The following is a 72,089-nucleotide window of genomic DNA, read 5'->3' as shown; positions in this document are numbered from 1 at the left end:
ACACAGGAGGAACTCGGCGCAGCATGAGTCTGGGTGCAGTAAGGGTGCTGCGGGCCTGAGGGTCAGCAAGGCCAGAACAGGATGGCTCTGAATGCTCCTCAGAGCATTCGGGGACCAGGAAAGTGGCCCCCAATTTATTCTGAAGACTACACAGACCTGCATGAGCCTGTTATGGCAGGCTCCAGCTGCATCTCGAGAAACCAGGGCAGACTCAGAGAACACTTGGATTAAAGACACCTGGGAGGGAGGCTGAGATGGGTAGATCACTTGAGGTCGGGAGTTCAAGACCAGCCTGGCCAACATGGGGAAACCCCGTCTCTACTAAAAATACAAAAAAATTAGCCGGGTGTTGTGGCAGGCACCTGTGATCCCAGCTACTAGGGAGGCTGAGGCAGGAAAATCGCTTGAACCTGGAAGGCGGAGGTTGCAGTGAGCCAAGATCGTGCCACTGCACTCTGGCCTGGGCAACAGAATGAGACTCCATATGAAAAAAAAAAAAAAAAGACACCTGAGAACCCACAGGCTTGAGGCTTCTTCTAAAACTTTGAGAATCATGGAAACGGGTCTGGCTTGACAAAGCTTTCTTGTCCACAGTGTAGGTGGTAGATGAGGAAAACCAGGTCAGAGGCAGATGCTGGACATGGCCATCCCCAGGGGATGGATGATGCCTTTCAAAGAACTCGGCCCCAGCTTGTGGGTGAGGCAGGTGTGTCCCAGGAGGCTGAACTATGAGTGCAAAAGTGGAGAGTCCACCGGGATCCCTGAGGTTCCAAGCCTGGCATCTGGCCTTGGGTGCCAGCAGCAGTGCTAGCTTTCTGCACAGACTTTGGTTCGCCAAATCTAGGCTGAAAAATGTATTGTCTTACACCCAAAAGAAAGCCCCATCTCTTCTGTCCTTTGAAGCTCAGGGAGGTAGCAACCAGATGGAACAGAGGTGCCTTTCCACTCTTCCAGGGGATAGACAATCAGTGGGGCTCAGTGTGTGGAAACTGCTTCTCTGGAGAAATGAAGCAGTGGGGTCTGCAGGTCTGGAGTGCTTCACACATACAGGGCACCAGTTAAGGCATAACTCGAAAAAACACATACACAAATCCATGTCTATATTTTTAATATATGAAGAAATTGATAATCTATATAAATATATGCATCAACATATAAATAAATAAAAATTAAAACATAGATATTTATACATGGAACTTTTAAGAGCTGTTTCCCTTTGTGGTGGTATGCCTCCAGGCAGGAACAAGAAAGCCTACATATGTAAATTAATACATAAAAATATGTATTACTTAATAAACTTATATAATCACATAGATTTATATATAAATATGCATGTGTGTACATATATTCAGATATGTATGTATGTATACTCATATATAAATCATAAACCCTCAAGCATGTGGGTATACACACACACACGTATAAACTAAACATAACCCAAAAATCTCACACAAAGACACACACACCCCCACACACAAATGCACGTACTTTTACACTCCTGGCCATTGGGCAATGCTGCCACCTACTGGCATGGAGCCAAAAAGCCACATTACGTGACCCCTTTGCAGATGGTAAACACCCAGCCTTCCTTTTGAAGCAGGGCTAGTCCAAAGGCCATCATCCTCTAACTTAAAAGCTGTCCACATCGCCAGAAGCTGTCAATCAGCATAGGTGCTCTTGTTTTGGATACCTTAGGTGGTTGCATTCAAGGGTGTCCTTCACGGCTGACTGAACTACGCAGGAGCAGGTGAGGTTTTCACAGCACAGCTGCATCTTCCCAGTCCACCAGAGCAACCACACTCAGTGGGGGCTCAGGGATTTGGAATCTCTACTATTAGGGAACAGTGTGGGGCACACTGTGAGCCTGGAGTGTTTCACACATAGAATACACAAGCAAAGATATAACCAGAAATAAATATACACACAAATACGAATATTTAAAATGTATCATGAAATATGTGACATGTGAATATATGCATCAACATAGAAAGAATTAAAAACTGATATACAGGTTTTTATACATACAGTATCGTAGTGCTTTTTACCAGACTGTGGTGCTGTTTCTCTATGCAAAAGAGTAAAAACCATCTACACACAAACACACACACACACATACATATGGAAACTATAACATTATACCCAAAATATACTTCTTTGACATATTTTGAGATAGCCTTTCAGAGGGCCTGCAATCAGAAGGAGCCCTACAAAGTTGTCTTTTGCAGGTGAGATTCGCAACTTTATAGAAAAGCCGCATTGATAGAGTCATAATTGAAGCTCTAAGGCCCTCCCTTTTCTGGATGTAAGAAAGATGAACTGAGAATCTGACACATTTAGAGGTCTGAGAAAAAAAAATTACCAACTCTTTCTCTGAGGGCTACCACCTGTGAGGATTCTTGTAAATAACAAGACCACCTTTCCTAGCCGGGCCTTTCTGTCTCCTCTGATAACTGGTTTTGCCACCATCCCCTGTTTTGCCACTATCCATGCCCCTATTCTTTGTGTTACCTGAAGATGTCATAAAACATCAACCCTTTGCTTCTCTTTGAGTTCCTATATTCTGCATATTTCATGTGCACATATTTCAAATGTATATACATTTGCATGCTTTTTCTCTGATTAATCTGCCTTTGGTCAAATGTTACTTTAGAGAAACTCAAGAGGGCAAAGGAGAAGTTTGCCCTTGGCCTGTACAATGTATCTATACCTCAGTAAATATAGATATCATATATACAGACATAGGTGTATAATATATAGGGATAAATATATAGACATATATAAATTTAAATATATAAAATAAACACAACCAGAAAATAAACACACACAAACATAAAAGCAGATGCAAATACATTTACACTAGGGGCCACTAGGCCATCTTACCACCTGCTAACTGTGAAGGGAGACACAAAGATCACAGGAGATTTTTTGTTTTGTTTTGTGGGTTTTTTTTTTTTTTTGAGACGTGGTGTCACTCTGCCACCCAGGCTGGGGTGCAGTGGCATGATCTCGGCTCACTGCAACCTCTGCCTCACAGGTTCAAGCAATTCTCCTGCCTCAGCCTCCCCAGTAGCGGGGATTACAGGCATGGACCACCACGTCCAGATAATTTTTGTATTTTTAGTAGAGATGGGGTTTCTCCATGTTGGCCAGGCTGGTCTCGAACTCCTGACCTCAGGTGATCTGCTTTCCTCGACCTCCCAAAATGCTGGGATTACAGGTGTGAGCCACCGCGCCCGGCCTGACCACAGGAGTTTTACCCCGTCACTTCCATGTGACCCTACACTGATGGCAAACACCAGCCCACCACTGTAACCAGACCCAGCCCAGGTGCCATCACCCTCCAGTGCAAAAGTTGTCCACATCCCCACAACCTGGCAGTCAGGATCGGTGCTCTCCTTTTGAACACCTTAAGTGCTTATGTGGTGCCCCGTTTAAGTGGGTGGAGAAGAGCCTTTGTGCAGAGAGAAAGAAAGTCCAGGTCTGAGCCTTCAACACCTGCTGGGGGCAGTGTGAGTGCGGGAGGAGCACGATGGTAAAAGGCCAGAGGGACAGTGAGGCCAGGGAAGGTCTCTGCTGAGGACCATTGACAGCTTTCAGGAACCAGGAAAATGGGTCAGATTCTGAAGGCTCCTCAATTCTGAGGAAGTTTGTTCCAGCCAGTTTCATCTGGATTGAGAAAATTCTGCAGTTGTTCTTGAGGTGCTTGAGGAGTCAGGTGCATGAAGTTTCTTTCATAAAAATAAAACACATGGAAAACAGGGTTCTGGCTTTCTAGACTCCGAAATTGTTGGCAGGCAATGAAAACCACATCAGAAAAAGTCTCTTGGACACTGCTGACTCAGTGAATGGATAGTGTCTGTCACCATACTAAAGCTTAGCTTGCGCAGTGATGTGATGCTATCATGTCAGATATGAACTGTGCATGCACAAGCTGGGAAGCTACAGAGAGCCCTGAGGCTCTGCGCTAGGGATCTAGTCTTGGCCAGAAGCACTGCTAGCTTCCCAGCTGGCCTCTGCATCCAAAGGCCAGGCTGAAATACATGGACCTACAGAAAGCCTCGTCTTTTCTATTTTTAAAATCTCATGGAGGTACCAACCAGATAGGACTTGAATGGAAAATCACCTGATATTACCCGGTTCCATAGGCTTTTGGCATCTCCATTCATCCCAGAATAGCCAGTCAGCTCTCTCTGCTGTGTCCTAGAGCACCAGGAAACGAATAAATAGTCCTAGAGTGAGACACAAAGGATAAAGCCAAGTATCGGAGGTGAGTGGCAAGGCAGGCAGTGGCTCTTCTGCCTCATCCTCTCTGCGTGAGCATATCGGGAGGAGGTCTGGGTGACAGCAACCATTTGGAGTCTCCTCCCTCCTCACTGGAGAGTAGTAAGACCTGAGGTCTGCAATGACCCTACTGTCCTTGCCTTTGTTGGGGGTCACTCAGCAGCCAACCCCCTATGCTCTGGGTTTTTAGTTCAGATTTTGATGATTCCTGGGGGGTGCTATAGAGTTGTCACGTGCCTTGACAGTAAGTGTATGGAAGCTAGGTTTACTCTGGCAGAAAGAGAAGTACAGGGACTCCTTAGGAGCAAAGCCTCTTCAGAAAAGAAGAATTGAGCTCAGTCATCTCCTTCAGAAGTGCTGGCTCGCTGCTGCTTCTACACCTCACCGTACTGGGGGAATCTTTTGTGCGGCCACCCTGGGTCCTGTCTGCCTGGACGCTCACCCTGCAGATAGCTCTCTGCATTCAGCAGGGTCTGGTCCAGGCCCTCTCATGGAGGCCGGAGACCACTCTACTCTTCTCCACACACTGCAGAATTCTGGGGAGGAGAGGAAGGTGGAACACACATTTTCTTCCTGCTTCTCTAGGTTGCTGGGTCATCTCTCTTCTTCTTTTAGCTACAAACTCACAGTCTACCCCCTTCTTCTTCTTTACAAGTCCCTTGGGTCCTCCAAGGACCAAAGTAAAAAAATGTTTTAAAAATGTGCAGGTTCATTCTACTTCCACCCTGCCACGTAGCTTCCCCGAAGTGACACTGCACAGGTTCTTCCATCTGCTTGTGGGGGAGGAAGTTCCATCTGCTTGTGGAAAATAAAAGACAAACAAGGGATACAATTCAATGTTTAAAAAAATAATATTTAGGAAAATCAATCATAAAGATATTGATTATAAAAGCCCACTATTTTGGTATAAATTTGTCAAATAATCAAAAGAAGAGAATCTCATTTCCAAGAGTTTATTCAAGTGAAAGCTGGGAAAACCCCTTCATCTTGGTAAGTGTAGGAGTGGGAGAAATAGCATGCATAAGTCATTATTTATAGACAGCCATCCACTTCTTAGAATATGGTCACTGTATTCATACAGCACTGTTTTTGAGGCCTACTAATAGTGCTTTATTTGTATGTATGTATGCATATATGTGCACAAATATCTATTTCCTATAAAACATATAGTTAATATAGCTATCTTACATAATGATGAAATTGTGTGTAATCACTATAATATATAGAGAAAAATATACACATCTATAAATGTAAATGTATAAAATAAACACAGCTGGAAAATAAGCACACACAAACAAAAAACAGGTGCAAATACACTTATACTAGGGATCATTGGGCCCTCTTGCCAACCTGCAAATACATTTATATGAAATTGTGTGTAAAATTGTGTGTATGCAATTGTGTGTATATGATATAGATACAGAAATATATATGTATATAAATATAAATGTATACAATAAACACATCCATGTCTCATGCATAAAATCTCCAAGTAAAGGTCATCTAAATTTAGTGTATGTTGCAGAACAGTAAATGTTGCAAATAAGATCTTTGAAAATGTCTTCTATGGCTTCTTGTCAGGGGAATATGCCCAGGATGTGATGATCGGGACTTAAAGTATATACATAATTATTTTCACTAAATATGAAGAAAATCACCAACTGTGTCTGCATCCTTGAGATAAAGCATGAACATGTCCACATACATTTCCACTAAATTTGGCATAATGCAAATTTCTAAAATTAATAAATTGATATAAAGCGCCCTTTTTTTTTTTGAGATGGAGTTTCACTTTTGTTGCCCAGGATGGAGTACAATGGTGCAATCTCTGCTCACTGCAACCTCTGCTTCCTGGGTTCAAGTGATTCTCCTGCCTCAGCCTCCCGAGTAGCTGGGATTACAGTTGCCCACCATCAGGTCAAGGTAACTTTTTGTATTTTTAGTAGAGATGGGGTTTCACCATTTTGGCCAGGCTGGTCTTGAACTCCTGACTTCAGGTGGTCCACCCGCCTTGGCCTCCCAAAGTCCTGGGATTACAGGCTTGAGCCATCGCGCCTGGCCTAAAGTGCTCTTTTGTGTCATTTATCTGATCCCTAATTTTTCTGAGTTTCCCTTCACATATTTTTAATCTATTAAAGTTTTTCCTACTTTGAATTACATTCATATGCTTCTCAGTGTTCTGTTGGATTTCACAAGTCTTTTCTTGTTAATGTAAAATAGTTTCTTAAAAAGGAATCACTACTATTATAGAATGAGTGTTCTGTGTGTCTAAAAATCCTAGTTTCTTCCCGATATTTATTCTCTCATTTTTTGTTAGTTACTAGAGCCCCACATATTCAGTTGATAACATCATCATCCATGTAAATACTACACTTCTTAGCCTCCCTTGTGGCACAGTGTGGCCATGGAACTAAAGTTGGGAAAGTGAGATAGAGGCAGAATTGTCTGTGACTTCCAGGGATTTTCCTTACTGGAGGAGTTATTTTGTTTTTTTTGTTTTTTGTTTTTTGTTTTGTTTTGTTTTTTCCTCCTTTTTCATGATTGCAGCTTGGGATGGAGTTGTGTTTCCTGGAGCTCCAGCAGCCATATGTGACTCTGAGTAAGGGAGCTGTGTCCTGGGCAAAGCTGGGGAGCGCAGAGTTCTTATGGCTCATGAAGCAGAGCTGCCACGCCAAACCTGGATGACCGAGCCTCTGTCTGATTTTACATGAGCAAAAAGTATGCTCACTTGTCTAAGGAACTGTTATTTGGGGGATTTTCTGTCACATTCAGTTGAACCTTATTCTGTGTAATAGAGGCTGTACATAGATCTACTCCATAAACACAGATTATAGAGAAGAATCATGAATGACATAGGCAATGTGGCTTTGCCGTCGTGAATCGGTCAAGATTATTTACTCCATTTTCACTTCTGGGTACCTTGAATGTAGTGTATGACACTTGTTTCTTTTTCTCTTATCACAATTTTAGCTCATTTAATGACTGCTGGGCTAACCATGGCACATTCTTCTTCTGCATGTACCGTACATCTAGGTTCATGTCACTGTGTGATATCAGTGTCATTGTGACAGCCGTAAGAGGATACAGGAGCACCAGTACAACAAAGTCACCTGTTGCGGCTGATGTGAGTATTCCTTTAGGTTTAAATGAACAGGAAAATGGACACATTGGCAACAGGGAGCTCAAAAACAGTCTGTCAAATGAGGTCACAGAAACTATATGCAAATTTAATTTAAAATGCTGAGCTCTGTCCTCAGTTGCATGTGCCTCTGCACAACAGGTTTCTATTTGGGAAGGGCAGTGTAGTTCTTCTCACATTTTTTTGCTTTGTTTTCTCCCAGGCTTCATGTGAAATCAGAAGACCCATGAGAGGGCATCTGGAGACTGGCCCTAAAGTGCTTTTCTCCACAGGAATGTCACGTGGGCACTGCAGCCAGGTGTCCCAGTTGCCTCTGAGGAGGGCTGCGTTCCCATCTTCAGTGAGGCAGAGCTGAGAGAAAGCAGGCAGGGTTCAGAGTTCCTTCACCCACTTGCTTAAGCCATACATTAAAGGTTCAAACTCAAATAAATCTGAGATCTTACAGAAGCATTTAGAACCACGTATAAAGTATGGATCACTTTTAAGTATTTGAGAATGCACACAAACCACATGAAGCTACTTTTGTTAAAAGTATATGTTCTTTGCAGTAGTGGTTAGTAGTATTCTTTTGTGAGGTGGCTTTTTTTTATTTTTTCGAGACAGGGTCTTACTGTGTTACCCAGGCAGAAGTGCAGTGGTACGATCATAGCTCATTGCAGCCTCAAACTCCTGGGCTCAAGCAATCCTCCCAAGTAGCTGAGACTGCAAGGACACGCCACCACATCTGACTATTTACGTATTTATTTTTTGTAGCAACAGGGTCTTACATGTTGCCCAGGCTGGTCTGGAACTCCTGGCCTAAAACAACCCTCCTGCCTCAGGCTCCCAAACTGCTGGGATTACAGGGCTGAGCCACGGTGCTCTGCTAGCATTTTGTTGTTGTTTTAAGCAATCACCGTTTGGATTCTTAGTTCTCTTAACTTTTAGGTTTTTAACAGTTCAATACACCTTCAAGTGTTCCTTGGAATATTTTTTTCTGGTTTAACTATTGGTTCAGGCAATGTCTATGGCCCGTTATAACGCTAAGACTCTCTGATCTGTATCCATTTGGTTAGAGAACGTATGAGTAAAGCAAAGGTCATTCAATGACTTCACTCCAATACCTTTTCCGTAATCTCTAGTTCTAAAGTTTGCCTAATGCTTTTGGGTATTTCACTCTAATAACTTTTCCGTAATCTCTAGTTCTAAAGTTGCCTAATGCTTTTGGGAAAAAGGTGCTTTTGAGACAAATACTTCAGAGTCCCTGCTCTGCTAATGCAGAGCCAGTCTTAATTAATAGTGAAAATGACATTGTTTTGCCTTATTCAATAAGATTAACTGAGCAAACATTTATTGAGCAGCAATTCTGGACAAGACGTTAAGAAACATACAAAATGGGTTGGGCGCAGTGGCTCACACCTGTAATCCCAGCACTTTGGGAGGCCGAGGCAGGCAGATCATGAGATCAGGTGATCGAGACCATCCTGGCCAACATGGTGAAACCCCATCTCTACTAAAATACAAAAGATTAGCCGGGTGTAGTAGTGGGTGCCTGTAGTCCCAGCTACTCTGAAGGCTGAGGCAGGGGAATCACTTGAACCCAGGAGGCGGAGATTGCAGTGCTCTGAGATCGCTCCACTGCACTCCAGCCTGGTGACAGAAGGAGATTCATTCTCAAAAAAAAAAAAAAAAGCAAATAAAAAAGAAACATACAAAATGATAATAAATTGTATTGACATTAGGAAGCTTAAGGGAAATATGACATACTAATAAATTACCGTAATTAAGGCATAATATAATAATAAAATAAGAGAATAAAGTGTTTTAATAAACATGTTCTACCACCCACAGTTCCCAATGTGCAGCTTCACTCAGGGGAAGTAAGTTTCTAGGCCAGCCGCTAAGGATGCATTTAGTTTATATTCAGCCTCTCAAAATGCAGTTCTGTAATCAGAATACAAAAACAACCAACAACATCACTAGCCCAAACTTCATTACATTTCAGGTAATACTAAAAGTCATACAATGCTTACAACATAAAACTTTGTCGTGGAGAGTATATTCAATAAACCTTACATGTAAAGCAGTAAGAGCTCTTTGCCTACAAAATATAAAAAGTAATTACAAGTAATACTCTCAATACATCTCAGATGCATTGCTATTGTTCGCTGACTTGCTCAGTTGATCCTCTCTCAGTCAACTTATAGCTCTTCCTTACCACTAAGCGGCAGTAAAGGCTAAATAATGACGCAAATCTACTAATCTACTAATATATAATTAATAATAAAATAATATATAATCTACAAATCTACGTGTTCCCTATCCAAGTGAAGTTTTCCCATTATTTATACTTAATAAATAAATAAATAAATGTGAGATGGGATTTTAAACTTCCACATTAAAAAAAAGAAGAGTGGAGGGAAAAGTGGGGAGGGGAGAAATAAAGACATGTGAATAAAACATTTGCTTTACCATTTATCTTTTAAAATGACATGGAATGCCAATTTCAGGATCACTTAATCTTTAAAAAAAACAAAACAAAACAAAACAAAACTGCAGTCTGAACACCGTCCTTACAAACCTGCCAATCGCTGGTTCACTGTGTTAGGTCTCCCATGTTGCCTATATTGTCACTGAATTACACTTGACCCTTGCATGGGATTACCCTCCACCCTGTGGGTCTTCACTAACTAGGACCCCATCTGCCTGCATGCCATGCTGACCACTTTCCTTGCCATCTGTTAGCTCCTTCTTTAGTATTTGATCTTCAGGCCCCCACTTCCCCTTCTAGCTCTTTCTGGCACTCTGGTTTTCTCTGTTCCTTTAGCCCATCCTATCCCAGATCAGCTCTCAGAAACGAAAATGGGGACTTCAGGAGGGAGAAAAGGAAAGCTGTTATTATAACCCTTCCTATCTCATTTTCCTATACATTTCTCCCTTTCTGTCTTAGTCTCTCTCTCTCTCTCTCTAATACACACTCATACACACACAGAGAGAAATTTACATAGTAAGAGAGATTAGGAAGGTAAATTTCTTGGCAGAGTCAGGAAAAGGTTGAAGAGTTGCTGATATTAAAACAAATTTGAATTAAACTTTTTTAGACTTCATAGGTAGCTCCTCTCAAAAAGGTTAAGTTAAGGAATTTTGTTCAGGGCAGATTACAGAATATATGTAAAATATTTGATACTGTTTTGTTATTATTAAAACTCTAATCATATAATTGTATATAATATTTTTAGAGTAAATAATTATATAGTTTATATTTCTTTCTAATCTAGATATGGATTCTTACTTTAGCTTGGATATTTGTTAATCTTTTCACAATCATTGAGATAAAATCAACTTATATTTTATGTAAATTATAGTCCCTTACTGAATACCATAGAATTGTTATCATAAATCTTAAATAAGAGGTTATATGTTTCATATAACTTTCCAAAAATAAAACCAACAGTGTGCTTTGTTTTCCATTATTATGACTCTGGAAGTTATAAAGCTTTTACTATTGCACATATTGTTACAAATAAACAGTTTGACTGAAAATGCGTGCAGTTTCACCTAAAAATAGAAAACAAAAGCTTTGTTTTAAAAAGCTGTCAAGGAAAATTTGAATAAAAGCGATATTTTCCACAATTCAGATTTAATTAATTTTATATATTGCAATTGATTTAAATAGAATTTTAATTTCAGAACCATTTTAGATTTACAGAAAATGTGTGAAAATAGTATGGTGTTCCTGTAAAGCCCCAAACCCAGTTTTCTCTATTATTAATATCTTACTATGGTATATTTGATATAATTAATGAATCAGTATTGATGAACTATTGATATCTAAAGATCATACTTGTTCGGAATTCCTCAGTTTATTTATTGTCTATTTTCTGTTCCAGGATACAATTTAGAGCATAACATTACATTTAGGCATTAGGAGAGAGACTCGAAGTCACATTGTGCTGCTGGTCCATTTAAAACTTCCTGTTTGAAGATGCGTAACAAATTATATTTTCAAGTTTTAAAAGTCACATTTTTAACTTACAAAATGTTTAGAGTGCACATGAGTATGTGAAACACACTTTCATGATTAAAATACTAAATTTTGGAATATATAAGTTTTAATTACTAGAAAATGTTTTCAACTGTGGGTGTATTTAGTTTATTTAAGTGTTTTTATGAAAGCATTTTGGAAGTCTCCACCCATGAATTGGTGTCTCTTAACTTCTACCTGTATTTCTAAGTGTCAATTATATATATTTTACTGTTTTTCTATTTAATGCATAAAGTTATTTTTGAGTGCGGTATATATCTTTTAATAATATAAAAGGCATAACTCTGTTCTTTTTACCTATTAAATGGATAAACTTTTATTTACGCGTGTCCCAATATCACTGATTCAATTTTTGCAATGTGAACTCTGCTTTCTACTCCAATAAACAAGTCATTTAATTAGAGTCTTGTTTGTTTCATTTCCTTAGCGTTTTCATTTTTGTGTGTACTTCTGCACCATCCGTTCTCTTTCCTAACAGATTTAAGTAGTATTGATTGACAGCCTACTCTGTGCCAGTCTTTCCTCCATGGGACTAGCTTCTAAGTCAACACTTCCAGAGGCTCTGGTTCAAGTGCCCACAGGCGGGTCAGCTGGCTCCTCTCTTTCCATGGGCACACCCATCAGTCAGGTCCCTTTGTAGCTCTTTCCATTGGCTTCTCATATTTTTCATCCCTCTTGTCAACAGAGTCAGTGTTTTCTTGATTTTTTTTAAATAAAAAGCTCATGCTTTTTGAAATTTAATTATATTTCTTGGACTGATATTTTCCTGTTTATTTTATACTAAAAACATGTTTTTCTTCTGAATTATTCCTTTCCATTAATGCTGTAGGGTGTTTTTAAACGTTCAAAAGTTGTTTTAGATTGTGTTGTTTTAATTAATTTTATTCTGTTCCTCATCTTTTAAATAAATTAGACCAGGCGTTTTGCTAATAACACTGCATGGATAAATTCTCCTTGGCCCCAGTTACCGTTCACCTGATTGCTGTTTCAATTTTCACTTCAGACCTTAAACTGAAGAGTGGAATGATTGTCACAGTCTCTAGCCATATTCTAGTGATTGCCATTTGTTTTATAAAGTTCTGAAAGAGATAAAAATATGTATGATGCTCTTTCCTAGTTATATGAATATATGTAAGAGAGTTTAGTCATAAATTATTTGATGCATACACTAACATAAATTTTTGAAAAACAGAGGAAAAAAGCATAACCAATTCCCAAGGAGCATGACTCTCTTAAGTTCTTTCTTACCCATTCCTTTTGACTTTAGTATTCAAAAGTCAATATTTTAGGACACCTTGCTAATCTACTTCTATCCCCGATGGTTTTGCAATAATGAATAAGTAGGTTTCCACATAAATGAGGACAATGTTTCACTAATGGACTGTGAAGGAATGCAGGGAAAGAAACAGACAAATAGACATGGGTAGGCGGGAGTCACCGGGACAGCTTCTTCTGAATAGTGAAGGCGCAGGTCTGAGGTAGGGAGTATGCCGTTGGGTAGACAGAAACCTTTTATCCCTCTTCTAACTAGCCCCAGTATTTTGTCATTGACTCCATCTCCACGTTGGTAATGGGAAATTCTCATAGTTTCTGACAGAAATAGCTTCTTTGTATACAGCCTTTAAGAGAAACGCTTATATTGTTGAACATTAATTTCTTTAATAAATGAGGAGGTATGCATGATTTGATTATGTGAGGAAAACCATATCATCAAAACAATTGCACTTTTGTAATTAAATTTTGGGAATTATACACTAAATTATTGTGCATTTCTAAATCAAAACATACTAAGGAATCTTCTGTGTTAGAGAGCATTATCACCACTACTCCCACCACTACAGCCAGCATAATCATATATTTTCTTATTGGTGTATATTTTGTACCAGGAAAGTGGTAAACATGTTACATTCATATATTCATTTACTTATGTTAAAACGTTATCACATAGGTATCATTATTATCCCCACTTGACAGACAAGGCAAATGAGTGAAAAAGTTACTAACTAAATTGATAAGGGTCACAGAACTAGTTAGATCCAATAGGTGATTTGTGCTCTTAAATACCAAGGTAGAGCAGAAACTTAGAAATTACTTTTAAGGACTGGACATTTCTGTGTTAGACATTCTCAAACCACCAGAGAGAACAGTTAAGATGTTTATTTGAGGAGATTTCTAAATAGCATCCATGCTATTAATAGACTACCTGTGCCTATTCTACTCCACAAGTATTCTAGAACCTGTGAGAATTTTTAAAGTATCCCCAGGTGATTGTTCTTAATCCTTACTCCTCCCTAGTTAAAAGTCCTAAAAAATAAGGATAACTGAGAAATAGAATAATGCTTCTCATACTTAAATGTATATGGCAATCAGCTAAGAATTTTGGTAAAATGCAGATTCTAACTCAGCAAGTTTGGGATAGAGCCTGAGATTCTGCATACCTAGCAAACTTCCAAGCAATGTTGATACTGCTTGTCCGTGGACCACTCTGAGTAGCAAGGGTCTAGATTATTTGGAACTTGCTGCTAACCGGCCCAGTTACCCAAATATCATCAACGTAATGGACCAAAATGATATTTGGCAAAAATATTCAGATTATTATTTTGAATGTTATATTCATCTGACTTATCTAGTCATATAATTGTTCTTATAGCATTTTAATAGATACATTTTTAAAATCTGAACCATATTATCTTGATCTTCTTGTATGCTTTTTCTCACTTAAATTTATTTTCTATGATAATTTTATTTGATCTGTTTGTCTGTCTTAGATCTAGATAGAGAATGGTCTTAAGAGGATGAATATAAATGATAATTGGTATTTCATTCATTGAAATGTAACAATTTTTTGACGTTGAGAATACAAAATGTCGATATGTGAATGCATATACATTAGGAGGGCTGTTTTGACTGCTATCGTTGTCCTCCTAAAAGCTGGACAACGGCTTTGGATTGTCTACATTCTCTGGACAATAAATGGATTGTCTACATTCTCTGGAAATTCACATTGCATGAGAAGAGAACTAGTCTTCTAAATTTGAAGAACAGCCTTAAAGCTCAGTTTTCAAGTATGCACAAAGATACTGCTATGGTTTAAATGTGTCCTCCAAAAAGCATGTGTTGGAAACTTAATCCCCACTGCAATAGTGTTAAAAGGTAGAACAGTTAAGAAGTGACTAAGTCATGAGGATGCCAGCCTCATGAATGGATTAAGGCTGTTATTGCAGAAGTGGGTTCCTTATCATGGGAGTAGTTTATAAAAGGATGAGTTTGGCTTCCTCTTATTCTCTCTTATACTCTTTGCCTTTTGGCTTTTCACCATGAGATGACACAGCAAGAAGGCCCCATCAGATGCGAGCTTCCCAATCTTGGACCTGTCGGCCACCAGAACTGTAGGAAATACATTTCTCTTTACTATTAATTATGCAGTCTATGATATTCTGTTAAAGCCACACAAAATGGACAAGACAGATATTGTGAAGGATATTGATGAACAATATTTTTTCTATGACCAAGAACAATGATATACATTTAATTTTGCAGATAATCAGGTGATTAAGACTTATTTCAGCTTCTTCAAGCATCTGCAGAACTGGTAAAGCCCAGTGCTGGTTCTACCAGCACTGCTGTGTCCTGCAGGGCTCTTTGCTAGAAGCAACAAGGCCCTAATCATACTCTTTTCTTGTCTGGATTTTGACTTTCCTCCAATGGTATGCCTCAGTTTCTGTCTATGTTCCTTATTTTAGAGATGGCTCCTGCTGAGTTGCTCAGGCTGTTCTCAAACTCCTGAGCTCCAGCAATTCTCCCACCTCAGCTTCCTGAGTAGCTGAGATGACAGGCACAAGTCACTGCACCCAGCTGCTGCCTATATTTTTAAACCTGGTTCCTCAACCTTCCAGCCAAATCTGGGAACTCCATGACATTCATCCAATAAATTAGGTGTCTGTTTAAAACAACTGGATTTTCTTTCTGTTGTTTGCCCTGATTAATAGACAGCTTTGATCTGCTTCAGCTCAGTCATTTGGGCTTCTGTTTCTTATAACCGAAGAGCTTTGATTTAGGCTCTTTTCAAATAAAAAAACCACAATAAATGGAAAGCCAGACACTTCTATCACATTGTTTTTCAAGTTGAAAAGAGATTATACAGTAGTAATTCTTCATCATTTTGGGATCACTAAAAGTAAAAATCATTGTTGGAGATTACTGTACCCACACTCCAGAAAGATGTGCATCTATATATACACAAATAAATTTGCTTATAATATTCGGGAGTTCTGAGACAGAACAATGGAGTCAGGTAAAATGTTATAAAATACACTTAATTTTTTTCAAAGAAAAGAATATAGAATTTATTTTAGAATTTATATTTTCCAGCTGGCCGCAGTAGCTCACACCTGTAATCCCAGCACTTTGGGAGGCCGAGGAGGGCAGATCACGAGGTCAGGAGATCGAGACCATCTTGGCTAACACGGTGAAACCCCGTCTCTACTAAAAATACAAAAAAAAAAAAATTAGCCGGGCGTGGTGGTGGACGCCTGTAGTCCCAACTACTCTGGAGGCTGAGGCAGGAGAATGGTGTGAACCCGGGAGGCGGAGCTTGCAGTGAGCCTACATCGCGCCACTGCACTCCAGCCTGGACGACAGAGCGAGACTCCGCCTCAAAAAAAAAGAAACATTTTATTTTCCAATCTCTTGTCCAAAAATAGATATTGTGTACAGTCTCATTCTTGCCTGTTACAAATAGCTCATTCTGACTTTGGTTTACTAATGTCACTAATGTCTTTGACAATGGTCTCTGGATTGTTTGTTTGTTTTGTTTTGTTCTGTTTGAGACAGAGTCTCGCTCTGTCACCCAGGCTGGAATGCAGTGGCACGATCTCGGCTCACTTGCAAGCTCCGCCTCCGGAGTTCACGCCATTCTCCTGCCTCAGCCTCCTGAGTAGCTGGGACTACAGGTGCCCACCATCATGCCTGGCTAATTTTTTTGTATTTTTAGTACAGAAGGGGTTTCACCGCGTTAGCCAGGATAGTCTCGATCTCCTGACCTCATGATCTGCGCTCCTAGGCCTCCCAAAGTGCTGGGCTTACAGGCGAGAGCCACCATGCCCGGCCTCTGGCCCCTGGGTTTTTAATCCATGTTCACACTTCTCATTCTAGGATGGAAGTCCTAATTTAAAGTCAATGACATGGTAAACCCATTAAGTATTCTTATTAGCTTCCTTTCAAGGGATCCTAGATTATGCAGTGTAGGATTTATGTAATGCAAGACCTAGCTGCGAAATAATTGGGGATCAGTAAGTATTGGAGGCAGGAGGAGCCACAAATGATATTCTGAAACATCATGTCCAATTCCATAATAAACCTCTGCTTCATGTGCAAACTGACAAGCAATCCACCTAATGTTACCAGGTTTAACCTTTTCTTTTCACACTGAATTCTGTTTCACTTTTTCACATTTACTCTTTTGATTATTTTCCAGAAAAGCAAAAAAGTAGTCTTAAAAAAGAAAACTGAAAAGCCAATTGAAAAACAATCCGTTTTTAAAATAATTGATTTTAATGCTTCCCCATCAGCAACAACTGATTCCAATTTAATGCACAATATCTTCTTTAATTGTAATAAAAGGCTTATTAGAGGCTCTCGATTTACAGAAGGATTTATCCAATTTCAGCTGAAGCTGCCCATTCCTTTTTAGATGCTTTCCAAGGCAGATTGTCTGCAGTTAGTATGCGGCTCAGTGACCCTCTGTTGTCTCGGCTCCACACTGTGGTTTGGTGCCACAGGTGCATTTAGCCAAAATATGGGGAAAAGTGCAAAGGAGGAGGAGGGAGCACACAGAGAAAAAAGAGAGGGAGATGCCAGAAAGACAAAGACTGCAAAGAAACAAAAGCAATAAAAATGCACAGAAATCAGATATTTTGCACACTAGATCTTGACTTCTGCCTATCTTTCCTATTTGTCAAGGTCAGTTAAATAACCTAAGGTTATTTATTTGAGAACTTTAGTAAGATAGTGTGTGACAGGTGTGAAGGACATGACCATCCCTCAATAGCACATGGCAGGCAGGTGTGCAGTGCCGGATGGCAAGTGAGGAGGAAGCTGTGCTGACTTTTACTTACTATTTTCACCCTTTTCTTCTTCCTTTTCATCAAATATTTGTTGATTGGCTCCTGTGTTCTATTTGGCCAGTTCTATTTGGCCTCTAAGGTGTGCTGTTCATTGGATGATATTTATTAATATTTAGAGGGAAAAGTGGTCAGAACACCTTGCAGGGCAATGCAAATGCACCTACTCTTACGGACGTACTAAGAAGCACTAAGTGAAAGGAAAGGCCAAATGAAGAAGTGAAACACACGTTTGCTAGGGATCTGGTAGTACTTGGTTCTGGTTTCAGCTTTGTTGTGTATTAACTGTTTAATCATCGACAAAATCACTGACATCCAAACCTCTGTTCTTCACCCATGTGAGATCTTGTTGGAGCTGTGTTCAGGGTTACATAAAGCTGTGAATGAAAACGGCAGAGAAGAGAACCCAAACAGATAAACATAACAGCATCCCAGGGACACAAACAGCTAAAACAGGCAGTGATTACAACCAAAGTATTTATATGAAAGAACAGGTTCAAAGATGACATATCAGGACAGATTTCCATCACTGCAGACCAGTGATAGAAGGCTCCAGACTGGTTTAACGTAGGACATGAACCCATGTTTTGTCATCTGTGTCTCCTGAGCCATTGGAAAAAAGCTACAAGAAATTTTTGTGTTTATTGAGACATGAACAATGCATTGGGAGGACTTGTAAGAAAAACGAAGTCACTTTGGAAAAACTGATTTACTGTACTTTACTTTCCTTAAATACGAATTAAACCAGAGAGGCCATGCCAGCTACAAATTTACTAAGCCATACCAAATTCTTAAGGCAAATTGATAGTTTCATAGTCCTACAAACGGATCCTTGCCCAGAGGAAATAGTTTATTCCTTAGAAGCTTCACCATAGCCAAATGCACAGATTGAAAACTATTTGGTATGTGTACACCAAGTGCCGTTTAAAAGGAAGTCAATTTAGCAACAAGTAATATTTAAATACCAATTTTTGGAAATAGAAGAATAAACACATTTGTTTATCAATCTTAAACTTTCAGTTTAAGTGATATATTGTACTTTTTTTTTTTTTTTGAGACTGAATATCACTCTGTCTCCCAGGCTGGAGTGCAGTGGTGCGATCATAGGTCACTGCAGCTTCAACCTCTGGGCCTCAAGCTGTCCTCCCATCTCAGCCGCCCAAGTAGCTGGAACTACAGGCACGTGCCACCTGTAGAGACAAGGTCTCACTATATTGCCCTGGTTGGTCTATTGTACTTTTTCAAGGAAAGAAATGGGAAAATAATTTCCTAGTCTAAAACCTAACTTTAAAAAATGTAAAATATAAGACACATAGAAGAGACATGCAGTGTATATGTGGAGTTTACAAAAATAACATAAAATGTTGTTGTTTTTTTTTGAGACAGTTTCACTCTTGTTGTGCATGCTGGAGTACTATGATGCCATCTCAGATCACTGCCACCTCTGCCTCCCGGTTCAAGCAATTCTCCTGCCTCAGACTCCCGAGTAGCTGGGATTACAGGCGCCTGCCACCATGCCTGGCTAATTTTTTGTATTTTTAGTAGAGATGGCATTTCACCATGTTGGCCAGACTGGTCTCGAACTCCTGACCTCAGGTGATCCACCCGCCTCAGCCTCCCAAAGTGCTGGGATTACAGGCATGAGCCACCATGTCAGGCCAATAAAGTGTTACTGAGGCTGTATCAACCATGTGATGCAGTTGATTTGAGAAAATGTTTGGGGCCCCAGTACTCCCCTTTCAAATTGCATTGCTCTGCCTCCTCATCCCCACTAGAGGTAACTATCATCTAGAACTCAGTCTGAATAATAAACACACATGCGATGAGATTTAAAGTCACTTATCCATATATAATCGTATGACATAGGTGCATGTACCACCCTTCTTTAGATAAGGACACTGTGGCATAGAGATATTGGACAACTGACCAAGGTCAAGTAAGTCACGCAGTTAATTAGTGGTAGAGCTGGAAGCAGAGCAGTTTAATTCCCGAGTCTGCACTTAAAATCTCCATGTTTTCTTGCCGCTATAATCATTCACCATTCGTCAGTCACTTTCTCTTTTATATAGTTTTAACACATATAAATGTATTCCAAGGCTGGGCGCAGTGGCTCACGCCTGTAATCTCAGCACTTTGGGAGGTTGAGGCGGGCGGATCACCTGAGGTCAGGAGTTTGATACTAGCCTGGCCAACCTGATGAAACCCTGTCTCTATTAAAAATACAAAAATTAGCCGGGTATGGTGGCCCACGCCTGTAATCCCAGCTACTCGGGAGGCTGAGGTAGGAGAATCGCCTGAACCCAGGAGGCGGAGGTTGCAGTGACCCGAGATCCTGCCATTGCACATGGCTCACACCTATAATCCCAGCACTTTGGGAGGCCGTGGCGGGTGGATCACCTGAGGTCAGGAATTCAAGACCAGCCTGGCCAACATGGTGAAACCCCGTCTATACTAAAAATACAAAAATTAGCCGTGTGTAGTGGCACGTGCCAATAATCCCAGCTACTTGGGAGGCTGAGGTAGGAGAATCACTTGAACCCAGGAGGTGGAGGTTGTAGTGAGCCGAGATGGTTCCATTGCACTCCAGACTGGGCAACAAGAGCCAGACGCCATCCCAAACAAAAACGAACAAACAAAACAATAACAGAAACAAAAAAAGAAAATGTATTCCCAAACAAAATATTGTTTATTCTGGCCTATCTTTTATATTATGCAGATAGAGTCATGTTTAATGATTTTCTCTGTGACTTATTTTTATTCGTCAGTTTTTTTTTTCTGAGATTCATCAACTAGTTACTTGAAGCTCTAGCTCTTTAATTTTATTGCCAACTCTGATTCCATTGTATGAATAGTCTATTTTTTTCTATGTCCATTCTTTTGTTGATGTAGATTTTGAGCTGATTATAGTAATATTCTATTATGGACAATGCTGCCATACACATCCTTTTGTTTGAACATCACATAAGTTTATTTCAGGTATAAACACTGTTAAAATTGACAAGTTCAATTCTTTTTTTTTTTTTTTGAGACGGAGTCTCGCTCTGTCACCCAGGCTAGAGTGCAATGGCGCAATCTCGGCTCACTGCAACCTCCGCCTCCCGGGTTCACGCCATTCTCCTGCCTCAGCCTCCCGAGTACCTGGGACTACAGGTGCCTGCCACCACGCCCAGCTAATTTTTTGTATTTTTAGTAGAGGCGGGGTTTCACCATGTTAGCCAGGATGGTCTCGATCTCCTGACCTCGTGATCCGCTCACCTCAGCCTCCCAAAATGCTGGGATTATAGGCGTGAGCCACCGCGCCCGGCCGACAAGTTGAATTCTTAACTGTACCAAGTAAACAAAAGTTTAAGTGTTTTTTAAAGTTATTCCCTTCAAAAAACGGAGGGAGCTTTTCTTTTCCACTACCACACACCATGGTCCAATCATTCTCCTATTGGAGGACTTTTAAATTGATGAGTAAACTACTTTGGAGACATTTCAGAACTTCATTCCCCGAATGAAAACTAATCTGAACGAACTATATATTGCATAGATATCTCTACAGATTATTTTTTTAGAACCTAAATGCAATTTCCATAGAGTGTTACTTTAACCTATTTGCCATGCAGGAAAAAAACTATCTTTCTTGAAAAATATGATGAATATATCTTGTGATTTTCCAGTTAAAAAATTGTTTTACCTCAAAGATGTTAATCATCATATATCAAAATAACCAACTCAACATGGGACATTACTTCAGTCTTTACTGACTCACAGGCACATGAGCTTGTGTCCAGCTTATATGAACTCTTTCCCTCTTCCATACATAAATGGACCTATTTAATACAAGTTTGATGAAGGACAATTAACTATTTTTAAACACTTAAAATTTAGATTAAGTCATTAACTAATGTGCAAAGAGAAATTCTATAATGGTAAGAAGCCTACACATTCGATTCAACAATTTAATTTTTTTCCTCCTTAAATAACGTACTTAATTGCCATAAGGCAGTGAATTGGTTTTCATAGAAGCTGGGCACATGTAGGAATACACTCATAGGACTGATTAGATATTCCAGGTGAAATGGCTATAGAAACTGAGGCATATCATCTCAGAAAATGCATTTATATATCAAAATTTATTTCGATATCTGGAAAGTTTACAAAAAGGCTGCATACTTCAAACTAATTCTGCCTTCTTCTCTTGGCAAGAGTAAGCTGAAACTTACCCATGAAGGTGAAAGTGCTCAATGCTGAGCTTTTCTTCTAAGCTTAGGTTTGGACTGCTTAAGAAACTGATACCCAGAAAGCCATCAAGGTCTTTCTACATTTTTACCATCTTTGGATTAGGACTCTTTCAATTCATTTGTCAACTATTTTCTCTTTCTGAATTATTCCTGGCACTCAAGACTGTTGAAGTCTACTGCACCTTGTACTTTTACATGGCCAAATGAAAACTTAAGGTTATAAAGTGTGCATAAACATTTTATAAAGTAATTTTGTCATTTAATATATTCGGAGGTGAGATTTTTATACATAAATTTTATATAAGAGGATAATTATTATCAACAAACATTTCCTTCTAAAGTCAAATGACAGAAAACTGAAGCCTTGTGCATTGTTTTAAAGTCTGAGAACATTTCTAAATATTAGAGAAGGGACTAAGAGAGGAAAACATAAATATTTTAGATGTCTCCCATCTTAAAAAAAAAAGCTACCAATCTGTCAAAGCTATTCCCTGTGTGCCAGAAAAATGACCTGGCATAAACCAGTCCTGTCAGTGGAGGAGGTCACAGTGACACTGATATTATTAACACTTTATATTTCTAGTTTTCCAGGAATAGAAGGGATATGTTTCACAAGTCCCTTTTCCCAAAATCCTTCAACTCAATATTGAAGGCAGAGAATAAGCAAACCTGGGATGCTTTCCAAAAGATAAGCAATAGCACAGCCATGTTATTCTAAAAAATACTCTAGATATTCTTTCCTATAAAATCAAATGTTCAGTGGCCACACCTTCAATGGCTTGCATTAGTTGACATTAAATGCATTTGTTGTGCCACAAGTCAATCTAAGCTACCTTTTAGGTATTTTTAATACATCCAAGAGAAAACACCTGCTTTGGTTTTATTTAAAGATAATGACCTATAAGGACATCAACTCCATTTTTAAGGTTAGACTATTGCCAGGTTTACTGAAGAAATAGAACAGGAGGAAAAAATTAAATCACAACAAACTTCTTTGGGTCAGTTAAAGGCCTCATTAATATCCCAGTTAAAGGAAACTCCTCACTTCTCCAGTAAGTAATGTATACATGTATACAATACACATGAATGTATATATTACCATATGCTGTCTAGTTTCTTATAAATGACCCATGAGTTTGTGGATAGGCTGTGTGCATTTTATGTGTTTATTACATATGCCTATGTTTTTAAAGAAAAATGAGAGCTGGAGAGAAAAGTAGTAAAAACAGATTTTAATCAAGGACTGTCAAAACAGGGAAAAAGAGGCCTCAGTATAGAACTGGGCTCATTTCCTAATACAACGTGGGTAAGTAGGGATTTATAGCCAAGAAGCCAAGTTGGTGGTCAGTGGATGATGGAAAATTACTGAAATAAGACAGCGAGGTGAAGGATTTCTGGCTAAATGGACTTGACGGGATTCTTGCTGAATGCAAGCTGGGGTGATCAGATAATCACTTGGGGGATGGTGGAAAATAAGGACTTGGATCAGATCTCAAGGGTGGGAGATTCTGGCTAAACCAACTTGGCGGGAGTCTTACTAAAACTGGGCGCTGGAGAACACACCAAGGATGAGGCCTAGTCAAAAATGAGCTCAGAGGAGCCTGTCTAGAGTTTGGTTAGGGACAGCCTCTTTGTCGATGTATGTATACATACACAGATACACAAATAGATGCACATATATAAATAAAATTAGTTTATTCCAGTTGATATTTTTATTTAAAGTTGCATTGCTTTTTGAGTACCACAAATTTACCAGCTTAAAACAACACCAATATATTATCTCACAGTTCCCTGGGTCAGGAATCTGGGCACAGGTTGGCTTGGCCCTCTGCTCAGGGTGGCATCTCATTTCAGAATTGGGGTCATCTTTCAAGCCACTTAACTAGGTAAGTGGAGGCTCCTGATGAAATGTCCTACAGGGGCATGGATTAGGAGAAACCCCGTGAGCTTTAAACCCTGGGAGTCATGGCTAGATTAATTCCTAAAGAGCATACTTAAAGGGTGGAAGAGGCTCTCTCAAAAAAGGCTTTGGGACAAATACCAAAAAAGGCACTCTTTTTTGTTGCCAATAACAAAGACATGTCATCTGCCCCATCAGTACCTTGAAATAATGCAAGATAAGAACCTCCTTTCATCTAAGTCCTAAAAAATGTCATAACTTGCATGTCCTGCACAGTCTTGGTTTATAGCTGTTGAACCACTTCCTGTCCATTTAGCATGAATATTGATGTTTTCTCACTTAAAATAAACTATAATATTTAACTGCTGCCTTAAAATGCACTGGGGTGGATTTGGATACTGCCCCTTCTCACTTCTGGCTTCTGCCCCTCTTTTCCAAACAGACCTAGCATCTCAGTGTCACTGGCCTCATGTAGGGTGCCTGTGGCTGTAATGAGGTTGTGTGCTGACACCAATGCCTGGGATAGCAGAATCCTTCAACGCTTGGGTGGACGTGGGAAAGTCAGCTGCCGTCCCTGATGCTCCCATAGCTGAACATCAGCTCACCTCGGCTGTTGGTGCCATGGTCATTGCTAGGGCCTGGGAGATGCACAAGGCCAGGTGGACTGCTCAGAGGGACACCTGGGAAACTACAGGTTAAGTGCAAGAAAACAAATGCAGGCAAAGAAGACCTCGCTATAGTGACTCTGTGTAGAAAAAATCTGTAATTATTTATTTTATTGTTTGTAACATTTTTTGCAATAATCCTTGCAGTAGAAATGCAAAAAGTACATTTTGGTTTGAAAATAGACACATAACTGGATTTCCATTCTCAAGAAACCAGATGATAAATATATAACCTACATAAAATGTTTATAGCCTCATCAACTATGGGTCTATAGTGATATCACTGACCATATAAACACAGAAGACACATGTCTCCTAAAAAAGTATTATCATAAACTTGAACATTTGATAGTTATTTTAAGGAACCTATGCCTATAAACAATGTAAAACATGAAGATATGAAAAGTACATTTACCTATTACACTGCAAAAAATGTTTTACATTTATTTAGATTGACTGTTTCTCTAAATTAATTTTGTTCATTTTAGATTGTAAATTCTTTGCATATAAAAAATTAAGTGATAGCTGTAAGAGGTTGTCTGGGGTACCACAAAGAGAATTGTTCACACTGTTAAATAATGTCACTGCCATACTGGTGTCAGCAGATGCTTCAAATAAAAGAGCAGTTAATTCTAATAATAGATTACTTTTAATCCTTTTTATGGAATCAAAGTTTAGCTTTTCATCCTGTAAATGGTGAAACTCCTGACATTATTTTGGATGCCACTGTAAATTTAGTTTCCAAAAGTATCATGGTAAAAAACAGGCCAGGCGCAGTGGCTCACGCCTGTAATCCCAGCACTTTGGGAGGCCAAGGCGGGCGGATCACAAGGTCATGAGTTTGAGACCAGCCACGACAACATGGTGAAACCCCATCTCTACTAAAAAAATACAAAATTTAGCCAGGCTTGGTGGCGTGGGCCTGTAATCCCAGCTACTCAGAAGGCTGAGGCAGGAGAATCATTTGAACCTGGGAAGTGGAGGTTGCAGTGAGCCAAGATCGTGCCACTGCACTGCAGCCTGGGAGACAGAACAAGACTTCGTCTCAAAAAAAAAAACAAAAACAAAACACTTTTTTTTTTTAAATCAATCAAAAGAAACCCAGGGAGCAGAAGTGTTCATGGTATAAAACGGCTCATCATGGTGTTCAAAGAACTGGTGATATTCTAATGAAGATGGAACCTTTAATTGTCAAAGTTAAAAATATTTCTTGTATAAGCACTTGATGTACATTACTTTTTACGTGAATGTCTTATATTCTGTAAGGAAATGGAACGGACTTGAGAAGCCCTATGATTCTGAAGCATCTTAATTTAGTTTAGGAAAATTACAAAGTTGTATGAAACATACAACTTACTTGACAGATTTACTTGGAAGATATTTGAAGAAAAGTCGCTGAATGGAGGTAAAAATACAACACTTGTGAATGTATTTGCTCTTTTTGTGAACATATTTGTCATTATTACACATTTCAATACAATTGGGTATAATCTTCCTTTAGGATAATTTGCTCTGAACATACGGAACAATTCAGCCTTTATTTCGAGGGGAAAAAGGAATATTTTTTCAATTAAAAATTGATAATGTAGAAATAAGGGTATGTGGAAAGTATCTAGTTACAAATTTAGGAGCCATAAGATGTAACTTTGAAGGAGCTTACAGAAAGTTGTATTTAAAACAAATTTTAAAATATCATGCTGAGAAAAAATATATTTTTCAGAAAAATGCTTGTGATGTAAATATATATAATATCCATACATAGATTATGTATAATTCTTCTGTTATTTATTTATTTATTTATTTATTTATTTATTTATTTATTTATTTATTTTGAGACAGAGTATCGCTCTGTCGCCCAGGCTGGAGTGCAGTGGCGCAATCTCTGCTCACGGCAAGCTCTGCCTTCTGGGTTCACACCATTCTCCTGCCTCAGCCTCCTGAGTAGCCGGGACTACAGGCGCCCACCATCACTTCCGGCTAATTTTTTTGTATTTTTAGTAGAGATGGGGTTTCACCATGTTAGCCAAGATGGTCTCGATCTCCTTATCTCGTGATCCACATGCCTCGACCTCCCAAAGTGCTGGGATTACAGGCGTAAGCCACCATGCCTAGCCCTATTCTGTTTGTTATTTCTAATGCTCAAATAAAATAATGGCTGTTTGAAGTTTTTGCTTTTATATACGTATAGCTTATTTTTATGAATAATTTTATTTCTGAAAAGTTTTTGAATATATAATATTCAATATAACTAATGTCAGTCTGACAGTCATTTAATAATTATTTTATAAAATACACAATTTTAATTAATGTTTTTTTCACCCTCAAGTGACCCAGGCCAGACCCTACGTTAGGAGGTCCCCTCTCATCATGAATATGGTCTTCCTGAATGCTTTCATATGCTTTCACATGTACCGTGTGCTTTCGTTATCTATTCCCGTGAAACAAATCATCAATAAATGCTGTTTAATACGCCTTTATATGATATATCTGAAAGTTACCATTTATGTAAAGAAAGGGAAGTCTGCTGATGGAATAGACAGAAACTACATTGGAGTTGAGAAGTCCATGTTCCGCCGGGCGCGGTGGTTCATGCCTGTAATCCCAGCACTTTGGAAGGCCAAGGCGGGCAGATCACGAGGTCAGGAGATGGAGACGACCCTGGCGAACATGGTGAAACGCTATCTCTACTAAAAATACAAAAAAGAAAAAAAAAATTATCTGGGCGTGATGGCGGGCCCCTGTAGTCCCAGCTACTCGGGAAGCTGAGGCAGAAGAATCGCTTGAACCCTGAAGGCGGAGCTTGCAGTGAGCCGAGATAGCGTCACTGCACTCCAGCCTGGGCAACAGAGCGAGACTCCGTCTCAAAAAAAAAAAAAAATAAGTCCACGTTCTAGAAGCAATAACACTAAACTGTGTTATTTGCAGTTTAACACAATCAGCTTTCTAAGCCTCGCTTTTCTCATTAATGAAACATTAGTTTATACTTAATGACACTGGAAACTTCTGTGAGTTGTATTGTTCTAATTATAAGCAAGTAACTTACATGATCTATTCATTTGGAGAAACTGTGATTCGTTCATTGCTCTAATGAGCCTGTGGTCTGTGGTCTCTTTGCTTTCTGCAACTACTCAATTTATTTTTTCTTTTTGAGACAAAGTCTCACTCTGTTGCCCAGTCTGGAGTGCAGTGGCACGATTTCAGCTCACTGCAACTCCCGCCTCCCGGGTTCAAGCAATTCTTGCACCTCAGCCTCCAGAGTAGCTAGGATTACAGGCGTGCACCACCACACCCAGCTATTTTTTTTTATTTTTAGTAGAGAGGAGGTTTCACCATGTTGGTCAGGCTGGTCTCAAACTCCTGACCTCAGGTGATCCACCCACCTCGACCTCCCAAAGTGCTGGAATTACAGGCCTGAGCCACCGCGCCCAGCCTCAATATTTTAAAATATAACTCAAATTCACATTTTTATTGGAATACAGCACCCATTGTTAAAGGTGGGTGTTGGGCTTCGGATTGGGGGATGCCTAGACAGGAAAGAGTTTTGAAAAAATGAATATGCAAGTGGAACATGTTCTTCTTTGCCCTGGCCTTGTGGCTGTCTGAGGTATTAATTCCAACTCAAGTATTTGATTCACGTCAGAGTTTATTAGAGACCACTGCCATGTTTCCTGTGAGGACTTCTGATGCAGATTTTTTCATGTAAATTTCTTATGCATGTTGAAACCCAGATTCTGTGTGCAATATGTCAGCAGCCAGGGTGGAAGAACTCAGATGTGTTCCTTAAAAAATAGTGAGGTCTCAGAGCAGGCACAGTGGCTCATGTCTGGAATCCTAGCACTTTAGGAGGCCAAGGTGGGTGCTCTGGATTCGAGACCACCCTGGGCAAGCTTGGTAGATCAAAACCCCATCTCTACTAAAAATACAAAAAACTTGATGGGCACAGTGCCACACACCTGTGGTCCCAGCCACTTGAGAGGCTGAGGTGGGAGGATCACTTGAGCCCGAGGTCGAGGCTGCAGTGAACTATGATCACACCACTGCACTGCAGCCTGAGAGACAGAGTGAGACCCTGTCTTTAAAAAAAAAAAAAAAAAAAAAAAAAAAAAAAAAAAAAAAAAAAGATACTGAGGTTTCAATGTAGAGACAATACTCAAATTATGAATACTGAAATTATAAATGCATCCTTTGTGTGATTGGGAGACAAGACTCTTTGCAACTTAACCCCCTCTCTGTGAAAAACAGTCTCAACAGTATCTGAGATGCACATGATCTCCAGTGATGCCACTTTCCACACTTGAAGGGATTTCCTCGAAGATACATCCTTCTCCCCACTGCACTTGCCATCCACCCACTGGCTTCACTACCACGAGGATCTGACTGTGTGGGCCAGCTCTTGGGCCAGGAATCTTCTTTTGCAACTCTCTCTGCAAGTGATTACAACGTAAGTGGTGAATGGACCGTAATTTGAAAACTGCCACTAATCAAGTGTGGGTTAAGTACCATCCATTACTGTGGGCACTGTTCCAACACTGACACTGAGAACTAGTAATGATTTAAAAGATTCTTAATTTGAAGAGAAAATGTTTTTTCTGTTTAAAATAGCTAATTCAAATACAAAGGTTTATGTTGCAGCGCATTTCTAAGCGGGTGATTGCCTCTAAGCCACCTCTTTGATTCCTCTTTGGAGGGTCATTCACTGACTATACTGTAGTTATTTTAAATTGTATTTTTTATTTTAAAATGAGATAGGCATCTCACTATGTGGCCTGGGCTTCTCTTGAACTCCTGGGCTCAATCAGCCCTTCTGCCTCATATGCTGGAGTAGCTGGGATTATAGGTGCATGCCACCACACACAACTCTGCAATTATTTTTATTTCATTTCATTTCATTTTATTTTGAGACAGGGTTTCACTGCCATTCACCAGGTTAGAGTGCAGTGGCCTGATCCCTGGCTCAGGTAATTTTACCATTCCAGGTGATTCTCCCTCTTCAGCCTCCCAAGTAGATAAACTACAGGAATGCACCACCACACCTGGCTGATTTTTGCACTTTTTGTAGAGACAGGGTTTTGCCATGTTGCCCAGGTTGATCTCAAACTCCAGGGTTCCAGTGATCCTCCCACCTCAACCCCCAAGTACTGGGATTACAAGCATGAGGCACTGCACACAAGCCATCATGCCTTACCTGCAATTATTTTTAAATGGTGTATTTCTGCTCCTTTGGTCACTGACACTTCAGTGAGTCTTTCATTCAAGTGTAATGATGTACGCATTCATCAATGATCATTTCCCTTTAGGCATAAGTTTAAAAGCAGCAAGTGACACAGGGAAGGTGGCAGGAGGGTATGAAAAATACATCGTTTTGCTTTAATTTTTGTTGTTCTTGGTTCAGTTTGTTTTGACTATGATGCGTCAGTATCTAGAGCAATACAATAAAAGAAAACAAGTATATTTTTAAAAAGTGATATATAACTGCATTAGTTCTGCCCTTCTAGTACAGGGAGAAGAATGCAGAACATAGCAGAAAACCTGTGTTCAAATTCTGAGCATAAAATGTAGCGTTGGCTCTGTGACCTGGAGAGAACTATCACCTTCAGGAGTCTAAATGCCCCCTCTGTTTCTAGTGCTTTAATTGTTCCCAAAATATTGAAATAAAATGGTGAAATTTGAGGTAAAAGAAGAGTGTACTTATTTTTTAAAGATGAAATGAACTTCCAGTTGCAGTTAGCATCAGAGAGGGAGAGAATAAAGTGTGTCTTCCAGTGTTGCCCTTGTATAACCAGAAGGTTTCACCGGTCTGAGGATTTCAATACATTCAATTACAAGTAGTAACTTGGACGCTCATTCTCTCCCTCTTAAATGCCATATTTTCCCACTTGGCCTCGATGGTTTGCAGTGTTTATGATCTTTTTATAGGTTGTAAGTATTTGTTCCTCCATTTCTGAGAGGTTAAAAGTGACTTCTGGCACAGGAGCTATCCAAGGACTTACTGTGCTCTTCTAGCTCTCTTCAGGGGGGTGAAGAGAGACCAGGGTGGTAGGAGACTCAAGAGGGTGGAGTGGAAACTATCACATTTTCCCAGTGCAGCTTTAAGTTTATTTGCCAGAAGCTCATAAGGAAAAAAAAGTTTTGTTTTGTTTTGTTTTTTTCTCTGACCCTTTGTAAATATGCATAGTCTTTTTTTGCTTTGCTAATGTCATGGCCTGAGCTAAAATACTGCAATAAACAAGGAACACATGTAAGGACTCCATATTGTCCAGAAGAATAACAACAACCACCTTGGCAAGGATCAACAAATGTGAACTGCAAATCAGGCAAGAGCTAAAACTATGTAGGTCCCCTTTTTAGATATGTAGTTTTACAGGCCCCATTTCGTCTTTAATGTCCTGCTGGGTGTTGTGTTTGGTTATGGCTGGGTTTTTTTTTTTTTTTCATTTCTATTTTTTTGAGACAGGATCTTGCTCTATCACCCAGGCTGGAGTGCAGTGGTGCAATCATACTTCACTGCTGCCTTGAACCCCCTGAACTCGAGGGATCCTCTTAGCCTCCCAAGCAGCTATGACTATAGGTGCATGCCACCACTCCCAATTAATTGTTAATTTTTTTGTAGATACAAGGTCTGTGTTTTTCAGGCTGATCTCCAACCTCAAGTGATCCTCCTCAAGTGGATCCTCCGCCTTGGCCTCCCAAAGTGCTGTGATTACAGATGTGAGTCATCAAAACAAGCCATGGCTATTGTTCTTTAAGGAATGGCACCTGAACTGCAAAACTACTGAGATATATTTTTTTAAAAAAGTTGGAGATATAGCCAGGAGAATGATTAAATGGCTTTAGCATAGAATCTAAGAAATATAGGAAGTGATATACAGGCAGAAAGGCCAAAGGCCTAAAAATACCAATAATGTCAATGAAAAAGGGTCAGTCATAATGAGAGCCAAAAGGAGTGAGATTATGTCAGAAAGTGGAGCGTTTACTTCCATTTCAAAGGTAAATTTACTCCAGTGGAGACGAGGCCCAGGATGTGGCAAGGCAACAGATGACCAATGTGGCATGGAGGTAAAGGTCTGTAGATGAAGAGATTAAGACCTGAGAGGCTGGAGTGCCACATAGAGATCCCAAGTCAGCCATAATGATGGCTGGTGCTGGGGAAATGACATGGGTCATGATTCAAAGAAGAAAATCATTGCCTGAGGAGAGGACATCAGAAGATGAGAAAGAGTAAGAGCTTGCAAGCATGAATATGAGCCTTCATGTCTCTCTGTATCCATGTCTTTGACAATTAAAGCTCTTTAAATCTTCCCATCTAGGAGTCTATTTCCTGTGCCCCTGAATTTGTGTTCATCTCATAATTTGTCTCAGTGGATGTACTTATTATGTGGTGGAAAGGATGGAAGCCAATTTGGAGCCTAGGCTTCAAAAATCTTGAATGTTTCCACTTGCTTTCTTGTATAACCCTCCCAGCCATCATATGAATCAGTCTAGGCTACTCTGCTGGGGAATGACAGATGACATCAAGAAGAAATACATGGTCCCAGCTGTTATTGTCCTAGTCTAGTCACCTCTCAGTTAATCTAAAAGCAATAGTGATTCCAATTGAGACCAGATAACAGCCCAGCTGAGCACAGTCCAAATTGCTGTCCTGGAGAATTATGAGTTGAGCAAATGATTGTTTTTATAAGTCATTAGGTTTAAGGCAGTTTGTCATGCAGCAAAACTAAACAAATACAAAAATGACTATGACGGGAAAGTATAGAAAGTACAATAACTGAATGATATGAGCCTCCAAGAAGCAGTGTCTTTTAAATAAAGACACAGTTTACTCCATTAGGTCTAAAAAGTGGTTGTGATAATTGGAGGGGCACTAAAATATTGGATGTCATTTTTCTCCCCCTTTTATGTGGGACTCTGGGGGACAGTGTATGACAAATAATAATTTATGTGTTATATAGATTTGGGGAACTCCAAACACATGTTCAGTTACACAGTCACTTAAATGAATTTAAAACTAGTTCTTATATTTTTATATGTGATTATTACATCTTATGTCTTTATATGAGTGGTGTTTATAAGAAAAAATAATTTGTATGTTTAAAACCCAGTTCTTATCCCCTTAATCTGAACTGGCCTCTCTTTTTGGAAAAATTATTCCAATTCTGCTTTTCCTGCTAGGTTGAACTTCATGCTCATCTGATCCTATATTAGATTGCCTAGCTATTTCATTTTTTATTGATTACCTTATTCTATTACTAATGTTCAAAGTATCTGGTATCTGATAATACCATCAGATATGTTCTTCTCATATGTCATTGAGGATAAACATTTGTAACATAGTCTCAAACTCAGCCTTTATAAATTTTGACACCCTTTTTTTGTATTTACTGACCCTCTGACTTTGAGCCTCTGTGTAAAGAAATTCCAAATTTGCCATTCCTCTAATTAATTGTTCTTTTGATTCTGGCCACCCATACAGTGATCCTCTCTTCCATTGCAAAACACAGCATTGACCCTCCTTGGTATTAGAAAGTATGCCTTGTCATTATCTCCCCATAGTGCCTAGGGAAGTACTGCACAATATATAGAGCATGCTCAATGACATGTTCATGACTTATCTTTAAAATAAGCATTTGACATGTATTCATGTCAAGATTAGGCTAAAAATTAGAAGATTATAAAAATATTTGGAACAATAGACATCCAATAAACACGACGCTTTCAGTAATAGTCTTAAACAATATATTCTTTCCTGTTTGGTGGAAATATTTCAGCATCAATGACAAAATCTGATGATCTTGGGTATTATTTCTACTTGTATTTTCTTCTCTGGCATCTGTCATTCTTCATACAAGTACCATATCAAACCATTCTATTTTACCTCAATCTTCTTCAGACTGTCTGGCTATTAATGAATTAATTAAAATTGGCATAAATACGAACATTTTCCCTTTCAGTAAAAAAGTTCTCTTCTTTAATCCACCTCTTAAACTCTTGCCAATTTTTTTTTTATTATTATACTTTAAGTTTTAGGGTAAATGGGCACAACGTGCAGGTTTGTTACATATGTATACATGTGCCATGTTGGTGTGCTGCACCCATTAACTCGTCATTTAGCATTAGGTATATCTCCTAATGCTATCCCTCCCCCCTCCCCCCACCCACAACAGTCCCCAGAGTGTGATGTTCCCCTTCCTGTGTCCATGTGTTCTCATTGTTCAATTCCCATCTAAGAGTGAGAATATGGGGTGTCTGGTTTTTTGTCCTTGCGATAGTTTACTGAGAATGATGATTTCCAATTTCATCCATGTCCCTACAAAGGACATGAACTCATTAAATTTGATAGAACACATTAGCAGGAAGAAGGATAAAAGTTACATGATGACCTCAATAGATGAAGAAAAATGTTTTTAAAAATTCAATGACTTTGATATGTTTTGGCTTTGTGTCCCCACCAAAATGTCATCTTGAATTGTAATCCCCATAATCTCCATGTATCTAGGGAAATACCTGGCAGGAGGTGATTGGATCATGGGGCGGCGTCCCGCATGCTGTTCTCGTGATAGTGAGTGAGTTCTCATGAGGTCTGATAGTTTGATAAGGCAGTTTTCCCTGCTTTTGCTCACACTATCTCCTGTCATCTTGTAATAAAGTTACTTGTTTCCTCTTCTGCCATAATTGTAAATTTCCTGAGGGCTCCCCAGTCATGTGAAACTGTGAGTCAATTAAACCTCTTTCCTTTATAAATTACCCAGTCTTGGGTATTTCTCTACACCAGTATGAAAACGGACTAATACAAACTTTCACAATAAAAACCCTCAATAAATGAGACACAATGTGAAGAAATGTACCTCAACATAATAAAGGCTATATATGACAAGCCCACAGCTAACAGCATACTCATAAGTGAAAAGTTAAAAGCTTCTCCTCTAAGATGCAATACAAGGCAAGGATGCCTATATTTACCACCTTTATTCAACATAGTACTAAAAGTCCTAGCCAGAGCAATTAGACAAGAAAAAAATAAATGGCAAACACAAAAGAAAGAAATAAAATTATTTTTATTTTTTCAGATAACATAATCTTACATGTAGAAAATTAAATTATAAAGAATCCACTAGCACAAAATACTTAGAACCAATAAACTAATTTTTAAAGTTGTAATATACAAAATTAATGTACAAAAATTTGTTGCATTTCTGTACATTAGCAATGAAATATCTGAAAAGTAAATCAAGGGGAAAATCCTATTTACAATAGCATCTAAAGGAATGAGATATTTAGAAACAAACAATCAAAGAGGTGAAAAACTTGTACACTGAAAACTACAAAACACTAATGAAAGAAATTAAAGATGCAAATAAATGAAAAGACATACCACATTTGTGGACTGGAGAACCTCATATTGTTAAAATGTTTATACTACCCAAAGTGATCTACAAATTTAATCCTATCCCCATCAAAATCCCAATGGCAATCCTATAGATATACAAAAAAAATCTTAAAATTCATATGGAGCCACAAAAGACCCTAAATTGCCAAAGCAATCTTGAGAAAGAGCAAATATTGATACTCCCTGATTGAAATCAGAAAATATCACAAATCAGGGAGTACCACACTTCCTGATTTTAAAATATATTACAAAGATTGAAACAGTATGGTAATGTCATAAAAACAGACATGAAGGCCAATGGGAAAGAATAAAGAGCTCAGAAATAAACACAGGCACTTACACTCAACTGATCTTCCACAAGGTTCTCAAGAATACACAATGGGGAAGTGATAATCTCTTCAATAGGGTGGGGGAAACTGGATATCCACATCAAAAGAAATTGGACACTTATCTTCCACCACAAACAAAAATCAACTAAAATAGATTGAAGACTTAAAAGTAAGACCTAAAACTGTAAAACTTACAAAAAAAAAAAATAAGGGAAAATCGTTATGACATTGGTCTTGGCAATGATTTCTTGGATATGACACCAGAAGCAGTGGCAACAAAAGCAAGAATAGACCAGTGGAAAGACATCAGACTAAGAAGCTTCTGTACAGAAAAGAAAAAGAAACCTGACAGAGTGAAAAGAGAACCTATGAAATGACAGAAAATATTTGCTAATTATATATCTGATCAGTTTATATCCAAATATCCAAAATACATAAGAAATTCCTATAGCTATGTAGCAAAAAATCAGATAAGCTGATTTTTAAAAATTTGCAATTGGCATGAATAGACATTTTGCCAAAGAAGACATACAAATGAACAACATGTATATGAAAAGTTGTTAATTATCAGGGAAGTTAAAATCAAAACCACAATGACACTTCATATCTGTTAAAATGGCTGTTATTGAAAAATGTAACAAGTGTGGTGAAAATGTGAAAAAATTGGAACACTTGTACACGATGAGAATGTAAAATGGTACAGCCATTATGGAAGACAGTATAGATATTCATTGAAAAATTAAGAATAGAAATACCATACGATCCAGCTTCTGGATATATATCCAAAAATATTGAAATCATTATCGTTAAGAAATACGTGCACTCTCTGATTTATTGCGGTGTTATTCACAGTAGCCAAGACATGGAGACAACTTATATGTCTACTGATAGATGAAAATATGGTATATGCACACTGTGGATGTTATTCAGCCTTAAAAAAGGAAATTCTGTTATTTTTAACAACACTGATAAACCTAGAGAACACTATGCTAAGTGAAATAAGCCCATTACTGAAGTAGATATATTTCATGACTCTACTTACATAAGGTACCCTAAATAGTCAGACTCACCGAAACAGAGAGTAGAATGGTGGTAGGCAGGGGCTGGCACAAGTAGTTGAAAGTAAATGGAAGGAAAAAAACTTACCATGCAAATAGTAAGCACATTTGTGTAGGATTTGGCTACATCAAAATCAGGAAAAAATACATTTTAATACCAAAAGTATTAATAGAGACAAAACAAAACAATTCACAACTATAAAGGGGTCAAATAAAAGATAAGACATAACATCATAAGTGTTTGTGCAGCTAATAACAGAGTTGCAAAGTACAGAAAGCAAAAATGGACAGGAATAGAAAATTCTATCATTGTTAAGGGTGCTGACCCCCACACAGTCAAAAATATAGTATAACTTTTACTCCCCTAGAATGAACTAGTAGTAGCGTACTGCTGACCACAAGCTTTACTGATAGAAAACATAAGCAGTCAATTAAAACATACTTTGTATGTTATATGTGTTGTATGCTATATCCTACAGTAAAGCAAGCTAGAGAAAATAAAATGTTATTAAAACAATCACAAGGAAGACAAAATATATTATCAGCACTTACTTATCAATACCAGAAGTTTACAAAGTCTATTTACAAGATGAATTGGCTGTCTGAGATGATGGGCAACTAGAGCTTAAGAACTCAGTGTGTAGTACATATCAAGTAGCTCAACATTTTCCTGTAATGTCATGAGTTTTCTCTACCTCTTGGGAACGCTTACAGCAGCAATAGTTGCACTTCCTATGCTCCCATGGGGTTATTCAATATTCATGATATTGCATTAAACACAATGAAAAAGACATGAGAACTACAGGAGATTACATTTTTTTTTTTTTTTTGAGACAGTCGGTCACCCAGGCTGGAGTACAATGGTGTAATCTCGGCTCACTGCAACCTCTGCCTCCCAAGTTCAAGCAATTCTCCTGCCTCAGCCTCCTGGGTAGCTGGGATTATAGGCACCTGCCACCACACCAAGCTAATTTTTATATTTTTAGCAGAAACAAGGCTTCACCATCTTGGCCAGGCTGGTCTCAAACTCCTGACCTCAGGTGATCCGCCCACCTCGGCCTTCCAAAGTGCTAGGATTACAGGCCACCACACCCAGCCAAGAGATCACTTTTTACTGTGCAGATATGCAATTTGTTAGAAAGTTGAGCCACTCACCTGAAGATGACTAGCATCACAAAGCTTTTTATGGGAATACTCACATTTGAACTCACCACAAGAACAGGAGGTTGCTACAAAATTACTACAGTACTACAGTGAGTACTAAAGTTAATTGTATGCAGCTATGATTTAATATTGCATCTTCACATTTGTTTTCATTTTGCTTGACTGCAAATAGCACTTTGTACAGTCTGTGTGTGCATAAGTTTTGATGCATTTAACTTTTTACAATAGGTCCGTGTATATTTTATGATAGTAAATAATAAAATAGTCTGGTATCTACATATGTTTTATGCATTCATGACATACCTAAGTTTTCTTTTTTTTTAATATTTCTAGGCTATAGAGTTTTTTTAAATTTTTTCAAATTGTTGCGAATCTCCAAAAGTTTTTCCAATATATTTACTGAAATAAATCTGCACATAAGTGGACCAATGCCCTTCAAACTTGTGTTGTTCAGGGGTCAATTGCATTCGTTTGTTAGGGCTTCTGCAACAAATTAGTATAAATTTGTTAACTTAAAACCATATGATTTTATTTTTGCCAGTTCTGGAGACTAGGAGGCTGAAACTGAGCATCACCAGAGCCATGCTTCCTCTCAAGGCTGGGGGAAGAATCGATCCTTGTCTCCTCCAGCTCCTGGTGGCTCTTGGCTTGCCTTTCTTTTCTCTTACAAGGACATCTGTCTTTGGAATCAGGGATCTCTCTAGTCCAGGTTAATGTCATCTCTAGATTCTCACCTTAATTATATCTACAAAGACCCTTATTTCAAATAAGGTCACATTCTGAAGTTCTGGTTGATAGATCCTTTGCGGGGGGGTGGTGGAGTGTCACTATTCAACGCACTACGGATAGTTACCTTCTTCTCAGGAACTCACAGAAGAACTAGGAAAAAAAACCCCCACAAAGACATAAAGGATTTGAATCATCCTCTCCACAAACTTGAATTAATTTACGTTTATATAACGCTATACCCAACATAGGTAGATTATACATTCTTTTTAAGTGTACATAAAATATTTATTAAAATGGATTATATGGGCCTGGTGCAGTAGCTCATGCCTGTAATCCCAGCACTTTGGGAGGCCGAGGCAGGAGCTTCCAGGAGTTGGAGACCACTGTGTGCAACACGGCAAAACCCCATCCCAAACACAAAGAATACAAAAAATTAGCCAGACATGGTGGTGCATGCCTGTAGTCCCAGCTACTCAGGAGGTTGAGGAAGGAGGATTGCTTGCACCTGAGAGGCTGAGCCCGCAGTGAGCAGAGGTCACGCCACTGCACTCCAGCCTGGATGACAGAGCAATACCCTGTCTCAAAAAAAAAGAAAAAATTATGTGAAGGACCATAAAATTCCATTGATTTAAAAAGATTGAAATCATTTAAAGTATATATATATATATATATATATATATATATATATATATATATATATACACATATGCTCTGACAAAAATGAAGTTGCATTAAAAATCTACCACAAGATTGGGCACAGTGGCTCACGTCTGTAATCCCAGCACTTTGGGAGGCCATGGCAGGTGGATCACTTCAGGTCAGGAGTTTGAGACCAGCCTGGCCAACATGGGGAAACCCCGACTCTACTAAAAATACAAAAATTAGCTGGGTGTGGTGGTGCATGCCTGTAATCCTAGCTACTCAGGAGGTTGAGGCAGGAAAATCGCTTGAACCCAAGGGGTGAAGTTTGCAGTGAGCTGAGATTGAGCCCCTGCACTCCAGCCTGGCGAGCTAGGTCCGTCTCAAAAAAAAATAATAATAAAAATAAATAAATAAATAAATAAATAAATAAATAAATAAATAAAAATTTACCACAATAAGATAACTAGAAAATCCCAAATATTTCTACTGTTGTTTTTTATTTGTTAGTTTTTGAGACAGACTCTTGCTCTTTCATCCAGGCTGGAGTGCAGTGGTGTGATCTTGGCTCACTGCAACCTCCATCTTCTGTGCTCAAGCGATCATTCTACATCTGCCTCCCGAGTAGCTGGGACCACAGATGCACACCACCTTGCCTGGCTAACTTTTGTATTATTTGTAGAGACAGGGTTTCACCATGTTTCCCAGTCTGGTCTCAAACTCCAGGGTTCAAGTGACCCTCCAGCCTTGGCCTCCCAAATTTCTGGGGATTACAGACTTGAGCCACCTCACCCAGTCAAAACCCCAAATATTTGAAAACTAAACAAAACAGTTATAAATAACCCTTACATTAAATACATTTGAAAATTAAACAAAACAGTTGTAAATAGTCCTTAGGTTAAAGAAAAGAAATCACGGCTGGACTCAGTGGCTCATGCCTGTAATCCCAGAATTTTGGGAGACCAAAGCGGGTCAGTCATGAGGTCAGGAAATCAAAACCATCCTGGCAAACATGGTGAAACCCCATCTCTACTAAAAATACAAAAATTAGCTGGGCATGGTGGTGCGTGCCTGTAATCTCAGCTACTCAGGAGGCTGAGGCAAGAGAATAGCTTGAACCCTGGAGGCGGAGGTTGCGGTGAGCCAAGATCATGCCACTGCACTCCAGCCTGGCTACAGAGTGAGATGACGTCAAAAAAAAAAAAGAAAGGAAAGAAAGAAAGAAAAAGAAAGAAAGAAAGAAAGAAAGAAAGAAAGAAAGAAAGAAAGAGAAAGAAGGAAGGAAATCACCAGAAAGTTAAAGAATATTTTAAACTAGACAGTAATAAAAAATTATAACAAAAATTTTTGGACACAGGCAAAGCAGTGGTTAGAATGCAATTTATTGTTAAAAATGCAATGCATACATTAAAAAAAGGAGAATAAGGTAAAATCAAAGATCTGGATTTGAAAGAAGAATTAAACTTAATTAAAGTAGATAGACGAAAATAAAACATAAAATAATAAGAACCAATGAAATTAAAGAAAAAATAATAGAGAAAAATCACTGAAATCAAGGGTCATTTGATAGGATCAATATAATTATTAAGTTTCTAGATTGACTAGTTAAAAAAATAAAGAAGATACATTTTCCAACTTTAGAAATATCAAAGTCACATCACTATAAATCCTGTACATATTGAAAAATAATGAGCAAATACTATGAAAAATTCTTGCCAATAATTTTGACAATCTAGATTAAATGGAAAAATTATTTTTAAAAGACTAACTTAGTAGAATTGACAATAGAAGAAAAAGAAAATTGAACTGAAATAACTCTCTAATGAGTTAAAACAACAAATATATAATCTACTATTTTTTCTATGAAAAACAAAGATGGAAAGAAAACCCCAAAGACCAGATTTGTCTTCACTTATTGTCTTTGACCATTTTGTGCTTCTGTAACCAAATACCAGGGACTGGGTAATTTATAAAAACCAGAAGTTTATTTCTTATAGTTCTGGAAGCTGGGATGTCCAACATCAAGGTGCCAGCAGATTTGGTGTCTGGTAAGAGCCAGGTCTCTACTTCTAAGATGATGCCTTAACAGCTGCATCCTTCAAAGGGAAGAAACAATCTACCTTACATGACAGAGGAGTAGAAGAGAAAAGAGAAGAATCCACTCCTGAAACCCCCATTTAAAAGGCATTACACTCCCCCATGAACGTGGAGCACTCATGGCCTAATCACCTCTTAAAGGTCCCAGCTCCCAATACCATTACATTAGCAAAGAAATTTTAACATGAGTTTTGGAGGAGACAAACATTTAAACTATAGCATTGGTGAAGTCTAGTAAATATTAAAATAAGTAATCCCAATCTCACATCAGCTACTTCAAAAACAGAGACTAAGGGAACATTTCTCAACTTATTTTATGAAGCTAGTGTTATCCAGTCAAATCCTAAGAGGATTTTGGAAGAAATTGACAAGTTTCAATTTCTTGTGTGAAAACATATATGGAAAAAATAATATGGAACAGCCAAAACAATTTCAAAATAGACAAACAGTTGGAGGTTTTCTGAATCTGAATTCAGGAATCTGAATTCAAAACCTACTTTAAAGTTTTAATAATGAAGATGGTGGGGATGGACATTTAGATGGAGACAAACTGCAGTAGAACAATGTAAGCAATAGAGACAGTTTATTTCTGTGAGAAATAGACTCATGATTATATGAGCTATTGATTTTCAAAAATGTGCTAAAATAATTAAATTGGTGAACATTAATTTACAAGGTGGATATTTTTGTGGGAAGGTGAAATTTAAAACTGGGTGGTGAGTCTTGTTGACAAGGTGACAGTTGAGCAAAGCCTTGAAGAAGGTTTAACAGTTAACAGTGCAGATGCCTGGGGGGAAGAGCATTCTATAAAGAGGGAGTAGTTGGGCAGGCATCCCATGTAAGGCGTGTAGCTGGTGTTCAGAGACCCATGGGGAGGACTGTGAACTTAAGTGGTGTAAGCAGGGCAAGGTATTATGCACGAAGTCAGAGATATCGGGCTCCAGATCATGTACATCTTACACACTGGGCTAAAGTGATCCTCCAGCCGTGATACTGAGAGAAAAGGGGAGTCAGTTCCAGTCTTTAGCTTTGATACTGACAGAAAAGGGGAGTCAGTTCCAGTCTTGATCATGAACTTGAGCTTCATGAACTTGCACAAAATAGGTCATTATATCTTCAAATATAAAATCAGGAAATTGTACCAGAGAACTTCTGAGATTCCCACAGACTGTGATTCTAAGATATTTAAAATGCAAACAAAGATGATTTCTTTTGCTGTGCAGAAGCTCTTTAGTTTAATTAGATACCATTTGTCAATTTTGGCTTTTCTTGCAATTGCTTTTGGTGTTTTAGTCATGAAGTCTGTCCATGCCTATGTCCTGAATGGTATTGCCTAGGTTTTCTTCTAGGGTTTTGATGGTTTTGAGTTTTACTTTTTTTTTTTTTTTTTTTTTTGAGACAGAGTCTCGCTCTGTCCCCCAGGCTGGAGAGTGCAGTGGTGCGATCTTGGCTCACTGCAACCTCTGCCTCCCCAGTTCAAGTGATTCTCCTGCCTCAGCCCCTGGAGTAGCTGGGATTACAGGCTCACACTACCACGCCTGGCTAATTTAGTAGAGACGAGGTTTCACCGTATTGGTCAGGTTGGTCTCGAACTCCTGACCTCGTGATCCACCCGCCTCGGCCTCCCAAAGTGCTGGGATTACAGGCATGAGCCACCGTACCCAGCTGGGTTTTACATTTAAGATGTTAATCCATCTTGAGTTAATTTTTGTACAAGGTGTAAGAAGGGGGTCCAGTTTCTGCTTTCTGCATATCATCAGAATGAACAGGCAACCTACAGAATGGGAGAAAATTTTTGCAATCTATCCATCTGACAAAGGTCTAATATCCAGAATCTACAAGGAACTTAAAGAAATCTACAAGAAAAAAACAACTCCATCAAAATGTAGGCAAAGGATATGAACAGACACTTCTCAAAAGAAGACATTAATGCGGCCAACAAACATATGAAAAAAGCTCATCATCACTGGTCACTAGAGAAATGCAAATCAAAACCACAATGAGATACCATCTCAAGCCAGTTAGAATGGTGATTATTAAAAAGTCAAGAAACAACAGATACTGGTAAGGCTGTGGAGAAATAGGAATGCTTTTACACTGTTGGTGGGAGTGTAAATTAGTTCAACCCTTGTTGAAGACAGTGTGGCAATTCTTCAAGGATCTAGAACCAGAAACACCATTTGACCCAGCAATCCCATTACTGGATATATACCCAGAGGATTACAAATCATTCTACTATAAAGATACTAGCACATACATGCTTATTGCAGCACTATTTACAATACAAAGACTTGGAACCAACCCAAATGCCCATCAATGATAGACTGCATAAAGAAAATGTAGCGCATATAGGCCGGGCGCGGTGGCTCACGCCTGTAATCCCAGCACTTTGGGAGGCTAAGGCAGGCGGATCACGAGGTCAAGAGATCGAGAACATCCTGGCTAACACGGTGAAACCCCATCTTTACTAAAAATACAAAAAATTAGCCGTGCATTGTGGCAGGCGCCTGTAGTCCCAGCTACTTGGGAGGCTGAGGCAAGAGAATGGCATGAACCTGAGAGGCGGAGCTTGCAGTGAGCCGAGATCATGCCAGTGCACTCAGCCTGGGCAACAGAACGAGACTCTGTCTCAAAAAAAAAAAAAAGAAAGAAAGAAAATGTGACCCATGTATACCATGGAATACTATGCAGCCATGAAAAAGAATGAGTTCATGTCCTTTGCATGGACGTAAATGAAGCTGGAAGCCATCATTCTCAGCAAACTAACACAGGAACAGAAAACCAAACACCACATGTTCTCACTCTTAAGTGGGAGTTGAACAATGAGAACACACGAACACAGGGAGGGGAAGATCACACACCAGGGCCTGTTGGGGGTTGAGGGGCAAGGGGAAGGAGAGCTTTAGGACAAATACTTAATGCACCTGGGGCTTAAAACCTAGATGATGGGTTGATAGGTATAGCAAACCGCTGCGGCACATGTATACCTACAGAACAAACCTGCACATTCTGCACATGTATCCCAGAACTTAAAGTAAAAAAAAAAAAATCTTTATATATATATATATATATATATATATACATATATATATATATACATATATATATATATATACATACATATTTGAACACTAAAAAATAAATGCAAACAGAGAAATACAGAACAAACAAAAGCTACTATTAAATTATAAAACTGGCATTTCAGTTAGGATATATTTAAAAGATGATTGATTTTCTTAAGTGTGAAAATCCCAAAGACATAAAGTTGGCAAGTGATGGCACTGGAATTTAAATAGAAAAAAAAAATAAAGCCTAGTCTCTAAGGAAATAAACAAGAAGCAAATATATAATTGAGATGAATCTCAGAACACTGGATAATTTTGGCTCAGATCAGTGTTCCTGTTTGGGACAAGACCTTGTTTGTCTAGTTAAAGTTACTGATGAGGCTATCAGAACACATATGCTATTTATTTTTACTATAGGCAGAATATTATGTCTTAATCTTGTGTCTTTGTAGAAACCAGTAGCTGTGTAATATGGGGGAATTTACAAAACATATTTAAAGGCGTGTTTATCTGTCAAGACTTAACTGGCCTACAAAATAGTGGATTGTTGGCAAACTATTAAGTTTTTATCAGGGAATTTAGACAAGTCTGTTGGGTCACAGAAGAGGGTCTATAAATGACAGGATTGAAAGTGGATTTAGAGTTCATGATCAGACCAGTAACGCATCCTTGCTTTTAGATGCCTTGGCTTAAAGACCTCAGCTTCTGAGGATATATTATCACACTGGCTTCAGAAAAAGGCTTGAGGAGCTCCCCTTTCGAAGAACTGGCTTTTCTGGTGATTACTTAAGGATTAAGGGATAAAGGATGTCATTTAGTGTCCTTGCCTCTCCGGGTCCAATTTCAAAGAATTCTAAAGCCAAAGTGCAAGAGTCAGTGCTACCTCAAAAGAAAGGGAAGGTTACTTGGTGTCCTGGTACCAGATGCAGTGAAAAAGGTGTACCCCATGGCCAGGAAACTCAGGTCAGCGTCCTGGAAGGGATGGTTCACACTGAGGGCTGGAGTCAAAGCAGAATCCACTGGCCTGTCAAACAAATGCCCAGCACTCGTTTCTGGGCTCATTTAACTCCCACTAGCACACTTCTGTTTTCATGTGCTTCTAGAAGTGTCATTGGACAGGATGATTTTGGCCCAGATGAGTGCTCCCGTTTGAGACAAGAACTCTGCATGGTTAAAGCTACTCATAGATTCTCACTGATCTCATTGCCTTGAAATAACTAAAGATACGTTTAATTCAATACATTTTTTAATACTGAGTATCTCATGTGCCAAATGCTACTCATGGTATTATAGAAGATTCTAGGCCCGGCGCGGTGGCTCACGCCTGTAATCCCAGCACTTTGGGAGGCCAAGGCCGGTGGATCACCTGAGGTCAAGAGTTCAAGACAAGCCTGGCCAAGATGGTGAAACCCTGTCTCTACTAAAAATACAAAAATTAGCCAGGCATGGTGGCAGGCACCTGTAATCCCAGCTACTCTGGAGGCTGAGGCAGAGAATTGCTTGAACCCAGGAGGAGGAGGCTGCAGTGAGCCGAGATCGTGCCACTGCACTCCAGCCTAGGCCACAGAGTGAGACTCGGTCTCAAAAAAAAAAAAAGAAGATTCTAAAAATAATAATAGGGTACATTGTAGAGAAATAAGCTCTAGAGCTGTACTGTTCAAACCAGTAGCCACTTACCTATGTGTAGCTATTGAACACTTGATATGTGGTTAGTCCAAATTAAGATGTACCTGAACTGTTGAATGCACACTGGATTTCAAAGACTTAGTATGAAAAATATGTAATATTTCATTAATAATTTTACATTGGTTATATGTTGAAATAATTATATTTTAGATAAAATTAAAATATTACCAAACTTGATACCCCTGCATTTTTTACCTTTTCTAATATGGCTACTAGAAAATTTTAAATGACATAAGTGACTCACATTATATTTCTATTGCATACAATTGCTCTAGAGGGAAAAGACTATCATAAATTTTTAGGTGGGATTATAAACTAGATTATGCAAAATACTACAACTGAGACCTTTTTTAATGCACTAGAAGAATAGGAAGAAACTCATAAGTCATGGACAGGAAAAGAGGGGATTTGCTCTGTGCTCTAAAGCATGGGTAAATCTGAATATTAAACAACTATAAAAACTCTAAAAACTTAAGTAATTTATCTCAATCTTCCTTACACATAGCAGCTGCTGTCCTGCACTAAACTTTTCTCCTGTCAATACATCATACAATTTTCTCTTATGATTTGGAAAATTCTATTGCTGATTAAATTCTATTGCCATTATTTCAAGGGATCATATGCCTTGTGGCTTTATTTTTAAAACTTTTTTCAATAACATTGTCACCAATACCAATATGGTCATCACACTGTTTCATCTTCATTGGTTTTGGTTTTTTTGTTTGTTTTCTTTTTGAGACAGAGCCTAGCTCTGTCTCCGAGGCTGGAGTGCAGTGTCGGGATCTCGGCTCACTGCAACCTCCACCTCGCAGGTTCAAGCCATTCTCCTGCTTTGGCCTCCCTGGTAGCTAAGACTACAGGTGCACCCCACTACACCCAGCTAATTTTTATATTTTTAGGAGAGACGGGGTTTCACCATGTTAGCCAGGCTGGTCTCCAACTCCTGGCCTCATGTGATTGACCCACCTCGGCCTCCCAAAGTGCTGGGATTACAGGCATGAGCCGTCACCCCCAGTCATGATTGGAATTTAATACATAATCAACTTGTCTTGGATACTCAGTATCAGTGGAATACAAGCATTCTCTTGCTAAATCAAAGAAAAACTCCTTTAGTTAACAATCTAAAAATAGAATCTCTGATGCTATTTATAATAGGTATTTGAGCTCCCTTCCTCTGTAAAGATCATTGGGATCTAAAATTAACCACAACCTGCAGGAAAGACCACTCACTCTTAAATCCTACTCTAGGCCATCTACTTTCTCTATTAATTCTGACCACTTCACCATTTGCACCAGCTCATGTTAGCTTGATTGGTAATCACCTTAAAAATACCCCATAAAGGCCAGGCACGGTGGCTCATGCCTGTAATCTCAGCACTTTGGGAGGCCGAGGCAGGTGGATCACGAGGTCGGGAGATCGAAACCATCCTGGCTAACACAGTGAAATCCCGTCTCTATTAAAAATACAAAAAATTAGCCGAGCTTGGTGGCGGGCGCCTGTAGTCCCAGCTACTCGGGAGGCTGAGGCAGGAGAATGGCGTGAACCCGCGAGGCGGAGCTTGCAGTGAGCCGAGATGGCACCACTGCACTCCAGTCTGGGTGACAGAGCAAGAGTCCGTCTAAAAAAAAAAAAGAAAAAACCCATAAACCTTGGAATCCAAAATTGCTAGTCCTCATTTTCCATTTTCATTTTCAAAAACATATATTTTGATGCTCAGAAATTGAACACTTTGCTGAAAATTGCTACTTTTAACTGTGAAGGAGCTACAGAGAGTCAAGACCTTCCCTCTTTTGAATCTCCTCCCCATACCCCCAGCTCCCTCACCAGGCCCTAAAGCCAATCAAAGCCAATACTCGGCAAGTTTATACATGTAAATTTTTTTTAAAAAAACTAGAAATTCATGATATATCAAATGATCTCTAATTTCATTGAAATAGGAAGGGTCTTCCTCTACACCACATGTTTAATACATATATACTGATGTGTGCTCTTGTCGAAGATATGGTTCCTCATGTATAAAACTTTTAAGGCTTTCATGGTAGTCCACTTTTGTGCTCAGGTCTTCTTTCAGTATGGACCTTCTGGTTAATCTCCAGCTGGAGGTGGTAATCCATAATTCCTTTTTGCTTCAGTCTCATTAGGAGATGCCACCAGACTGCTTAGCAATGTAGAAGAGGCAGAATAGGAAGGAGAGGGGGAGGCAACAGTTTCTGAGAGCCTTGCTTCACGTCAGAAGCTGCCACTGCACAAAGCTGTATTTTATCAATTTGGAAATGAAATCTCAGAAAGGTCAAGTATGTGTCAGAGAGCAAATAAGTGGGAATGGGCTTCAAGCGTGGTTCCATCTAGCTCTTAACCACCCTCTTTCCTTTTATCATCTGTTAATATATGAAAGCACATATTTGTGTGTTTTTTGAAAATGTCTTCAGAATCAGTGATAGGAGGAAATTTGTGTAAATGGTAAACAAAGAACCTAGGCATGCCCTGGGACTTTGCATCCACAAGCCTGGTGCTGAGATAAGAAGGTGATTTTCCTCATTTCACAGCAGCCCTTGGAAGTGCAGGTGATGACGTCCTCGATGCCTTCCATCTCCAGGCTCTGCTTTGAATTTGTTCAAGGAGGCTAATTGGAGGCTAACATTAGGTCAAATTTCCAATCTTCAGACTTTCTATTTTTAGCAATAAAAACCAAGTTTTACAATATCTGTTTTGTTCAAACTCTTCTCTGAGGTGATTTAATACCTAAATACCTAGCACATCTGGAAAACTAAAATTTCTTTTCATTTTTTTTGAGATGGAGTCTCACTATGTTGTCCAGGCTGGAGTGCAGTGGTGCCATCTCGGCTCACTGCAAGCTCCGCCTCCCGGGTTCACGCCATTCTCCTGCCTCAGCCTCCCGAGTAGTTGGGACTACAGGCACCCACCACCACGCCCGGCTAATTTTTTGTATTTTTAGTAGAGACGGGGTTTCACCCTGTTAGCCAGGATGGTCTCAATCTCCTGACCTCGTGATCCACCTGCCTTGGGCTCTCAAAGTGCTAGGATTACAGGTGTGAGCCACCGCGTCCAGCCAAAAACTAAAATTTGTTAAACTAACTGATTAATTGAAACAAAAAAAACTAGTAATTTTTAGGCACCACCTGTTAATTTTTTGGTTTGGATGCCTTAGCATTGTTCTAATAAACTATTTGTTAGGTCTTGGTACACGTCTAAGTTGGAATACAAGTAAGATTACCTCTATACCAAAGGTCTAAAAAAATTAAGCAGATGGGTTCTTGGCTATTTTCCAAAACAACACAGTGGTGTGAACACATCAACAAATGTAACTTTTAAAAAACTTTTGAGCATATGTGGCCACCATGTAAACAGCACTTTGGGCACCATCTAAAGTCATCACATTGTGATAGTGTGGTACCAGCTGTGAACATGCATTTATATCAGGTGATTACTAATGTCTGATTAGAACTCTTGCTTACTAATAAGGTTTAGGGTAGAATGGAAAGTGAATTATAGAAAGAGAAGTACAAGTATACAAAATTTTGAGAAAATATCTTCACCGTTTCTAAGTTAAATTTAATTTTCTTGTTTTACAGATGAGAAAATCAAAGCCTGTATCATCTGCTTCATATCCCGTATTTACTTAATGCTGTAAGAGTAGAACATTGTTCCCAATGACTAGCCCTCCATCTCAGGTTCTGTTATTTCACAGAGAGTAGTAGTATCCTTGAGGATGGGCATTATTATTATTATTATTTTTACAATATTTAGCTTATTCCTAGTAGAGAGCAGTCAACGGATACATTTTCCAAATTGAATTGACTTCGCGTCAGTGAAATTTTTAATAAACACATAGCAAATTTACACAGTGAATATTACCTTTTCATGTCTGTCTATTATACTAATATTGATTTCTCACCATTATACCTCTATTAAAAACTCTTTGTAAATGAAGGATTTTGGCATTAAAAAATAAACTAATATACAGCATAGCACTGAACTTTAAGAGAAATATTGTATGGAACATTCAATAAAAGCAAGCACTTACTACCCTGTCAGTTCAAAATGTAATATTATGCAATAGCCTTTAAATTGTATTGTTATAAAAATGTTGCTTAACTGGGCCCTGAGGAATTAATAATGATTCTGAAAATAAACTAAATGGTTTATTTTCCTTGGCCTCCGTTTTATGTCCTAAATGGTATTTCTGCGTTCAGTAATCTTTTTTATTGAGAAAATTTGTCAAACATCCAGGAATTGCTTTGGGAAAAGACCTTCTACCCATAAAGTTGAATTTCTTTCTTTTTTTCTCAGAAGAGAGGAAACTAGGTTAGCCAAACCACCGCCATTCTCATTCCGGACCAGCCCTTCTTTTTCTTGAAGTGCTCTTTGAGCCTGCATTGTTCTAACATGAGCCTTCTTGTGGGGTGTGTTATGGGATCCTGTCAGAACAATGACTTCTTGAGAAGTCCAATGAACTGGCAGAAACCCCTAATGGAAAAGACGATCAACTCAGATACTGGTGCAGTGCAAAAGGATAGGCAAGGAGAAAGTGTGAGTTCTACACATGGTTGAGGCCAGCCAACTCAAGGTAACTTGAGTCTATCCATGCAAATACTAGCCACTTGCATTTTCACATAGTCCAAGAGTTGACTTGGGCTAGCAGAATTAAGCTTATTTACTACAAGGAGAAATCTACATTCTTAAAATCCATTTTGAACAAAAGTTTGAGTATAGCCAGGTTGGAGTGTACTCTTCAAGAGCAGGTATTAAGTCGTTTTAAGCTTATAGGCCATAAAGAGATCCACACAATATTTTCACATTAAATTCTACTGAGTTTTCCTAGAATGCTTTTTCTGACATTAAATTTGTAAATATGTTTTAAAGGTAAAAATATTGTTTGCTATTTCAAAACATAAACTATTTTTTAGAAATTTTAAAGATTGTATTTTCATGTTAGTAATTTATAGTTAAATCTCACCTCATTATCCTCATCTGTAAAATGGGATAATAAATTTTGGTTGTAAGATTATGAGTACTAAATGGTTGATGCCATTAGCACTTAGAACAGTGACTTGCAATGTAAGCCTTGATTGAATTTTAGTTTTTATTGTTGCTTCTCTTTTGCCTTTTATTGCTGTTACTGATTATTAAGGTCTCAAAGCAGTTCATGGCACACACTTAGATTAAATCATCCCATATCTGAAAGTAAAAAGATTTAAAATACACATTAAACAATCCTATAGAGGTGGGAGGATGGCTTGAGCCCAGGAGGCTTAGGTTGCAGTGAACTGACATCACACCACTGCACTCCAGCCTAGGGGACAGAGTGAGATCCTCTCTCAAAAAAAATATGTTTTTTTTTGTTTTGTTTTGAGATGGAGTCTCACTCTGTCACCCAGGCTGGAGTGCAGTGGTGTGATCTTGGCTCACTACAACCTCCGTCCTCCGAGTTCAAGCAATTCTCCTGCCTCAGCCTCCTGAGTAGCTGGGATTACAGGCACCTGCCACTGCACTGGCTAATTTTTTGTATTTTTTAGTAGAGATGGGGTTTCACCATCTTGGCCAGGCTGGTCTTGAAATCCTGACCTCATAATCCACCCGCCTTAGCCTCCCAAAGTGCTGGGATTACAGGCGTGAGCCACCACACCTGGCCAAAAAAAATTTTTTAATCATATTTATATGCATTCATTTAAATGGTTTGTTGTTAATTGATCAGTAACTGGTGAATTAGTGAGATCATAGTGAATTCTTGAAAAATGCTTTTTCTGGGCATGTTTACTAATCTCCTGAATCAAGTAAGAAGCCCATTTCACCAGCATCCCCTCACTAAGAGGATGGAGCAGAATGCAGTCCATTCCATAGCTGCAGTCGCCGCAGCCTAATGCACAGCTGCCTGCCTTCCTCACCAGCTCCAGGTTCAGAGCTGGGGTTGGTGCTCCTGGGAACAGTGGAAGCTCTGGGGTAAACTGAACAGTTCAAAGCTGATTTCTCTGAAAAAAACTCACATACTCACACACATATCCTTCCTCTCTCTCTCTTCCTCATTCACACTGACACACATATACACAAATTTGCTCACATGAAATTTCATTTGCATGCACTTGAAGAGATGGAGAGGGAATACAGCCACGTCTGTAGACTAGGAGAGCACAGTCTTTTGTCCCCCTCACTTTTCTTCTCACTTCCTCCTCTTCTGTCATCCTTTCCACTCACCTTGTTCATTACTTTCAGAGCTCTTATTTTATCTTTGGAAGACAGTCATCTTGTAAAGTCTGATGAAAATGCATTTAATGTGTGACTATTCATCTTGCTGTGTTGCACTCATCACATGATGGAGGACCGACTAGGACCTGGAGATGGCAACTCCTAATCCAAAAATAAACAGAATACAGATTCCTCGATATGGGGAAATATATTGAGGCAAGAGTTTGTTCCTATGATCTCTCATTACCAATCCTGTGTACAGCCACCTACTTCTCTTACATGTAAGATTGCCTTGCAACAAATTGAAAAGACTCTAAAGCGAGCCCAGATGTCTATGACATGTGACTAGACATGTATGCAGGATGGAGAAAGGTTTTGGCCCTGATATGACATGATATTAGTCCAAAGACATTGATTCTGGCAAGATACATCTAACCAGAAGTGGCAGCATGCATGCACTATTCACCTGGGCATTCATGCCAGGTGCATTCAGCCCCCTTTATCCCACGAAGCCTGTCCTTGGCAATGGATGTCACAGGGAATGTCTCATGATTAGGCACGTGGGCTCAGGGAGCCAGGAGAGTAAGAGAAACAACACAAGCCATGCTACTCACTACTACTTTTCAAATCTCAACCTAAGAAATATTATTGCTTGTGACCTCAGAATCTTCCTTTGTTTTCCTCTTACTAGGAACCTGCCAAGGCACAAGAGTGCTGCCATTTGCCCTTTGACAAACTATGAAACCTGTAGGAACCATCTGGAACACCTACAGTGCTTTCTGGACATCATATTTTTTTTTCAGTTACCCCTAGTTTGCCCTATGGAATCCAATAATCAGGTGTTTAATCAGGGACTTGCCAAAAGAAAACCTAGACAACTGACTCATCTACATAAAGGTCCTAGAAAACAGCCAATCCAAAGAAATAAGACAACGAATTGTCTTATGTGCTCAAACAACAGTTAAACACTTTCCTCAATTATTTTTGAACCAATAGCTTTCTTGTATTTTTTATAATACATGGTCATATCTGGTCTGTTGTAAACCATGGCTTTAGAATACAGGGTCATTGAAATGTTCTTTTGGTTTTTCTATGCAATGTTAGTCATTCTTAATCTTTTCTTTTTAATTCGAAATCTACTGGGTAATCAGTGATGATGGGGTTTTCTTGATCAACAAAATTGATCAATAAAAATGAAAAAAAACCCTTTGATTCTTTCTCTGCCATTATCTGATCATTTATTGAAAGAATATCTTTTCTTTCTCTCTCTCTTTCTCTCTCTCTGGCTTAGTTAAAGAGTTTGCTAGCAGCTTCTCAGGAAAAAATTCTAGTTTTATAGGAGCCTGGAAGCAAAATCTGTTTTGGCTTCATTCTCCATATGATCTCAGTCTCTTTTTTATCCTTTTTTTTTTTTTTGCATTTTCTTTTTCTGATAGCTGCTTTTCTTTTGAATTATCTTTTTATGCTTCTAGTTTTGTGTTGGCATGATCATTTTTGTACATTAAAGAGTGTTGAGTTGTGCTGTGAACTGCTAGGGAGGGCACTGTGATTTCTTTTCCTCCACTTTGAAGGCTAGATTCAAGGCTTGTCTACATATTCCTCATAGAAGTGTTTGTGAGGCCTCTGTTTCTTTCCCAAGATGGACCTGTTTCAATGCCTGCTCTCTTGCCAGACCCAGGCTGTGAGGGCCACTTCGAGTATGGCCCAGGTGAGTGCCAGGCAGGAGCAGGACCTGTGCGACCCTGAGATACCATCCTAAGTGAGGCAGCAAATGCCTAGGAGATTGGCAGCTTCTTATGAGGGGCCAGTTCAATCACATTTTCTTTATAACTTCTGAATCTATTTTCATTACATTAGTCAGTGGTTTTATTTTCTGGAAACATATTTATCTGGTTTGAGAATCAAAATTATTCACAATTTATAGATTAATCAAATAATATTCTCTGATTTTCCAGTGTATGGGTGCATTCTATGCATGTGAAATTAGCAGAATCTTGAAAAAATTTTAAACTTACCTCTTTAAGTGTTTAGCTCTTAAACACTTTAGCTTGAGGTTTTCTTTGTGGGATGATTTTTAACTACTGATTCAATTTCTTTAATGGTTATAGAATTATTTAAACTTGCCATCGTTTTCTTGTCAGTTTCAGTCATTTATGTTTTTCTGGAAGTTTGGTATATCAAAGAAAATTGCAAAATGTGTTCCCTAATATTTGAGGCAGATTAATTTTATTAGTGACCACAGTTTTCCATGCCTCTATGTACCTTGGGCATGTGATTTGGTTTGGCCCACAAGACAGAAAGGTTTGGCCAACAGGACAGTAGGTTTGGCCAACAGATGCAAGCAGAAGTTTGAAAAAACACTTGGACATTTCTGCAACCTTTCTGGGACTCTACCACTGCCACAGAAACATGTCAAGTCTGGTCTGTTTGAGAAATTTGACAAAAATGTTAAGGACATTTGAGTCCTCCTAGGTTAGGCTGGCATCTTAGGTCAGCCAGACTCTAGCCAAACCCCCCACAGATACATCAGCCAGTACAGGCAAGACCAGCCAAGTACAGATCACATTAGCAGAACTGCCCAGACCACCCATAGACACATGGGTAGCTTTATACACAGAAAATAAAAAGTAAAAATATTCTCATTTAAAAAATCTCTGTGCATCGATACTTCATAAATCATTCATTCTGAATATTATATACGTATTTTGTCATTCGCTTGCTCTATCTTGAAATTTATTTATTTTTATTTTTTTTTGAGACAGTCTCACTCAGTCCTGCCATTCTCCTGCCTCAGCCTCCAGAGTAGGTGGGACTACAGGCGCCCGCCACTACACCCGGCTAATTTTTTAGTATTTTTAGTAGAGACGGGGTTTCACCGTGTTAGCCAGGATGGTCTCGATCTCCTGACCCCATGATCTGCCCGCCTCGGCCTCCCAAAGTGCTGGGATTACAGGCGTGAGTCACCGCGTCCAGCCAAAAAGTTTACTTCTTTTATTGGTCTTTCCACAAAACTTCTGTTATAATCATATTCTCTACTACATCCTGTTTTTCTATTTATTTTTTCTCTTTATTAGCTATGTTTGTCTACTTTCCCTGATTTTATTTTGCTAGACTTCTTCCAATGTAAGTCTATTATCCTTCAAGCATTCTTGTAATATGAGCACTAATTATTATAAATATATATTTTAGTTGTCTCCTACAGTATTTAATATACAGCATTTTCATTATATTATCTTCTAATTATTATTTTAAAACATATTTTATTATTTTCTTGAACCAAAATAATTTTGAGGCACAATTAATTTTCCCAATATCTTTTTGAGTGTCATTTATTTTTATCTTAAATGCATTGCTATTAGAGAATATACTGTGTCATACCACTTTTTTGGAAATTGAGGCTTGCATAATGACCCAGACTGTGATAAATTTCAATAAATATTCTATTCTATTTGAGAAAAGTATGTATCCTCTAATTGCAGGGTGAAGGGTTCTGTAAGTGCCAATTAAATCTGGTTTTTCTTTTTGTTTTTGTTTTTTGAGACAAAGTCTCACTCTGTTGCCCAGGCTGGAGTGCAGTGGCATGATCTCGGCTCACTGCAACCTCTGTCTTCCGGGTTCAAGCTATTCTCCTGCCTGAGCCTCCCCAGTACCTGTAACTACAGGCGCTGCCACCAACACACCAGGCTAATTTTTGTATTTTTAGTAGAGACAAAATTTCACCATGTTGGCCAGGCTGGTCTCGAACTCCTGACCTCAAGTGATCTCCCAAAGTGCTGGGATTACAGGCATGAGCCACAGTGCTTGGCCTAAATCTGTTTTAAATTGGATTTTTAAAATATCCTCTACCTTCACAATCAGTAAGAGGTACAGTATGACATCTTCCCAGATGATAGTGGATTTCTACATTGTTTCTTTCTGCTGTTTCAATTAGTATTTTAAATATTTTTGGCAAGGTGCACTGGCTCACAGCCTGTAATCCCAGCACTTTTGGAAGCCAAGGCAGGGGGATCACGAGGTCCAGAGATCCAGACCATCCTGGCCAAAATGGTTAAACCCTGTCTCTACTAAAAATACAAAAATTAGCTGGGCATGGCGATGCATACCTGTAGTCCCAGCTACTTGGGAAGCTGAGACAGGAGAATTGCTTGAATCCAGGAGGTGGAGGTTGCAGTGAGCCAACATCATACTACTGCACTCCAGCCTGGTGACAGAGAGACTGTGTCTCAAAAAAAAAAAATTTATTTTTAAAAGTTATTTCTTCTCTTAACTAAAAATTAATCATTGTGCAGGGCATTACACATCCTACAACCAGCTTCTGACTTACAGTATATTTTGCCAGATATTAATATAGGTATGTCAGGGTTGTTTCTGTTATTTTCTGAATTTAAATTTCTTTCATTTTTAAATCTTTTGCTCTTTGTTTCAGAATGTCTCCTTTTCCATGATTTATCTTGTGTCCATACATATTATATGTATTTATGTAAATGTCTGTATGTGTTGTTTATTTGTTTGTTTGTTTGTTTTGAGACAGAGTCTCGCTCTGTCGCCCAGGCTGGAGTGCAGTGGTACAATCTCGGCTCACTGCAACCTCTGCCTCCCAGGTTCAAGTAATTCTCCTGCCTCAGCCTCCTGAGTAGCTGGGATTACAGGCGTGTGCCACCACGTCTGGCTAATTTTTGTATTTTTAGTACAGACGGGGTTTCACCATGTTGGTCAGGCTGGTCTTGAACTCCTGACTTTGTGATCCGCCCACCTCGGCCTCCCAAACTGCTGGGATTACAGGCGTGAGCCACCGCGCCCGGCCTGTCTGTATGTGTTTTAAACTGAGTTTAATCCAGTGATTATTTATATATTTGGATTTTTAAATATTTGGATTTTTAAATCATTTTACTTTTTTATTTCTCTATGTTCCACTTTCTCTTAATTTCCTCTCTTTTTTGGATGATTAATTTTTATTATGATGATTGTTATTATTATTTAGTTCTTTAATTTTCCAGCTATAGATTTATTTTTATTTATTTATTTTTTTATTTTGAGACGGAGTCTGGTTCTGTCTCCCAGGCTGGACCACTGCAACCTCCGCCTTCCAGGCTCCAGCAATTCTCCTGCCTCAGCCTTCAGAGTAGCTGGGATTATAGAGGTGTGCCACCATCCCCAGCTAATTTTTGTATTTTAGCCGGGGTTAAGGTAGAGACGGGGTTTCGTCATGTTGGCCAGACTACTCTCAAATACCTCAAGTGATCCGCCCGCCTCGGCCTCCCAAAGTGCTAGGATTACAGGCCTGAGCCACCGCGCCCGGCCTAGACTTAAAATTATACTGTATAAAGTTTGTAATAATGTTATAAATCTAGATTCTGGAAATTATATAACATATAGTCATTATCTTCAGTATTTTAGTGATTTGCCTTTACATTTTCCAATGCATACTTAATGAAGCCCAATGTCAATCAATAGCAGCTTTATTCTTCCCTTTAATGAAAGTACCTTGGAGCACTTGATCTTTAATTAACCCCAATAATTCATGCTTCTGTTTACCTGAATTTTAGATCTCTTATTATCTTTTGCTTTAATCCCATTAGTCATAGTTTAGTACTATTGTTTCAAACTAAAAATATTTGTTGCTTTTACACTTTTTAAAAAAATTAAACTGCTTTTGTGCTTCCTATTTCTTCTTGCATCATAAAAGCTGTCTTACTTAGTCCTTTTACTCCTTCCTGATACATATTTTTTTAAGTTGGTAGTGATTTTCATTTTTGCTACAAGCTAATTCTTGAAAAATATTTTTATTGGGTGCATAAGGCTAAGTTAACCTTTTTTTTTTGTCTCAGCGCTTTGAAGCAATTCTTCCATTATAGGTTTGCTTCCACTACTACTGCTAAGAAATATGTAGACATTTTATTTTAATTCGTTTTTTGAACTGAAACTTTTTTTTTTTTTTTTTGAGACGGAATCTCACTCTGTTGCCCAGGCTGGAGTGCAGTGGCACGATCTCGGCTCACTGCAAGCTCTGCCTTCCAGGCTCACACCATTCTCCTGCCTCAGCCTCCCAAGTAGCTGGGACTACAGGCGCCCGCCACCAGGCCTGGCTAATTTTTTTGTGATTTTAGTAGAGACGAGGTTTCACCGTGTTAGCCAGGATGGTTTCGATCTCCTGACCTTGTGATCCACCCACCTCGGCCTCCCAAAGTGCTGGGATTACAGGTGTGAGCCACTGCACCTGGCCTGAAACTTCTTTCTGGCAACTTTTGAGCTTTTTTTGTCATTATGTTTTTCAATTTTTTTTTTTAATGTCCACATTTTGATTTGTTTTTATTTGTCCTGCCTAGTGGATGCTTCCTACATTTATCGATTTTTTATCTTTCATAATATTTCTGCCTGGTTTTCTCTATTTTCTTCTTTAGAAATTCCAGTTTGTTTTATACTAGGAATTCTGAAAGTAACCAGTACGTCCCTAAAGGTCCATCCTATTTTCTATTTCTTTATTGTACTGTGCTTTGTCTTTGGTAACTTCTTCAGATTTGTCTTGATTCTCTAATTTTCTAATCCCCCCCCCTTTTTTTTTTTATCTGGAGTGCAGAGGCGCGGTATTGGCTCACAGCAACCTCTGATTGTCCTCCCTCAGCCTCCCAAGTAGCTGGGACTACAGAGGCATGACACCATGCCCAGCTAATTTTTGTACTTTTAGTAGAGACGGGGTTTCACATGTTGGCCAGGATGGTCTCAATCTCTTGACCTCGTGATCAGCCCGCCTTGACCTCCCAAAGTGCTGCAATTACAGGCATAAGCCACCGCGCCTGGCCTCATTTCATTTTTTTAAAATAATAAATTTAATTACAATTATTAGTTTTTATTTTCCATTTTTTTGTTCTTAAGTTCTATTTTGTTCAGTTATGTTTTCAGTTTTATTTTGCTCTATATTATCCAAAACTGTCTGATCAGCTTTATATTTATATTTTATAACCTCCTTGTTATTTTATCAGGAGTATTTTTATTTCAAAAACATATATACACACTTCTCTGAAATTCTGTTTTAATATCAGTAGTCATGGGAAGAGGATCTATTTATATTCTTTTATTCTCTACTGAGTTTTTTTTGTTTTGTTTTGAGATGGAGTCTTGCTCTGTCACCCAGGCTGGAGTGTAGTGGCAGGATTCCCGCTCACTGCAATCTCTGCCTCCCAGGTTCAAGTGATTTGCCTGCCTCAGCCTCCCGAGTAGCTGGGATTACAGGCACCCGCCACCATGCCCAGCTAATTTTTGTATTTTAGTAGAGAAGGGGTTTCCCCATGTTGGCCTGGCTGGTCTCAAACTCCTGATCTCAAGCGATCCTCCCGCCTCGGCCTCCCCAAATGCTTGGATTACAGTGTGAATCTCTGCGCCCAGCCTGCTGACTTTTATTTATACTGTCTTGGGTCCTCGTGTTTTTGTACTTTTGCTAATAAACTCATTAAGATGATGGTGGTGATATTGTCCTCATGGTAATTGTTACTGTAATACTAGATTTGTAGTAGTGTCTGTGGAAGTATTAGAGCAGTAGTTAGTAGTCAGACTCACTGCTGTAGCTGCAGTCATAGTAGTAAGAGCATTGATGGCAGTATTTATTTGCTTTATGTTAGGCCAGAGAGAACTTGAATTCCACTACTCTTTGTACAGATACTTTTCTCTCACCCCAACTCCACTGAGGATGTAGACATTTCAAGAATTTCAGCTTTATCCAGCATCCTCCAGGCCTGAGTTTCCAGGTTGCACATCTTGAGGTCTAGATTTCCATTTTCTTAAGTCTTTGTTAAGCCCTCACAGTAGTCATTTATGATACCAAATTTTGCACTTGAGGCAGCAATAGTTTTATTGTTTGTGCTTTTGTTTATGTCCTTTTGTGGTTTCAGTTTATTTTTATCTATTTTTGACCCTTAGACTCTTCCCCTACTTGTGAGCCCTAAAACTATATTTTAAAGTATTTATATTTAGAGTTATAAATATATTTAAAATATTTAAAGTATGCTTGGTGTAATTTATCAAACATCTAGCTAATTGGTGGTAGCACATTTTGCTTTGGGAATCTACCATTTTGCTGGATTCTTTATAAATCTAACATACTTTATATTAGAGAAGAACATTAGACTAAAAGGAAATTTATAAATATTTATGTAGGTTCTTTGATGGAATCAAAATTCATAAAATGTTACTATTATATCATAAAAAATATTATTACAGCAGAAGGCAGAAAACCTAAGAAACTTTTAAGGTCTACATAAAAATAATACACTGATTCTTATGTGTGGGAATGTGTATAAAGCACACAGAGAGAATATGATATGTAAACAACAACAACAGCATTTCTAATGTTTGGGAATGAGTACTTGTGAATCATCGTCCAACTTTTAGAAATAAGGCTATGCAGTGTTAGAAAAGTGTTATAGTTTAAACAGTGAATATAAAATTGCTGGTGTTGGAGCAGGTAAAACTATTAAATGACAAAAACCGACTGCATGTCAATGAGAACAGTGATACTAAAATGCATGTGAAAGGTTTGAAAACATTTGTTTCACACAATATAAGTGGAGAAGGCACTATTTTAATTAATTTACATAATATACTGTAAAATGTTTACATGTAGTTAAATTTATTAAATACATATTATAATTGAATAGTTGACTTTTTTCAACATATGAAATGGCTCGTATTTCCAAGTAGGCAAAACTCTCTTTCATTGATCATATCATTGGGATTGTTATATATTTGAAGATACATGGGAAAATTTACACTGTTATTTTCTATGAAATATAAGTAGAAAATGTAATTTTCCCAAATTAATATATTTGTGTAATATGTGATTTTAACTATGCATGGTGAAAATTAATTAATTGATTGACTATGAATAGACGATTTTTCAACATCCTTTAATGTTTGCCTATTCAGATTGGCCAAAACACTCCTTGATTTTTCTTTCTGTTGGGGATCTCCTTATGTCTGTGTATATATAGTATTTGTTTTAAGTAATGTTCAGGTTGTTTAATTAATTGCATATAATGAGAAGTGATTCTTCTCCTAATTGCTAATTTTCCTTTCTGTTAGTTTCTACCATGCACTTTAGGATTTTAGATTGAAATTCTTCTTTCAAATGAAAAAGAAGTGCTTCTTTTGCTACACATTCACCATTTCCTAATGAGGTTTTTGTTTCTTTACCTGGCCATCTATAGCACAGAAGGAGGCCAAAACAACAGACTTGGAGTTTCTGTGCAGTAGATATTTGGTGAATGTCACAGATATGGTCGCTGGGCTTGGAAGGTGCATGGCTCAAGTGTCGAGGGCTGAGTGACACTTCTGATTATCACAGCTTTATAATCCCTACAGTGTACAGGAGAAAGCACATAAATTTTTGTGTTTTGGGAGCCCAAGGCAGGCAATCACTTGAGGTCATGAGTTTGTGAACTGCCTGGCCAACATGGCAAAACCCCCTCTCTACTAAAAATACAAAACTTAGTGGGGCGTGGTGGTGCACTCCTGTAATCCCAGCTACTCGGGAGGCTGAGGCAGGAGAATCGCTTGAACCTGGGAAGCAGGTGTTGCAGTGAGCCAAGATCACGCCACTGTACTCCAGCCTGGGCAGGAGAGCGAGACCCTGTCTCAAAAAAAAAAAAAAAGTGTTTTTTCAAGGCCTGAAAAGTTCACTTGAAACTCCTTATTGTATGCAGTTGGTTTTCTTTGCCCCCTTCCCACCACAACTAGGGCACCTTTGGCTATGTTAGCCCTCCAGGAGGCACATTATTGGCCTGCCTTTCTTGTTTCTAATTAACTGCTCATCCTTAATGCCCCCTTGTCTCTGTGTAATCTCCCACTTTTGGTCCAAAGAGATACTAATCTTTATTTATTTATTTATTTATTTATTTTTTATTTTTTTATTTTTTTTGAGACAGAGTCTCACTCTGTCACCCAGGCTGCAGTGCAGTGGCGCGATCTCAGCTCACTGCACCTCTGCCTCCCAGGTTCAAGCGATTCTCTTGCCTCAGCCTCCCAAGTAGCTGGGACTACAGGTGCATGCCACCACACCTGGCTAATTTTTGTATTTTTAGTAGAGACAAGGTTTCACCATGTTGGCCAAGATGGTCTCAATCTCCTGACCCCATGATCTGCCCACCTCGCCTCCCAAAGTGCTGAGATTACAGGCGCGAGCCACCATGCTTGGCCATATTTATTTATTGTATGTCATTTAATTAAAAAATATTCTCCTTATCATTACTATGAATTCAGAGCACAGAGAAAGATTTAAAAAATAAATTTACACTCTTTTGACATGCTTATTTTTTTCTTTCAACAGAAAGGGAATTCTAAAATACATAGTATAATTTCCTGTTATATAATTTCCTATTAACTGGAAACTTTTTTCTTTAAAAACATTTTATATGCACATTTTTATTGTTCACTTTGTCAATAACATGTAGTAATATGAAGGAGTTTTTTTCTTACACACTAAAATATATCATCTGTATATGGATTGGTTTCTGTTTTGTCATATACTCTGAAGAAGAGAGAAAAAATTGCTTATGATGAAAACATTTATTGCATAAAACATACTGGGATTATGTTTTTAAGCAGTTCAATTCAACAGAAATGTAATGAAAATGTCTCATGTGCAAGGCATGACACCAGGTTTAGATCACAAAGGAGAGATCAAAAATGGTTTTTGTGAGAAAGCGACATTTTTACTAATATCCACTTTGAAAATAGTGATCTGATGTACTCCCAGACCAAATCTAAAAGGAAAACAGTTCATTTCACACCATTGTGTGAATCGCTTGAACCTGGGAGGCAGAGGTGCAGTGAGCCGAGATCGCGCCACCGCACTGCAGCCTGGGTGACAGAGTGAGACTCCGTCTCAAAAAATAAATAAATAAATAAATAAATAAATAAACAGTCATTTCACATCATTGACTTCAAGAGAAGTGATCCAAGTTTTGGTGTCAGGCAAAATAGTTTATTCTAATTATATGATAAAGACTCTTTAAAGTTACGCCAACTATAACTACCTTAAGGAAATGTTAAAGTATAAATTTGTTCTAATTAATTGCTGTTTCAAATGATAAAAATGTATTCTCTTAATGACTACTTTAGGTTGCCTATGGACAATATTATTCATGCCAAAATGCATTTTAATCCTCTGCTTCTAAATAATGATTCTCTAGAATGCCAACAGAGTTTTTTTTTTCTTCAAAGTTTATATTTTGGCAAGTCACTGCTCTGCTTAAAATTCTTCCAATATTTTTCTATTGTTTTCAAGACAATCTGAATTTCAAAGCCTTGCTAAATCCTGCATATTCCCACCTGTTACATGCATCCTTCACTCTCAGGAGCTGCTCTTTTCCCGAGCGGCTTCCTCCCAACACTGCATCTTTGCAAATCTAGACCCTTCACCTGATTTATACTTCATTTTTTCTCCCTCACGTACTTCCCCTAACATTACAATGGTGCTTTTATTTTTGCATTCCCAGCTGCCAATAATTCTTGGCGCACCTTGGGTCCTCAACAAATATTTCAGTAATTACTGGTTGACTGAATGAAGTTCAGATATTGAGCTCACATCGACCAACGATTAAGTTTTAAAATACACTGGAGCCTAAGAATGAAACTGAAGCTCTTTCACTTACCAGCAGGTGGGTTTTCAAATAAGTATATGAGTCACATTTTTATAATTCCAAGCACACCATTCAGAGCAGCGAATATATCACCTCTTTGTAAATGTAGATATTACGTGAGAATTTTATATATTGTTAGTATCACCTTTGACTCGTTGTATCTTATTTATTTATTTATTTATTTTTTTTTTGAGAAGGAGTCTCCCTCTGTCACCCAGGCTGGAGCACAATGGCGTTATCTCCGCTCACTGCAACCTCTGCCTCCCAGATTCAAGCAGTTCTCCTACCTCAGCCTCCTGAGTAGCTGGGATTACAGGTAGCCGCCATCATGCCCAGCTAATTTTAAAAAAAATCAAAGCTAGTGTGAAATTATGTGGATTATATGCTCTTCAAATATGTGTGATAACCCATTTGGTTATTTATTTATTTATTTTAAAGACAGTGTCTCACTCTGTCCCCCAGGCTGGAGTATAGTGTCTTAATCACAGCTCACTGCAGCCTTGACCTCCTGGGCTGAAGTAATCCTCCCACTTCAGCCTCCCAAGTAGCTGGGACTAAAGCTATGTGTCACCACACCTCCCTAATTTTTGTATTTTTTGTAGAGAAGAGATTTGGCTATGTTGCCCAGGCTGGTCTCAAATTCCTGGGCTCCAGACATCCTCCTGCCTCAGCCTCCCAGAGTGGTGCAATTCCAGGCATGAGCCACCACACCCAGCCCCATTAGGTTACTGCTGTTGCTGTGGATATGGTTCTTTTTATTGATGCAGTTTAAGTACTAAAATAGTATTCATTTTTTTCATTAAAATTTTATGTTAAAATTATTACCCATAGGAAAGTAAATTTCATACCTGACTGTAGCTAGTTCATTTGCTACTTATATAAAAAGTCCTTACTTTGTTTTTTCTCTAATGTTATTTTTGTACTATTGGGTACCAATTAGTATTTCTAGTTTAAAGTGAGTGAAAAAAAAAACAACAACAAATTTACAATCTCTTGTGCCTTGTGACAACTTTGTGTGTGTGTGTGTGTGTGTGTGGTTTGTTTTGTTTTGTTTTTGAGACAGTTTCACTCTGTAGCCCAGGCTGGAGTGCAGTGAGACAATCTTGGCTCACTGCAACCTCCGTCTCCCAGGCTCACACAATTCTCCCGCCTCAGCCTCCCGAGTAGCTGAGATTACAGTTGCCCACCACCATGTCTGGATAACTTTTGTATTTTTAGTAGAGATGGGGTTTCTCCGTGTTGGCCAGGCTAGTCTCGAACTCCTGACCTCAAGTGATTTGCCCACCTTGGCCTCCCAAAGCGCTGAGATTACAGGCATAAGCCACTGTGCCCAGCCTGTTTTTTGTTTTTGTTTGTTTGAGACAGGTCTTGCAATGTCACTCAGGCTGAAGTGCAGAGGTGTGATCACAGTTCACCGCAGCCTCAACCTCCCAGGCTCAAGGGATCCTCCACCTCAGCCCAGTAACTGAGACCAGGCATGTGCCACCATGCCCAGCTAATTTTTTACGTTTTAAATTTTTTTGTAGAGACTGGGTCTCACTATGTTGCTTAGGCTTTTCTTAAACTCCTAGACTCAAGCAATCTTCCTGGCTCAGCCTCCCAAAGTGCTGAGATTACAGGCATGAGCCACTGCGCCTGGCCTTTTTACAGCGGTGTGAGATATTTGAACCTTTGGACAAAAATAATGAGATTTTGAAAATTTAGTGAATATAATTAACTTGTGTAGCCCTAATCTCGAGATCATTTGGATTTGCAAAGCTTGTAATGGAAGGAGAATATTTGCCTCCCATTCTCAGAGAATGGCCTGCATTAAACTAAAATGGAGCGTTATTATTTCTTTCTTGAACAAATGTCTTCTGTGTATTAAACTTTTCTTTAGTAATTTCAAAATACTGCAAATCAAGAAGAAAGAAAAGAAATTCAGTATGTTCTTTATTGCATTTTATCTAACAATGAAGAAATGATGGCACTTCAAGTAGGAAGATGCCATATATTGGAAATAAGTATACTGAATTGTAAAATTCTCTACTTCAAGAGTTAATCGGCAAAATGGGTCATCAATCATGTTTTAAAATAGAATCTGGGCACTGAAAATGTCCTGGAAAAAAACTATTTTTCGGCCGGGCGCGGTGGCTCACGCCTGTAATCCCAGCACTTTGGGAGGCCGAGGCGGGCAGATCACGAGGTCAGGAGATCGAGACCATCCTGGCTAACACGGTGAAACCCCGTCTCTACTAAAAATACAAAAAATTAGCCGGGCGTGGTAGCGGGAGCCTGTAGTCCCAGCTACTCGGGAGGCTGAGGCAGGAGAATGGCGTGAACCCGGGAGGCGGAGCTTGCAGTGAGCCGAGATCGCGCCACTGCACTCCAGCCTGGGCGACAGAGCGAGACTCCGTCTCAAAAAAAAAAAAACAAAAAAACAAAAAAAAAACTATTTTTCCACATTATTGTTTTCTGTTTTACTGGTGGCACAGTGCCTTTTCTTCACTTTCATTTATAACCACAAAATTTATCCTGCTAAAAGCAGGACCACTCTATTTTAAACAAGCATACCTTGGATATCAGCTAGCAAACTACCAAGAACTCTGTCCAATATCTGGATAGATAAAGAGGATAATGTTTGTTCCCTATAGATTGCATTTTATGTATTTGTTTATTCATCCACTCATTTGCTTATTTAGTTTTCAGTGTAACAAGTATTTTCAGCTTTTACTCTGTGCCAGACTCTTGGTTAGGTACTGAGTATTGAAAGACGAATAAAATGCTATACTTTCTCCAAGGAGATTAAATATTCCAATCCCAGTCACTCCTCACACAAAGGGCTATGCCAAATGCCAAATGAAAAAGTTACCACTGTTCCAATTATCCATAAAGAACAACACATTGCTATTCCCACAATGTGTCTAGCTTAATCAGCACTGACGTCTTAAACCTGACAGGCAATATTAAATTCAATGAGATCTAAAAGGAGAGCAGACCCAAAATCCTGCTTGAATATTAAAAACCTCTGTGTTTTGCCACTCTACTGTTGGAAACTTCTTTGTTATTGTTGGAAAATGTATCAGCCTCATAAGAAACCAAGTATCTATTGCCATCATGAAGCCATAATGGACTTTCCATTAATCCTCACTATGGGCTAGTAATAAAATTAGGGGAAAAAGGACAGAGGTAAGTGGATGAGAATTGGGTTTTTGTTTTCTGATCAACTGTAGTCAAGGAGAAATGCTGTATTTTTATTGGGGAACTATTTATAAATCATAGGGCTATTTTGAAAGTATAACTGAGGTTGCAGCATGAGGGTGATGCCAAGATTCTATGTTGGGCACACAGAGAAGAGTGACTTAGGTGGTTCTGTAGATTTTTATTTCCTGGCTATCGTGCATATGTTTGGGACATTTCAGCAGATTTATTCTGAAGTATTGGGATACCCAGAAAAAAAGGCCTTAGCACTACACAAGATGGCCTACTTAATTGTAGGTATACTTTGAAATTGTGTCAAATATTTCTCTTTAACAAGCTGTGTTTTCTCTTGTGGGAGTGCCATCAAGTCCTAATTATTGTCTACAAATAAAAGAGTAATGGCATTTAAAACCTGCTATCCCTAGGCTGATAAACAGCTTTGGTCAAATGTGTTCAAGTCTAACTTTTGAACAGGTTGAAGTGTACAACATTTTTTTTAATGAAGGATTGTAGGAAGATGGTGCATATTAACAGAGAGGGAAAGAGCAATGACAGAATCGAAAACCTGCAAATAACATTTCCAACAAAATAAAACCCAGGTCACAAGAGTTCTCCTTAACCCCAAATTACAAACCACCAACAGCCACAAGACTCATTTAGTGTCACCATTTCTATGTGTGGGGAAAAAAGTAGAAAAATTTTCTAAAGATATGTGTGTTTCCAATAGATCTGGGAGTACTAGGACAATAAAATTGTGAATAAATGTCACTGGAAAGTACAAAAGGCCAATCTGAAAACACAGCCAGAAGCAGAAGGGGCTTCAGTGGTATCCAAATTTCAAGTTAGGGTAAGGGGGCAACGACAGGATACCTGATGCTGCTGGAGCAGTATGGATTTAGAAACCCTCAAACTCAATCTCCTTTCCAAGACAAAGCTGTGCATTGAGTAGAAACTGCTGAGAGCTGAATACAAATTGGGCAGGATGGGAATAATATTGTCACAGGTAACAAAAGTTTCAGATAAAAGTGCGACAATGGGAGTCAAATTTCACAAAGCCTGGTGACATATTTTCAACGCGTTTTTATAGAGGGAGCATTTGAAACATAAAGGTAGAAAATATCTCTTGGTTCATTCCTGCTTTCCAAAAGTAGAGAAGAACTCATTTCATTGAAACAATGGTTCACAGTAAATTATCTCAGTTAAGTTCCAAATAAATTTATTACATAAGAAAAGAAAATAAGGAGCAAAATTATATCTCTGTAGATGAACTAGAAAAGCATACTTTTTAAATGGTGAAAATTGTAACCAAATATTTTACAGTGATCTCAAAGAAATCAATAAAATGTTGGGCTATTAAAAACATAAATTATAATGAGACATACTTACAAATAATCTGCTTGAAAAAAAAAGGAAACCTGTAAAAACTGGTAACAAAACTAAGAAGTCCCAAGAATGGAAGATAAAAATAATTTTGGAAACACTGACTAAACAAGAAAGGACATATCAACAAACAATATAACAGATAATTCATTAAGAGATATAAAAAAAGAAGGAAAAGTTTAAAAATTAAAATAAAGAGGTGGCTATAAGATTAGACGTATAAGTTAGATGAAGAGGATTTTTCACATTAAGCAAGCAAGGGCTTCAAAGATGACCTGTGATGGAACAGCTTATGTAAACTAGCAAAGTAACATAGGAAAAGAACATAAGTTACTCAGTGAGTGTGAATGTGGCAGCAGAAAGAGACCATCATTGCTGCTGGAGTAGATGAGTCAAGATGACAAAAGGAGTTGAGGATATTAAACACCAGGCGCAGTGGCTCATGCCTGTAACTCCAGTGATTCAGGAGGCTGAGACAGGAGAATCTCTTGAGGCCAGGAGTTCAAGATCAGCCTGGGCAAATAGTGAGACCCAGTCTCTAAAATAGTAATACTGATTTTTAAAATGTTTAGCTGGGCGAGGCTCCAGTGAGCCATGATGGTGCCACTGCACTCCAGCCTGGGTGACAGAGGGAGATTCTGACTCTTAAAAAACAAAAGATAATAACCAAAATGCTTTGGAATGTTTCCAAGCAGGGCTGCTCAATCTATGGTGATCTTTTCAGGAAGATCTTGACAACAGCATAAATGTCTATCTTCAGGGATGCTAGTGATTTTCAAATCTATAATTCAATATTAGACCCTAGACCTCCCCTAAATTCTAGATCCACATGTCCCAAATCTCTACAAGCATCTCCACTGGAATGTCCTGCAGGTGTGTTTGTGCTCGTTTTCTCCTATTCTGTCAAAAAAACCACACAAGTTTCCTTATGTTTTAAGACAGAAAACTGTTAACAAATTCTCAAATATACTTGCTTAACATCTTCAAAATCTGTGCCTTCCTCTATGCATAGTTTTCTGCACTAAAACAAAAAATTAGAACTCTTGCTTAAGATATTGTGAGTTTTCTTCCTGGCTTGTCTATGTCTAGTTTTATCATTGTCAAGAAGTCACCAGAGTGATCCATCTGAAATCAAATGTGATGATGTACTCTTCTGTTTAAAAGTGTTTCAGAGTTCCCCACTATAGGATAAAGTCCAAATTTTAAGTAATCATAAGATAGGAAATGGCCCCTTCCAACATGTTCAAATCCGTCTGTCATCACAGACCCTCAAGTACTTTGATGGTTTAGTCGTTTTGAACTATATGCTGCTCTATTTGGTTTATGCATCCTGCTTCCCAAATCCAAGCTTGCACTGATATTCTCTCTGAATCCTCTTTATTCCACCCCGTGATTTTTTTATACATCCTTTAACACCTAGATCAATTATGTACTGTTCTGTGCCAATGGAGGAGGGTTGATTGTTTTCTACTTGGGATCACATATAATTAATGCATCTTTAAAATACTACATTGTACTTCTATAACACTGAATTATACTTCCTTTTGCATACTTCTCCCCATCTATAGTAGAAGGATCTCAGTGCAGAAATCACATTTTTTATATTTTTAGTATGATCCTCGTGTCCAGAATTGGTGGGTTCTTGGTCTCGCTGACTTCAAGAACGAAGCCGCGGACCCTCACTGTTAGTGTTACAGTTCTTAAAGGAGGTGTGTCTGGAGTTCTTTCCTTCTGATGTTCGGCTGTGTTCAGAGTTTCTTCTTTCTGATGGGTTCGTGATCTCACTAGCTCATGAGTGAAGCTGCAGACCTTCGTGGTGAGTGTTACAGCTCATAAACGCAGTGTGGACCCAAAGAGTAAGCAGCAGCAAGATTTATTTCAAAAAGCCAAAGAACAAAGCTTCCACAGTGTGGAAGGTGACCCCAGCAGGTCGCCATTGCTGGCCGGGCAGCCAGCTTTTATTCCCTTATCTGGCCCCACCCACATCCTGCTGACTGGTCCATTTTACAGAGAGCTCATTGGTCTGTTTTACAGAGAGCTGATTGGTCCATTTTGACAGGGTGCTGATTGGTGTGTTTACAATCCCTGAGCTAGACACAAAAGTTCTCCAAGTCCCCACAGAGCGCTGATTGGTGCATTTACAAACCTTGAGCTAGACACAGAGTGCTGATTGGTGTGTTTACAAACCTTGAGCTAGACACAGAGTGCTGATTGGTGTATTTACAATCCCTTAGCTAGACATAAAGATTCTCCAAGTCTACACCAGATTAGCTAGACACAGAGTGCTGATTGGTGCATTTACAAACCTTGAGCTAGACACAGGGTGCTGATTGGTGTATTTACAATCCCTTAGCTAGACATAAAGGTTCTCCAAGTCCCCACTAGACTCAGGAGCCCAGCTGCCTTCACCTAGCAGATCCTGCACCAGGGCAGCAGGTGAAGCTGCCCGCCACTCCTGCACCATGCGCCCGCATTCCTCAGCCCTTGGGCATTCAGTCGATGGGACTGGGTGCCACGGAGCAGGGGGTGGCACTCGTTGGGGAGGCTCGGACATGCAGAAGCCCAGGGTGGAGTGAGGGAGGCTCAGGCATGGCGGGCTGCAGGTCCTGAGCCCTGCCCCGCGGGGAAGCAGCTGAGGCCCGGCAAGAATTTGAGTGCAGCGCTGGTGGGCTAGCACTGCTGGGGGACCTGGTGCACCCTCCACAGCTGCTGGCTAGGATGCTAAGCTCCTCACTGCCTGGGGCCAGCAGCACCGGCCGGCCGCTCCGGGTGCTAGGCCCGCGGACCCCATGCCCAACCCGAACTTGCGCTGGCCCTGAAGCGCTGCGCGCAGCCCCCAGTCCCACCTGCGCCTCTCCTTCCACACCTCCCTGCAAGCTGAAGGAGCTGGCTCCGGCCTCAGCCACCCCAGAGAGGGGCCCTCACAGTGCAGCGGTGGGCTGAAGGGCCCCTCAAGAGCAGCCAGAGTGGGCGCCAAATGCTGAGGAGGTGCCCAGAGCATGCGAGGGCTGCCAGCACGCCGTCACCTCTCACTCTTAAATACCACTGTATAAGATCACTTATGTAAAATGTAAAACCATAAAAATAACATTAAAATTTGAGTCATTTTTATATTGGTGCTTATTAATATTTATATTTTTAATTATGCTTAAAATATTTTTGAATACATTATTTAAAGGAATGTGAATGAAAACATATTAAAGTGATAATGTAATATAAATATCATTGTAATAATAACTTCAACTTCACAGTATTTTTCTGCCTATGCTATATATGAAACCATATAAAACATCATATAATTTAACCACTGAAGTTTACATACAATAAAACCTCACTTAATATCAATAGGTTTTTGGAAACTGTGACTTTAAGAGAAATGACTTACTCTATAATGAAACTAATTTTATCATAGGCTAGTTGATATAAATAGGAGTTCAGTTCCTACTGCATAGAATACTTCGTTTTGCTTCAAGTGGCAGTTATCAAGAACATATTGATGACATTAAGTGAGATCTTACTGTATAACTGGTAAAAGAAGATCCTTGGCTTAAGAAAATATAGTATCCTTTTTATACAGTCTCCAAAGTGGAGGACTTCTAATAACATTATAATAATGGTAATGTTAACTATTACTATTACAAATGCATACATTACTACCACTGTCACACTTCTAATTCACACATGTATGTTGGTGAATTATTTACAGGAAATTGAATATATTGGGAGCTATAAGAAAGTTTGTTACTATAAAAATTTGTGTGTGTGTGTGTGTGTGTGTGTGTTGGCTATAATACGGAGTTCTATAAATGTGCAGACCACACATGGACACCATCACCTCCTAGAATTGACTGTCATTAAGTTTATGTAAAGTTGAAAAGGATATAGTTGCTTTAAGCCTGGCCTCTTGTACAATGGCTAGATCATTTGTTCTTTTGAACTTAAGCAGAGAAGTCGGTGGCTCACCCTTGTAATCCCAGAACTTTGGGAGGTCAAGACGGGCAGATTGCTTGAGCCCTTAAGTACCAGACCAGCCTGGACATCATGGCCAAACCCCAACATGGCCAAACCCCATCGCTACAAAAAAAAAAAAAATTGCAAAGAAAAAAAAAAAAACCATTAGCTGTGGTGGTGTACCCGTGGTCCTAGCTACTTGGAAGGCTGACATGGGAGGATCAAATGAACC

The sequence above is a fragment of the Homo sapiens genome, chromosome 10 (genome assembly GCF_000001405.40).
Source record: "Homo sapiens chromosome 10, GRCh38.p14 Primary Assembly".
In the NCBI taxonomy this organism is placed as follows: Eukaryota; Metazoa; Chordata; class Mammalia; order Primates; family Hominidae; genus Homo; species Homo sapiens.
This window is presented reverse-complemented; position numbering follows the sequence as displayed.